The following is a 72089-nucleotide window of genomic DNA, read 5'->3' as shown; positions in this document are numbered from 1 at the left end:
ACTGTAGAACAGTTTCAGAAGATATAACATATGCATAATTGGAAAATTCCAAATAGAGAAAGAAAAAATGAAACAGAAGACATATTTGAAGAAATAATGGCTAATTCCCAAAATTAATAACAGATAACAAATGACAGATTCAGGAACACACAGAACAAGAAGGACAAACATAAAATATTTTAAAAATATTTATGTTCACAGTAATTTTGATCTCTAAAAGTGAAGGAGAAATAAAGACATTATCTTGCAAACAAAATTTGAAAGAATTCATTAATAGCAGACCTGCTCCGCAAGAGATATATAGAGAAGTTTTCAATGAGAAGGAAAATAATATAGGTCAGAAACTTCAGTCTACATAAAGGAAGGAAGAGTATAAGAGAAGCAATAAGTGAAGGTAAAATAAAATATTTTTATTTTTCTTATTCTAAAGTTACCTAAAAGATAACTTTATAAAGTAATAATAGTAACAAGTATTGATGATTACAACACAGATAGATGAAATAAATGAGAAAATTCATAGAGAGTGGAAAAGAAAAATTGAAAATACTCTGCTATACACATGAAAGTTGTGGTGTTATTTGAACGTAGATTAATTAGTTAAAAGTGTTGGAAACTCTAATGTAACCACTAAAAATAAAGTATAATTAATACATAAGAGAGGGGATAAATTTAACTGTATAAAATGTTCAGGAAAAACCAGAGATGCCAATAAAAGAAGGGAGGCAAACAAAGAAAAAGTACAATGACTAGAAAACAGTTATGCATAAAGTAGGTATTAATTCAACTTGATCAATAATCACTTTAGATGTGAATGGCTTAAATATACCAATTTAAAGACAGAGATTGTCAGAGTGGAAAACAAAGGAGCCCCAATACTTTAAATATTCAGATAAGTTTAAAGTAAAGGATTGGAGAAAGATATACAAAATGATACTAATAAAAAAAATTTGGAGTAGGTAAATTAATTTCAAGAAAAGCAGACTTCAAAATGATAAAGATTATTAATGAAAAAGAGGGGAATTACATAATGATAAAGTATTCAATTCTCCAAGAAGATATAACAACTCTAAACATATATGCACCTAGCAATAGAATATTATGAAGCAAACATATAGGAGGCAAAATTGATAGAATTTTAAAAAAACAATAGACAAATCCACTTCTGTAGGTTAGAAAACTTCAACATTCCTCTTTCAATGATTAAACGATCATGTAGTCCCCCAAATCATTAAGGATATAGTTGACCTGAATACCATTATCAATCGGCTTGATCTAATTGACATTTATAGAATTTCCCATCTCACAACAGCAGAATGTATATTCCCTTCACGCTAATACAGAACATTCGTCAAGATGGACCAAATTCTGGGCCATAACATGCCTCAACTAGTTTAAAAGAATAGAAATCCTTCAAGATATGTTTTCAGGTCAAAATTGAATTAAATTAGGAATCAATAACAAGATAAATAGATAGAAAATCACTGAATATTTGGAAACTAAACACCACACTTGCAGATGTATGGTTCAAAAAAGACTCAAGAATTTTAAAATGTTTTAAATCACAATAAAACCACAACTTATCAAAATCATTAGGTACAGCAAAAGCAGTAGTTAGAGGGAAATTTATAGGATAAAATTCATATATTTAAAAAAGGAATGATCTAAAATCAATACCTGAATCTTTCTTGTTAGAAAACTAAAGAAATAAAGAGCAATTTAAGCCTAAAGTAAGCAGAATAAAATGAATAATGAAAATTAGAACAGAAACCAATGACACTGAAGAGAAAAATAGAGAAAGCAATAAAACCAAAAACTGGCCTTTGAAAAGATTACAGAAATTGATAAACCTCTATGTAGTCTTACTAAGAAAAGAAAAAAAAAAAGACATACTTTACAAATGATAGAAATGAAAGAGGAGTCATCAGTACTGACTAATGTATATCAAATGTTAATAAATGAATATCACAAACAAGTTTATGCCACACATTTGATAACTTAGATGAAATGGAATGACACTTTGAAATACACAATCTACCTAAATTCATGCAAGAAGAAATAGGTCATCATAATTGACCTGTATCTATTGTAAAAATTGAACTGATAATGAAAAGACCTTCTCATAGTGAAAGCACAATCCCAAATGGCGAAACTAGTAAATTCCACCAAAAATTTACAGAATAAATGTACCATGTCTCCACAATCTCTTTCGGAATATGGAAACAGAAAATATTTCCTAATTCTTTGAGGCAAATATTACCCTAATACCAAAAGTAGATACACATAACCGGAACTGATTTAACAGACTAATATCTCTCATGAATAAAAATGAAACAACCAATAAGATATTAGCAAATCAAAACTGACAAAGAATAAAAATATTTCAGTTTCTTTGTATGTATGTATATGTGTGTTTGTATACAGGAATATAGGAGTGTGTAACACATAAATCATACAACAGAACCATTAAGTAAATAATAGAAGCACCTCCAATATATTTGTAAATAAGACGTGGTTACCCATTGCTCCTAATACATATTATTCTTGTCTCATTATTCAAGAATCCAATGGAAAATGGATAACAAACAGAAATACAGAAAGCTGAAGGTAAAAAGTTGTTCATTATTGCATTGTTTATAATAGAGAATAAGTAGTATCTACATGCATCAATCAAATTTGTTTAATGAAATTGTGCCATATATCCATACAGAATCAACATTCATTTTGATAAAGCATTTGTTTACAAATGTTTCTTTACATCCTGTTCTTACAGTGATGTGCCTGGGTCACCTGTTTTGCTTTCTCCAATGATCTCTTTAGAGGCATAAAGCCTCTAAAGGCATATGTGTAGTTAGGCAAACTCTTGCATTCCTGCTGTGCACATTGAGGACATTCCCCAAGGAGTCTCCTTTCTTTCAGCCTAGGTCACAGAGTAGGAAATACAGAAGCTATCTGACCTCAAAATCAGTGGATCTGTAAACTCAAGGATGAGACCTAAGTAACTGAAATTATAAGCCACTGAATATATTTGTTGTTGTTCTGTGGCACTATCACATCAGTATTTGTTCTGATTGGTCAGACAGCCATTCTGATTAGACATGCTTGTACTGATTATTAACTATTTTTAATAAAAATCCTGCATGTCTACAATAAAATACAACTGAATATCATGGAGGAAGGAGGTCTACATGTACTTAATGAAAATATTCTCAGCATTTATTTTTAGGTGATAAAATAAGATATATGTGTATGCCATTATTTATGATGTGAATTCATATGTACATATATGAGTATGTGTCTTTGCAAAGAAAAATTCTGAAAATGTACATAAGATAATGCTTACAACTACTTCTTCTGAAGTGTTTAACTTGAGTAATTGTTGAAAGAGATGTGTATTGTTTACTCTTTTTTAATACTTTTCAAAACATTTTAAACTTGTGCATATATTATTTCTTCAATAAAATATGTAATGTTTTAATGCTAAAAATAAAGATGTAAGAAGTAATTATTTGGTCTAGCTAAGAACATTACAAAGTATGGTATAATTTTAATAAGATGATTAAAAATAATTTGTGACTGTCTTAGCTATATGATCTAAATTTCAATTTATAAAATAATTTATTCTGAAAGAACTCAGTTGAGATCCTGCCCTGACTTTCCTTCATTATCATGTAATCATAGTTGACATTTATTGAGTCATTAACATAAGCCAGGAAATCTGCAGAGTACTTAACGTGCATTATCTTATTTGATACAATACCTTTTAAAGTAGTTGTATGACTGGTTATGGTTTAGAGATGATTTTTAATATCAAAGTATTTTTTTTCAGAAATGCTCATTAAACTTCAAGGCACCTACTTGCGTTCCGAATCAGAGATACTATGTCTTACCTTAGTGATTATAATAACTGCCATTGTGGTTTATTTTATTTTGAAACAATTTAAAATATACAGAAAGACACAAAAAACAGAGAAAAGAACACCTGTGTATCATTTGCCCAGCAAATGCTTTGCTCACTTTCCAAAAAAATCCTTTAGAGCAAAAGGATCCAATCACGCATTCCAGCCAGTTGTCATGTATTTCTGTTTTCCTATGATTAGACAGAGGTCATGCATTTTGGTCCTGCATATCACAGAAGTGAGGTCGAGCTCTTCACGGCATCTTGCTGAATGACACACATGTGGAAATGTCCCATTAATGGTGCTTTCATCATATTGATGAAATTTCATCATAATGATGCCTTCAAGATTCTCCAAGTAAATGTACATTTTTATCTCATTTGAAATAAATGCATATTTTGTGGAAGTATGCTTTAAGACTATGTAAAATCTTGTTCCTATTCCACATTCACACACAAGTTTTAGCATCATACCATTGTGTTGTTACTATGATGATTATCTAATAGGGATTTTTTTAATGAGAGTGAAATTTACATAACATAAAAATAATTATTTGAAAGGGAACAATTTAGTGGCATTTAGAACTTTCACAATGTTGTGAAAGCAATACCTCTATCTAGTTCCAAAATATTTTAATCACCTCAATATCAAAACTCCACACCCATTAAACAGTTACTGTCCATATTCTCCTCCTCCCAGCCCTTGGCAACCACTGGTGCGTTTTCTGTCTCTGTGGATTTGCCTATTCTGGATATAGATAGAATAGATAGAATAGATAGATAGAATAGATAGATAGATAGAATCATACAATATTTAACCTTTTGTGTCTGACTTCTTTCACTTAGTATGTTTTCAAGGTGTATTGACATTGCAGCATTTACCAGTATTTCATTCATTTTTAATGCTGAGTAATATTCCACTACATATATATTCCACATTTTTTTCATCTATTGATGCACATTTCTGTTTTTTTCCTCCTTTTGGCTATTGAGAATATTCCTGCCATGAGCATTCATGTAAAAATATCTGTTTTAGTCTATCTTCAACTCTTTGGGGTATTATTTTCTCATAGTTCTTGAAGATAAAGTCCAAGATTAAGGTGAAATAAAAGCTCCAGATACCAGGAAGAATTAGATGAATGCTGGAAGAAAGAACAATCTTAAACAAAGAAAGGACAATAAGAGAGCATATGGCACACTCAGGGAACTTTTAATAGTGTGGGATGTTTATGGTGGGATTATTAAAGGGTGTGTATAGGAGTTGGAGGAGAAGTACGTGACCTGGTGGGTACCAGTATTGGATGACTGTATGACGCACAAAGTAATTTAGGTTTATCTTCAAGGCAGTGAAGAAACACTGAATAACTTGAAGGAAAAGAGTGAAATCATCCAATTTACATTTAGAAGATTGCTCACAGACAGTGTGGAGGATGAATTAGAGGGCATGAGATTAAAGGCAGAAGGTTAATGCAGTTCCACAGATATAACAGACTCAATCACAGTAATATCAGAGTGGCATATTTTTTAACCTTGTACAACATTTTATATAAATTCACAGTATGGGAAAATATAAGTTGTGCTTATAGAAAAAGGTGACATTTTTAACAAATAAATAATGACTTACACATCCAAATAAATAGATCTTTCCATATAGTAATCTATACAAGCATGCACTTATTTTAACAACACTATCACCACTTAAAAAATATTTCTATCTCTTCTTTTAAACTTGCCTTCAATGGTGGTTTATGTCATACTAAAAATATGTTTATTGCTTTATAACTTATTGTCTTAAAGTTGTTACCAGCAGATATTTGAAAAAATACCATTGCCTTACTAAATCTGATATCTTGTTTACAAGTACCCTTGCCTATTCCCTAAGTTGAAGGGAAGCAATTTAGGTGCATTTAGAAGACAAAAGAAATATGTAGGACTTAAAAAGTCACAAACCATTGTAGGTCCTTTGTAAAAGCTGCCTCTTTTATAAAGAACATATATACTTTCTCTGATTCTGTATATTTTTACTACTCCCTCCTCCACTCATTCAATTTATTTGCCTGAACTGAAATCTTAAAGTATTTGATTTTCTTAGTAGTGCTACTTACAGAACCTCAGTTTCTCTTCTGGCAAAAGGATAATTAAATCTATTTTTCAGATTTGCTGTGAGGATTCTTGTGAGATTAAAAACAAGGTATGCAGAGTACTCAGCTTTGTGTCATTTTAAATATCATTTTTTAAAAGTAATTATTAACTCAAGTGGGAGAAATGAAAAATCTGATTTAATTACCCAGGTTCCTAGATGACCCAGGTTGATAACGTAAAAAAAAATTGCACAGATGGATATTATAACATTAATACTATACCGGACAGAACTTTATATTTGGATGGTTTATTCATAACATAGTTTGGCAGGACCATTAGGTCTTTATTATGGGCATAATCATTATTTTATTACGTTTTACTTTATTTATTTGTTTGTTTATTTATTTATTTATTTAGGCTGCATTGGGTCTTCGTTGCCGCTCACGGGCTTTCTCTAATTGCGGTGAGCGGGAGATACTGTTTGTTGCGGTGCACGGGCTTCTCATTGCAGTGGCTTCTCTTGTTGCGGATCATGGGCTCTAGGTGCATGGGCTTCAGTAGCTGTGGCACGCAAGCTCTAGAGCGCAGGCTCAGTAGTCGTGGTGCACAGGCTTAGTTTTTCCACGGCATGTGGCATCTTCCCAGACCAGGGATTGAATCCATGTCCCCTGCACTGGCATGAGGATTCTTAACCACCATGCCACCAGGGAAGCCCTATTTTATTATACTTTACTTTTGATGAGAAATGGAAGTACTAGAATGTGAGACAATGTATCTTTAGTTTGTATGTTTCTACTAAAGAAGAATTCTTTCCAAAAACTGTATAAAATACAAATGAAAGCAAGTTTTATTATCCCAGCTTGTTTAGGACAAACCTTTTTTTAAATTTCACCTTCTACTTGAGAAAAGTCAGATTCATCTTCACAGTTTGTGTTAGAATTAACTGGTGAGTTGTGTTGAACAACTGTCTATCCTCATGACCTTCCCTGTTATCCCATGCTTTTATCCTCTCCTTACAACTCTGAATCTACTATTTTTTCTTAACAGCTGTGGCTTATTCCACAGACGTTTACATAATATGACTTTCAGAATGACTTTAACCCAAGAATACTCTTTCCCCTTCATTGTAGATACTTCATCAACTCACATCAGTATATTCAATTTACATCAATATATTCAATTTGTGAACTAGGGAAACTTCAAATTAGAACAGGCTTACAGAATAGACATGAAATCCAAGTGGTAGAAATATCAAGATATGGAGACTTCTCTATTTTATAAGAATGCCCTTTATACTTTTGTATACTTCAACTCTTAGAAATATTATTTATACTTAAAATTTTCTTCCCTGATTTCCAACTATTAATTTATTCAATTAATAATTCATCTCTTAAATCTTACTAGGCTCTGAAGAGACTGAAATGAACTAGACAGGTTTATTCCTTATCTTCAAAGATTATACAAACTAGAAGGAAAGAAAATGAATAAGTTTATAAGGATAGTGGATATCATGAAGGAAATGAAATGAAGGGCTGTTGGAACACATACAATAATTAACAGACTTAACCTAGTCTGAGTTAACAGAAAATATTTACTTAATATTTTGCCTCTTTCATTCATCTAAAGATTATTTAAGAAGAGGGACTCTCGTATTCATGACTGCATTTTTGTATCAGGATAACATCTGACTCAGTTATATTTTTATTTTTATGCGTTGTTTCCACTGTTCCATTTTGTCTTCATCTTTTAACCATTTTTATCAAAAATCTCATTTAGTTTTGTATTATCTAGAAATGTATCAGACATTTAAATATAACAATGTCATAAAATTCAAACAAAAATAATGAATGGTACCGATTCTACTCAAAAGTCAATTTTAATTCTCGGTGTGAGTCCATTGCTGAGCTAGGCTCTATGGAAGATTTTTATTATATAATATTAGGCATTCTATGTATGTAATACTATGCTTACTAAAAAAAGGGAATTTGATAGCTTGTGGCCACAGCTGGTAGCAGAAGTTTTAATATCTTGTTGCTAAAAGATAGTTTCTCATGAGGCACTTATTTGTTCTCGGGGGAGGAAATCAATCACTTCAAGTATGATTTCCCTCACCTATTTGGAATCTAATTGGGTTTCCAAAATGAGCTAAATTACATGTGAAAATCTGGTAGATAATAGTAAAGAGACTGAACCTTTTACATGTTCTAATCATGAAGACAACAACTCTAAACTTGCGGATCCATTTAGTACATATTTGAAGTATATGTTGCATGTGCAGGGCACTGTACTCAACCCTGGAAATAGAAAGATTAAGAAAGGACTCCCATGCTTATATAGTCTTCAAGAGTACACAGAATCACAAGTAGAAAAAGATACTGAAATGAGCTAAGTGCTATAGAAGTAGTCACAAAGTGTAGTGCAAGCACACAGGTGAGAATTACTGATTTTGCCTTGACTTATTTGAATTATTTTTGACAATGTGGCTCATTTCTTTGATCTAAAATTTTTAAAGCTCTTCATTGAATCATCATACATATAAAAAAGTGAAAAAAGTACAGAGCTTGATGAGTTTTGACCAATAGAACACCCTCATGTATTTGTGGTCTGTATTTTACAACCTCTCAATTACTAACCACACCTTCTCCCTAAAGAAAACAGATAAGCAGAGATTAGTTTTGTATGTTTTTGAACTGTGTGTAAATTGAATCATACACTAATTATTTTTTGCTTATTTTTAGCTTCTAACCCACTCAAAGTGGGACTCATCTGCAGTTTCACATGTACTGATGATTTATTTTCTTTACTATTTTCTACTCTTTATTTATTCAAACCATTTAATTGTTCATTTTACTCATCAACGATATATGGATGTTTCTAAATTTGAGGCTATTAAATAATATGCTGTATAAGTAAGTTATTGACTGAGGGTTTGTATCCTCCAAAATTCATATATTGAAACCCCATCCCCCAAAATAATGATTTTAGGAGGTAGGGCCTTTGGAAGATAATTAGGATTAGCTGAGGCCATGAGGATGTAGCCCTCATGAATAAAACTAGCCCCTTGAAAGGGTCATTAAAAAGTTTGCTTCTTCTCTTCTGCAACCAGGAAGAGTGCCTTTATCAGAACCATGTTGGCACCCTGATATCGGACATGCATCTTTCATAACTACGAGAAATAAATTTGTTTTTTATAAGCCACCTAGTGTATGGTACTTTGTAATGGCAACTCAAACTAAGAGCATATGTGCACATTCCAGTTGGACATGTTTCCTTAAGAATTATATTTCTGGGTCATGGTATATGCATATATTCAATTGTAGCAGATGTTATAAAACTATTTTCCAAAGTGGTTGCACCAATTACACTTTCAAAAAGCCATCTATGAGAATCCCCATGCTCAGCAGCCTTGTAATAACAGCATTTTGAATTTTTGTTTTTCTCTCTTTTTAATAATTTAAATCTTTCTAGACCTAAAATAATTTTAAATTTAGGAATTTTCAGACTTAAATAAAAGAAAAAGAACATGTGAAATACTGTTGCCGTATATTTATTAGCTACTTTGATGTACTAATTTCTAAAATTCCTTTTCAAGTTCTTTGTCCATTTATCTATTATGTTTTTTTCTTCTCTTCTTATTTATTAAAAGAAGTTCTTTGTATGTTCTCTCCCTTTCTCTGACTTGGATTTTCATCCCCAAGGATGTTTTGTATTTGCAGAAGTTTTTATGTTTAATTTAATCTAATTTTTCTATCTCTTATGATTGTACTTTTTGTGTCCTAAGAATTTTTTGCCTAATCCTAAAGTCTTGAAGATATTCACATATTTAAAAATTTTAAAGCATTATTATTTCATGTTTCATGTTTACAGCTATAAACTACTAGGAATTGATATATATTACTAGTTTTTGTATGGATCAAAATTTTTTTTTCACATGGATAACTTTCTTCCTCCTCAATCTAAAGTCTCACATTTATAATAAGTCAAATGTTCATACACATGAGGTTCTGTATCTACACTGTTTATTTTATTGCATAGGTCTATTTGCTCTTTACACCAATAACACACTTTTTAATTTCTGTAACTTTATAATGAATTAGATATCTGGTGGCACCACTCCTACCTCTTCGTGGTTCTTTAATGTTGTCTTGGCAATATTTGGCCATTTCCATTTTCATATAAATTTTAAAGTCAGCCTGTAAGTTATTGCACAAGAAATCTAGGAGTTTTAATTGATATTGCATTGGATTTTACAGAACAAAATGGAAAATTGACACTTACCAAAATTAAGTAGCCAATACAGGAACATGATTTACCTCTTAATTTATTTAGACCCTCTTATTTTCTCTCCAGTTCGTTATGACAAAGAGTTTAAAATAAAATTATTTTATTCTACAAATTTTTATTTTGAAAAAATTCCAAACTTACATAACAGTTGAAAATTCAGCAAGGAACAGCCATATATCCTTTACTTCATATATATATATATATATATATATATATATATATATACACAAACATATATATACACACACACACATATATATATATACATACATATACTTTTTCTCATATGAAACATTTGAAAGATCGTTCAGCTCTTAATATTTAATATTTTGGCATAGGTCTTCCAAAAGCAGGGGCATTCTCCATCATACCTAGTACAATTTATACATTTAAGAAATTTTACACAATTCAATAATGGCATCTAATGTAGGCACCCCATATTAAAATTCCTCCTTTTTTCCAAAATTTTGCAAAATTATTTATAAAGTTTCCATTATATATTAAATATCTCCCACTCCAATTTTTCTTAAAGATTTCTTAACAAATGAATGTTGAATTTTATCTACATCTATTAAAATTAAACTTTTTTCTCCTCTGTTAATTGAATAAATAACATCAACTTATTTTTGATATTAAACCAAATTTGCATCCTTGAAGAATTAGAGAGAGAAACTGAGAGAACTGGATTTGGTGGTCTGGCAATATTCTCCAATTTGCTATCTATGTTCATGAGAGAAAAGTCTGTCATTTTTATTTCTCATAATGGTCACATCATGCTTTTATTTCAAGTTTATTTTGGCTTTATAAAATGTGTCCTCTCTTTATTCTGAAATAGTTTGTTTAGTATTAATGTTATTTCTTTATTAAATGTTTGGTAAAATTCATTGATGAAGGAATTTGGGCCTGAATGGTCCTCTGTGGGAATACTGAAATACAGATTCTACAGCTTTAAGAGATATATAACAAATTATATTTTCCACTTTTTATTTTGGTAAATTGTGATTTTCTTAAAATTTTATTATTTAGTCTAAATTTAAAATGTTATTTTATGATTATTCAAAATAGTATTTTATTATATATTTAATAACTGTAGGATTTGTTGTGATCATCCATTTGTTATTTCAGATATTGGTAATTTGTGTTTAATCTCTTTTTTACTTGATCATTCTTTCCAGGGTATAATCTAATTTATTACTCTTTTCAAACAAACAATTTTGGCTTTGCTGATCATCTTATTTTACATTTATTATTTTATTCACTTCTGTTCTAACCTTTGTTATTTTATTCCCCTATGTTGCTTCAGTTTGATTTTTTTGTTTGTTTATAATTTGATATGAATGCTTAGAAGTTTCTCTGTTCTAATTTGTTAAAGTTATACATTTCTTTTTCAACACAGCTATTGACATATATACACTATCGATACTATGTATAAAATAACTAATGAGAACCTACTGTATAGCACAGGGAACTCTACTCAGTGCTCTGTGGTGACTTACATGGGAAGGAAATTCAGAAAAGAGGGGGTATATGTACACGTATAGCTGATTCACTTTGCCGTACAGTAGAAACTAATGCAACATTGTAAAGCAACTATACTCCAATAAAAATTTTAAAAATTAAAAAAGTTAAAAGAAAACACAGCTCTAGTTGCCTCCACAAGTTCAAATTTCTGCTTGTAAATTTTTCTTTAAACATTTATTTTCAAGCAATTTGATATTTTTCTAGTAATCATTCTGTTATCTATGTCTAGCTTATTTTCACTTTAGTAAGAAAACATATTTTAATTGATTTTAATTTTTTTTAAATTGATTAAAGTGTTCTTTGTGTCATAGCATAGAGCCAGTTTTGGTTACTGTGTCACTTACACTTGAAAAGATGCACATTTCAGTTTGTTGGATGTGGGTTCTGCATATGACAATCAATTCAGGTTAGTGAACTGTACTATTCAGATCTATATTCTTACTGACTTGTTTGCTTATTTTATCCATTAATGTCAGCACGGTGTTAATATCTTCCACTTTGATTATGGATTTGTCCATTTATCTTTCATGTTCTGTTATGTTCTTTAATGTTGTTTTGCTTTTTATATTTTGTATCTATGTATTTAATTCTTACTTATATTTTTATATCTTTCTTTTTAAGAGAATCTTTTATTATTGACAAAGTCCTTCCTTATTTCTAGTAATGCTTTTTGCTTTAAAGTTTATTTTTTCTGATATTACTATATAACAAATTAAAAATTTTTGCAAATTTCTTTATATATATTTGCATAATTTATTTTCCCATCTTTTAAAATTCAATCTTTCTTTAGTCTTATATTGAAATCATGTCTTTTGTATGATGCATATAGTTTTCTTGTTTTATAAAACTTAGTCTTATAATCTTGTCTTTTAATTAGAATATTTATATGCAATATAATATGTGATATATTTAGATTTGCTATCTATATTACTCTTTTTTATATTTGTCCCACCTATTTTATGGTCTGTTTCTTTTTCTTTTTTGGTTTTATTAAATATATTTAATATTTTCTCTCTCTACTAGCTTTACTGTTACAATAACTATTCTTTTAGGTGTTACTCTAAAGTTATTGCATGTATCCTTGAAATTAAATTGTGATATAAATTATTAATTTTACCATCTTCCAGAAACTCCAAGGAACTTAGACTACTCAGTGTTTTGATTTGGAAATTTTCTACTGACCTGTATGCTAGTTTCATAATTTTTTATCTAGCCTTTTCTAACCTACTGTTAAACCTATTCATTGACTCCTTAATTTGTAATTTTATTTTTAAATTCTAAAATTTCTATGTTAGCCCCTTTTATAGTTTTAAGAATTTAACTGAAATTCTTTATCCTGAATTTTTTCTATGGCATTTATTTTTCAGAACTCATCATTTTCTATATATCTACCCCAATTCCTCTGTATTATAAATAAATGTTCATTTAATTTGTCATTACCTAAATATGCTTAGAGTTTTCCCATGTCCGGACCAGTGTGCGTAAGTTTCTGTACTCTATTTACTGAAACCTTGCTTGTTTTTCAAGTTACAGGTCAAACTTAGACTCCTACGATAAGAAAACGGTTTTTCTACTTACAACACTTTTGAAACAAAATGTGTGAATTTTCCACACCAAGTAATTCTCTGATTCTCTGTGGACACCAACTGGGTGTTCTATAATTTAATTTAATTCTGGCTTTAACTATTTGGAATCAGCACAGACCCCACAGGTTAAGGGCTCAATCCAACAAAACCTCTCCCCACTTCAAATGTCAATGGCAAATAGTGTGTCCCCAGGGTACCCACACTTCTGTCTGACTTGGTTATAAATCAGGGGTTCCCACAAACTCCTCCTCAGGTTTAATAAGTTGCTATAATGGCTCACAGAATTCAGGAAATAGGAAACTCTCCTATGTTTTCTGATTTCTTATAAAATATTTTAAAAATATATTTAAATATCCAGATAAAGGGGTGCATAGGGTGAGGTCAAGTAGGGTCCTGACTGCAGGAACTTCTGTCCCCATGGAGTAGGAATGTGCCATCTTCCAAGGTTTCACCAACTGGAAGTTCTCTGAACCCTAGAGTTTAGGGATTTTTATGGAGGCCTCATTGTGTAGACATGATTGATTAACTCAGTTTCCAGAGGACAGAGGGGCAGGTCTTAAAATTCCAAGCTTCTAATTATAACTTGGTCTTTCTGGTGACCAGCCCCCATCCTGAAGCTATTCAGGAGCTCAGCAAGAGTCACCTCTTTAGAACAAAAGATGCTCCTTTGAGCCAGGGCATTCCAAAGGATTTAGGAGGTTTATGTAAGATGCTCCTATTATCCCCATCTCTGTGGAAATTATAGGGGTTTTAGGAACTCTGTATCAGGTCCAGGGGCAGAGACCAAACAAATGTATTTTTTATGTCACACCTACCTAAATTTGTCCTGATGCAATATATAAAATATATACTTCATTATGGAAGACATTTTCTGTTATTTATTACACATATCATATATTGTATTTTGGGTGTGTGTATGTGTGTGTGTGTGTGTGTGTTTTCTTGTGCATTTCAAAATCTTTGTAAAGACTAGGCAAGCTCATATTTTTTGGTGCCCCCTCTCCCACTGCATGTAGCATGGTATCTTAACTATAATAACTTTACGACAAACACTGGCTAAGAATTATACTATGATATACTATACTATATGATATACTATGAGATAGCATAGCCTAGTGGAAAGAATATAAGGTTGAAATGAGAATAAAACACCGGGTTTAAATCTCAATTCTTCCGCTTATTAGCTGTGTTATATTGATCAATTTACATAAACTATGAGAGAGTAATTCTGGAATACTGTTAATATAAACTATATTTGGGAGACTTAAACTGGAAAATTGCATATGAAAACAGTCATACCAGCACATCATAAATATTCACAATAGTCTATATTTTTATGGACCTCTGCTTCTGTAGTCAAATGGTTAAGTGTGAAAAAAAGGTATAGATTATTTTTTGGTGATCCTACTCAAAGGTTAGGCTGCTCCATGGCATGCTGGTGAAGCAACTCAAGTAAAACTTTATTGAAAATAGAATATAAGCATTAGGAGTATTTTAAACTTCTCCTTTATTCTCCAGAAACAGATTATTTGATTTCATATGAAAGGCTAGCAGCAGGATGCACAGTAAAATAGATTCACAACTCTCAGTAGTCTGATCAGATGCTATTTTTGAGGAATGCAGAACGGTCTCAATCATATCCTACAGCTCTGCCTCGCTTCCCAACCAAGTATCTTTACTGAAGTTGTGCAAACTATTTCATGTGGAAAACAAAAAGACTCAAAAAGTACTCATTTGGCAATTTCTCTCTTGGCTAAAAGATTTCTGACATTTTGATATTTTCTCACTTTCTATAATTTGACAAAAAATAATTTGTATTGATTTTTTGGCTGGCATTTTTTTTTGCTACTACCTAGAGATTTTGAAAAACAATGACAACCATAGATGATTGTTTACCCATGGCTCTATCAGCTCATCTGGAATATTTTGCAAACCTTTAGTAAAAGTTTCTTTGCCCTGACCCTTAGTGGCCTAAGCTTTGTCAATAGATTCCTTGTCTTTTCTTGAGGACAGGAACTGTGTCCTAGCACAAGTCAGCACTGGAAAAACGTCAGGTCAGAATAAATATTGTTGATACAAGATTAAAAACTAAATGAATGAATAATGATAGGTCCCTGATATTTAGAAAGAACTCACTACTTATAAAGTAAATCCTAATTTTTTTCTGGACTTATCTATTAATTTAAGAGAAGAAGACAGTGGGCTTCCCTGGTGGCGTAGCGGTTGAGAGTCCGCCTGCCGATGCAGGGGACACGGGTTCGTGCCCCGGTCCGGGAAGATCCCACATGCCGCGTAGTGGCTGGGCCCGTGAGCCATGGCCGCTGAGCCTGCGCGTCCGGAGCCTGTGCTCCAAAACGGGAGAGGCCACAACAGTGAGAAGCCCACGTACCGCAAAAAAAAAAAAAAAAAAAAAAAAAAAAAGAGAAGAAGACAGTAAATTAACAATGCATGTACAATGTCTTATATGCTGTAAGGCTTTCTGTCACTTATCTAATGTAAGCTTCTGAGAAACTCTGTGAAATAGGTACTGCTATTATTTAGACTAACATAGAGATGATGAAAATGTGTCAAAGAGAGATTTAACTAACTTGATCTGGTTTGTAGGTGGTGGAGGGGTTCATCAATGGACTGGGTCCCTCGTAATACCTTCCTGCACCAGCCATTATAATATTACCTGAATGAAATCTTCTTTCCCATACTATTCCTATGCAACTAAGTCCCATATCTTCTCTGATTTCTACCTTCTCTGATCTCAGAGACCTTGGAGATCTATACCATTTAAATTAATACTTGACCTTGTTTGATTATACACAGTCCTCTATTTTCAAGTTCCATGTTTTTTTTTCCCCCCCAAAAGACAGTAATTTCTTCAAGATAACTGAGATGCTTAGTTTAACGCAGAGAAGAAAGGAGCAGTTAATAAGTACATGCAAATGTTTAAATGAAGTGAAATTCAACATCAAGAATATAGAAACAACCTTCAACCAAGTTAGTAAAGAGGAGTTGACAATGCTCTGAATAGCATTCATTAGTATCCGTAAGTAAAACTGGTTTCATGATTTTTTGGGGGGGCAGAAACATCATGGATAAACACATCTATTTTTATTTTATTTTCTATTGAAGTATAGTTGATTTACAATATTGTGTTAGTTTCATGTGTACAGCATAGTTAATTGGAAAAAAAGAGAAATAATTAGAAGGGAATTTCTTTATCTTCCTTTAATCAACTGATAGTTCACTAGTATCTGTAGACTATTCATGCTACTTGTTTTTCTTCTTGTCACTGGAGATTCAGTCTTCGTACTCCACCTGGGCTCTATAATCTATCCAAAATTTTCACCTTCTCACAATCGCCATTATTAGCACCCTGGACCCAGCCACTCTTAACTCTTTCTTGGACTACTGTGAAAGATTTAACTGATAACTCTGTTGCCCCCTAAAATCCATTTCTCCACAGAATCCAAAATAAGCTCATTTAATTCATCTATCATTGACTCACTGATCTATTCATTGATCCACTCAGCAAATATTTATTGAGTGCTTACTCTGTCAGGCACTATTTCAGGTACTGAGGATACAATAATAAACAAAACCTTTACCATGATGGAAGTTATATTTTAGAGGATGAGAAACAGAATCACTAAGTTAAATGTGTTATATATAACATATATGATTTATAGCTATATGTGTCATCTATCTACATTATATACGTAAATCTTCATCTATATCTGTGCATGTATAATATAAGAAAAAGTACAGAAGGGGAAGAGGATTTAGTTAGGGTGCCCAGGAAAAGCTCCACAGAGAAAGTGACTTTTGAGTTTAAGGTCTGAGAAAAAAAGGAATCTATTTGGGAGAAGAATATTCTATGATTACTCTGGCTTCAGAAAGGGCAGAGGCAGGAAGAAATTTTAAGGGGCATGGCAATAATAATGACTCTATGGTCCAGACTGGTGGTGATGAGGGTGGCATGAAGTGGTCAAATTCTGGAGATAATTCTGGCAGAAATGATATGAGTTATAAGAGAAAGAAAAAGAAATAAAAAAGATAACCACAATTTTTAATCTGGTTAGCAGGAAGCATGGAGTTGTCTTTAACTAAAGCGAGAAAAGATTACAGGAATAGCTGGTTTGGGAGAAAATATCAGTAACTCAGTTTTGAACAGATTTAAAATATAGTAGGGGCTCAGGCAAATGGATACACAGATTTGGAGTTTAAGGGAGAAAACAGGACTTGTTATGAACTAAATGTTTTGTTCCTTTTCTCCCAGTACATAGATTGAACTAAAATAAAGTATACAAGTGATTGTGTAATGATATATTATAGAAAGAAAATCTGAATAAAATAAATTGTATAAAGAACAGTATTTATCCACTGAGTTGCCTTTCAATAGTAACTGTGCCCTTTGCTTCTGAGACCTGTTGAACACTTCTTTCAATTTTTAAGGATGAATTCAATTTTTAAGGAGAATCACAAAGATTAAGTATATTAATGTTCTTGTCTTTATATTTTATCTAGTGTTTGACAGACTGTATTTATGTCTTCCAGATTTAAATTATGGGGTCTTTCTCCCATGGGCATGAAGTATGTACCTGCTATTCACACCTAACTGTTAGAACTGCCTTATACAAGAGTACGATTTTATCTTTCACTGGTTATCTAGAAAATTTTGCCATATGGGTTTTGAAAGATAACACTTACCTAGAATCATTAGTTACATTCTGAAAAAAATGAATTGAAAAATACATTAGTCAAAATGCAGTCAGATAGACAAATATGACTTTTACGTACCAAAATCCAAGCTCAAAAATAAAAATGAAAACTCAACTGCAAAAATGTTTTTATTCACTACCTATTTTCAGATTCTTAGATATTTGGAAAATCTATAAATTAATTTTTATATTGTCCTTTTAGCTGATAATTTATTATTTTGTAAAGCAAAACTAATTTTCTTCGGCTTCATTTTTTTTTTTTTGAAAGCTTCAGGCCTCATTCTAGCTGACAATTTTTTGTCATATCTAACTCTATGATGTTAAGGTTCAGAGGCATATCATCCAAGAGTCTGGCTTGATGATGAAGCACAAAATTTCCCCCTACTTAGATCAATAACATCCTTTCTTCCTCCCACTAAAAGAGGCCACCATGTAGCAGAATGATTACCTCACAATGACAGTTGGGTCACTAAAACAGAGCACCCGTGTAAACACTGGTACATGAAAAAATGTGGAAAGCTGGCAAAGTTAGGCATTTTTCACACCACCACTAGAATGAGCATTTGATTTCATAATGAGTGCTAATAAAAAATAAAAATTTGACCCATTTTGGTGCATTTTTTTCATTAAGAATGGAATGTTTCTTGCTTATGATGTGAAAATGTCTTTGATGAAGGACAATCTCTTTGTACATCCCTTGAAATATCTATTTACTCAAAATGTCATTTCTTTCACTAAATTAATAATTTGGTAACCACTGCTTTACCTTAGGCAAGTAACTGTATGTCTGGGTCCAACTCTCCTCTGTGAAATTGTTTGGAGAACTAAGAGAAAAAACTAGACACCCGTGTGTGTGTGTGTGTGTGTGTGTGTGTGTGTGTGTGTGTGTGTGTTTGACAATATTTACCATAGTAAACATACTGTCTAGCATATAGTACAAGGTTAATAAATGCTAATCCCCATAAAGGCTCTCTTTAGCAGCTGGTAAAAATCAAATTTATTTCCAAATATTTTTATCTGAACCCAGACATGATCCTAGTTTGGAACATCTGAGCTGTGATACGTAAGACACTTTATATTCCTCAAAATAAATTCCCTGAATCAATTTAAATTTATTATCAAGTTCTTGCCGAAGCTCATAAAATGAGATACTGAGTACTTTGTGCTTTTAATTCAGAGTAATTGACTGAAGATTATTTTTTTTGTAGGAGAATTCTGGTCAGTGCCGATTCCTGGATTCTTTTGCTCTATGTTTCACTACAATTTATGTTGCTGAAGCACAGTTACTGAGCCAGACTACAACCTTTCCATGCGACTCATTAACGGTATCCAATGCTCAGCTTAAACACATGATGAGATTGAATCTGCTAAAAGATGACGGTGAGCTTTCTAAATTGTTTTAGGAAATTGCTTAACAGAAATTATTCCAATAATTCAACCACCAACAGGATGAACTAAACCTAGATTTAGGGTGAGCAAATGGAAAGATTAGCAGAAAATACCTAGATATAAGTGATAAAGTGAGAGAAATCAGACTACACTAAAAAGAACATTGATGATGATTTCAGGTGTAAAAGTAAAATTCTTGGTCTATAAATTCCACTTTGTTGAGACATTATATGTATGTACTTTAGATTTCCAAATTTTCTCCACAAATAATTAATTTTCACTTGTCTGAGAACTTTCTACCAAATCATGTAAGGAATTTTTTGAAGAAAGTATTAGACTAAAGTATTAGGAAAAAAAGATGATCAGGATGACACTCAACATGGCAACATTAATGTTGGTCTAGGTGAATGAGGCTCTAAGAGATCAGCAGAAAATTTGGAAAATACCGTTTGTTACAATAAGTTCTATACCAAGGAAGCATGAGTAACCTAGGGAAATAATATGTATTATACTACTAGAGGAATCCAAGAATAGGTTAGATAACCTGGGCCAGACTCTACCACTCAAGTAGTCTATGATGTCATGTGCAATTCTCCAGATAATGGTAGATTATCAGTAGCAATATTACATAGATAGTTGTATACTGATCCAAATAGAATACTATTGTGAAAGACTCTCTTGATGGGTATTAGCATTTTTAAACTGCTTTATAAGCCTTAGAAAGATCATAAAGTATTCGACAGAATGCATATACGTTACAAAGAATCACATACTATATATTCATCCTTCCTAAGGATTTAAAGAATGCAGATATAAATAAATAAATAAAGCTACCAAGGCTTAGAAGATATTGGAGTTGGCTGCCTAACCCTTCAGAAGAGATATATATGATGATGATTTCTGGACAAAATTAAAAGATGATCCTGTGAAAGACACTATTGTACCCAATTTACCAAATGCTTAAAACCACAAGGAAATGAAGAATGCAAAGAAAATACCATGCATCTCTAGTACCGCATTTACCCTGAGGCTGCATTTAAATAAGACTCACTTTTATGAGTTTAGGTTCAGTTGTTTAAGGAATGATTAGAGCTCTCTGGAACTATCTCTCAGTAGCCCAGGAGGGGTTACCAGATTAAGGGGCATTAGCCCCCATGTCTTCCCATGGTACTGACAAGCACTGGGTATCACATAAACATATGGTATTTAGAGCAACACATTATCCACAGTTTACAGTAAAAATCACTACTCATTTAACACACAATCAAATTCATTACCCTTTTCCAGTTTTCCTGGTTCGTAATTTCTGCCTTGCTGTATTTCTTCCAATTAAATCTCAGTAAAATTTTTCTTTTGAACCTTGATGTTCCACCTCAAGTTTGATTCTCAAAGATATTTAGCCAGTGACCCCTAAGCAGTGGATTTTTGCTAATTTGGGTAACTTAAATCTTATTAAGGTCTTTGACTTTTTGACTAAAACCAGTTTCTACCGGTCTAGTGAGTAAAATAAGAAAAATATTGGGTAATATGTATCAGCCTTTGGGAAAATACACATATTCTTCAAAGTAAAGAGGCCATTTAAAAATAATAATACTTGACTTTGACATAGGGGTAGCCCACCATGTGAATCTTAATTGTTTTTTAAAAAATCACCAAAAGGCCCACACAGAAAGCCAATTAAAAATATATTTATGAGTGGCCAAATTGTATCATAATTAATTCACTAAACCTCATGAACTTAAGAACCCCTTTGAAGCCTATTTATTCTTGTTATACATGTAATTCTAACCAGCCTTGCTATTTCATTGCTTTCAAAGGGCTAAAGAAGACACAAAAATTCTGATAATCATGGGCAATGGTCAAGAAAAGATGAGACATAATGAGTTTTGGTTTTTTTTTTTCCAAAAAGGGCACAAGAGTCCAAAATGGACTAGTTTGGAGCTACTTAATAACTCTTGCTTAAAATTCTGAAAAAGTTACCCATTGCACTCAAGAATGAAATGCACATATTGCTTTCCTGACTTTAACATAACCTATCTTTGGCCCACATCTTTGAGCTCATTCATATTTTCCTTCTCTTTCTCTCCATCCTGCCCCTTCCTCTTTTTCTCTCTCTCCTTCTTGTCCTATCGTCCTCTCTGTCTTTCCCATTTCTCTCCAGACACACTGCCATTCTTACTCTTTTCAAACATCACAAGCTCATTCCCACCCTAGGGTCTATGCAGCATCTGTTTCTACTCTTTGAAATTACTACTCACCGTAATTTTTACATGGCTGGCTTTTTAAAAAAACAGATATCAGTTCAATGTGTATCAGAGAGAACTTTCATGATCACTTTATCAAGAATAGACACTCAGTCACAGTCTATCATCTCATTGAATTTTAACTTCATTGTAAATTTTGCATTTACATGTTATTTTTGCCACAGTATATGTTACTGTGATTTATGGGTTTTCTCCTTGATCCCTTCTCACTACCCTCCACCAAATAAAATGTTGACTTCATAGGGACATTACCTTCTTTTACCTTGTTTTTCTCTTATTTTTCAGAGCCAAGAATAATTTCTTTACAAATTATTTAAACAGAAAGAAAAATGTCTCAAACGAAATAATGCTCCCAACAAACTTACAAACAGCCTGTCGAATATTTCAGACTATGATAATCTTTAAGTAGGTTGACTTTTGAAAATAAACCTTTTATTTTAGAACAGTTTTAGATTTACCATCAAAACTACAATGAGATATCATCTCACACCGGTCAGAATGCCATCATCAAAAAATCTACAAACAATAAATGCTGCAGAGGGTGTGGAGAAAAGGGAACCCTCTTGCACTGTTGGTGGGAATGTAAATTGATACAGCCACTATGGAGAACAGTATGAAGGTTCCTTAAAAAACTAAAAATAGAACTACCACTCAACCCAGCAATCCCACTACTGGGCATATACCCTGAGAAAACCATAATTCAAAAAGAGTCATGTACCAAAATGTTCATTGCAGCTCTATTTACAATAGCCAGGACATGGAAGCAACCTAAGTGTCCATCAACAGATGAATGGATAAAGAAGATGTGGCACACATATACAATGGGATATTACTCAGCCATAAAAAGGAACGAAACTGAGTTACTTGTTGTGAGGTGGATGAACCTAGAGACTGTCATACAGAGTGAAGTAAGTCAGAAAGAGAAAAACAAATACCGTATGCTAACACATATATATGGAATCTAAAAAAAAAAAAAGAAAATGGTCAGAAGAACCTAGGGGCAAGATGGGAATAAAGACACAGACCTACTAGAGAATGGACTTGAGGGTACGGGGAGGGGAACGGGTAAGCTGGGACAAAGTGAGAGAGTAGCATGGACATATATACACTACCAAACGTAAAATAGATAGCTAGTGGGAAGCAACCACATAGCAGAAGGAGATCAGCTCTGTGCTTTGTGACCACCTAGAGGGGTGGGATAGGGAGGGTGGGAGGGAGGGAGATGCAAGAGGGAAGAGATATGGGGACATATGTATATGTATAACTGATTCACTTTGTTATAAAGCAGAAAATGACACACCATTGTAAAGCAATTATACTCTAATAAAGATGTTAAAAAAAGAAAAATTTAAAAAATAAAAATAGAATAGTTTTAGATTTTCCAAAGAAAAAAAAAGAAACCAACGAGAGAATTCTCATGTACTCCAACCTTGTTTCCCCAATTGTTAACATCTTCTATTAGTATAGTACCTTTGTCACAATTAAATAGCAAACATTAATACATTATTATTAACTAAAGTCCATGCTTCATTCACATTTATTTAGTTTGTACCTAATGTCCTTTTTCTGTTTCACATCATATTAAATTTAGTTGCCATGCCTTCTTTGGCTCTCTGTGACAGTTTCTCAGACTTCCCATTTTTTGATGACCTTGAGACTCTTGAAGATTAGCAGTCAGGTATTTTGTAGAATGTCCTTCAAGAAGAATTTTCTGATATTCTTCTCGTGATCAGACTGCAGTCTGCATTTTTGTGAAGAAAACCACAGAGGTAAAGTGCCATTCTCATAACATCATGTCAAGGGCATATGCTATCAACAGGACTTATCATTATGGATATTGACTTTGAGAGACTGGTTGAACTAGTGTTTTTTAGTTTCTCCACTGTATGGTTACTTTTTTTTCCCTATCAATACGGTATTCCTTGGAAGAAGGTCATTATCCACAGCTCATACTTATGAGGTAGGAGTGATGCTCCACCTCGTTGAGGGGTAAGTATGTACGTAAATTATTTGGAACTCTCTATATGGCAGATTTGTCTATTCTCCCCCATTTACGTATTTATTCAATCATTTACTAAATCATTTTTATCATTGATATTTATTTTGTACTTTGTAATATAATTCATACATTATTAATTCTGTAGCTCAAATTTGTGCCAGCTTTGGCCATTGGGAGTTCTTTCAGTAGGCATGCTATTTACTTTTTCTTTTTTTAATTAATTGATTTATTTATGTATTTTTGGCTGGGTTGAGTCTTTGTTGCTGTGCGTAGGCTTTCCTCTAGTTGCGGCAAGTGGGGGCTGGCTACTCTTCGTTGCGGTGCGTGGGCTTCTCATTGCGGTTGCTTCTCTTGTTGTGGAGCACGGGCTCTAGGTGCATGGGCTCAGTAGTTGTGGCTCCCGGGCTCTAGAGTGCAGTCTCAGTAGCTGTGGTGCAGTGGTGCACGGGCTTAGTTGCTCCGCGGCATCTGGAATCTTCCCAGACCAGGGCTTGAACCTGTGTCCCCTGCATTGGCAGGTGGATTCTTAACCACTGCGCCACCAGGGAAGTCCTACTTTTTCTATTAGAGTTCTTAACCTTAATTATAGTTATTGGAAATTCCCTGCCCGATAATTCCAAAATCTTCATCATATCTGAGTCAGATTTGATGATTTTTTATACTTTCAGACTGTTTTTCATTAATTGCTACTGTATGTTTCACCTTATTGTTGGAAGAAGAACACGGTATTTCAAGTAGTAGAAACTGAAATATGTTTATCTGGCTAGTGCTGGGCTAAGTTTAGTTTTTGCTATAGCTGTAGGTGCTAGAGGCTTCAAATTCCTCTAGAATCTTTGTCTTTATTTTTTTTAATTTTCCCCACCTGTTGTCTTTAAAATTGCTTGACAGCTCCTTAAATAGAGTCTGCATTTTGCAGCCCTGTAAGCTTTAATCCTCTGTTTGTATACTGGAGCCCTATTGGTGGCAGGAAGGCCTGGGAGAGGTTCAGTGCTCTATTATCTTATGACTGAATCTCAGTTCTGTAGAGGGACTGTGTACCTGGATAGTGGCCTTAAGGAGTATATCTTAGCTTCTCCTTTTTCTTCTTAGGTGAGACAGGGAGATTAGAGGGGGCTGGAGACTGAGAAATGGTAGTCTCTCAGGTCAGTTAAAGTTCTATTAGAGTACTTTTACCTTGAGAGTTGGTCTTTGTTGTGGAAAATGTTCTGCAAGTATTTAACAGTTTTACTTTTCCCTTCCCCTTGCCTCAGCCTCAAGGGTATCATTTTTGGTTTTTCACACCCTAAGAATCAGGTGAGGTTTCTGGAGGTAAAAGCCAGGAACAGTAAGGGCCAAGTGAGACTGAGACACCACCCGCTCCCCCAAGGGTTTCTCACTCTTAACACCAATCCGCACTCGGCCTCCAGCAATTTGTCAAAATGACTATGTAAATATTCCTAACAGTTTGTGACTATAGCAGCCCTGTTGCCAGAGCTGCTCCAGGTTTTTGCTCACAGTCCTCCAACCCTCACTGTTAGCAGGAGTGTCCTTGCTCAAAACCTGCCAACTCCCCACCTTTAGCTGGAGTTAACATACATCTTTAAGTTAAAAGGTCCAGAGATAAGAAAGGAAGCTACAAACCAACAACAACAAGACCAGTTGGAACGAGCTGGGACCAAGATGGTGTGAACCTGACCTCCAACAGACCCTGAGTCTCCTTATATGCCGATTTTACTACATTAACGTACTAAATGACACACCTACCGATGACCAGGACCAGACATTAAGGACCAAAAAAGGACAAAAAAGGAGGTGGCATCCCACTCCCTCACAAAAAGCCCTGGCCCCTCCCAGGCAGAAGAATGCATCTACCTCCTCCTCATTAGCCTCACTCCTCCCTTTGTCTTTACTCTTTAAAAGTAAATCAGTCTCACCAGGTGGGAGAAGTTGATCTGTGAACTTAGTTCCCGCTTTTCCATTCTTTGACCACCAAATAAAGCTTGTGCTGTGCTGACCTCAGCTTCTGGTTTTGTTATTCACCTACCACCTGCAGAGGCAAAGAGCCTTGGAAATCTTGAGCAGGGTCCAAAGGACTTAATCTGGTAACTGCCCTACTCTAGGAAAATTGATCTCAGCTGTGACTCTGTATTTGCCCCTGTCTCCAGATTTTAGGTGTGATTTGCCTTGGTGGTCTTAGTTCTCTGATGGGTCCAAAAAAAAGACATTAATTTTCGGTGTGTTCACTTTTTTTTAATGGTTGTAAGGACAGGAATGACAACTTCCAAAAACTACATTTTGGAGTTGAAATCAGAAGTCGTGACTATGTTTTATAAGTTTTGTGTATTTCTGTTTTAGTTTTCTCCTCCCTTAAAGGAGACAGGAAGGCTGGTACTGCTGAGTTGGGAGTAATACCCAACCTCCATCTGGGATCTGGTTTCAGAATTGTGTTCTATTCAAACCCTTTCCACTGAATTATAGGGTTTTTGTTTGTTTGTCTGTTTTAATATGTAAGTCTGCAGGTGTTTAACAATGTTTACTCTTTCCTTCCCCTTCCTGGCACCATAAGGAAATCTTTCTCATATTCTCACTATGAGAAACTGGTGGTGTTTCTGTGTGAAAATCTCATGTCAGTGTAGCGGACCCCTAAACTATGGCCTCAGGACTTTCTTACCCTCACACTAGTTCAGTCAGTTTTCAGAAATTCCTTTTCAGAAATTCCTTAAAATTACCATGTATATGTTACTCCAGCAGTTTCTGCTCTAGGAATCTAGAGCAGATCTTTATTATCTACATGGGTGCATCTGTCTCTCCAGATTTCAGGGTGTCAGTTTGCCCTGTGCTTTCAGCTCTCTGTTGCATCCAAGAAGTCATCAATACTAAGTTTTTCTACCTTTTTTCTTGTTGTAATGTTGGGAATGAAAACTTCTTAGCACTTTACATGTTAGAGCTAAAACCAGAATTCCAAGGTTGGCTTTTCAATTGAGTTCTTGGTCACTTAGTATATACTAGCCCAGGGGTGTTGTAGTGCCTTCCATATAGTTAACCTTATGCATGATATGCTGTTTTTTGTACTTTCTGCCCCATTTTTATGTATATCAATGATGCTTTGTGGTTCTTGGCTCAGTTAATTTAGTATTTGCTTACTATCTAACCTTCCCTATGCAAGAGGAAACTTTATAATTGATAATCTGATTTCATCAAAGTCTACAGCAAATTTTATAGATGGGAAAATTTAAGACCTAGAAAGATTTAGTAATTTTCCAAGATTACCTAACTAATTTATGACTTAGAACTAAAAAAAATGCCCCTGATTTTGTTAAAAATCTCACCATGTAAAATATATGTCTCCAAGAATAAACTATAAATCGATTACTCTAAATTACTGGAATCTTTCACAATGTATGCAACTACATTCATTAATATTTGGGTTCATTAAAGCTTGTAGGTAATAATAGAAAACCTGAGCGAAGCAGCTTAAAGAAATATAGGTTTATTATCTCACAAAACAAGAAGTCTGGATGTAGGCAGTACATCCAGTGGCTCACAGGTGCTATCTGGTACCCAGACTCTTAGCTGTTACTCTGCCAGTCTTAGCACTTAAGTCTATCCTTGAGTTAGTGAATTCTTAGTCCGTAAGTGGTCTTTGAGTTTTACATCTGAGTTACACAGAATGGAAGGAAATGGTGAAGAAGAAAAAGTGAGACTGCATCTTCTAATTCATGTGATTTTGTCCTCATAGGTCAGAAGTCAGTGAAATGACATCTTACAAATGCAAGGGAAAGTGAAAACCAAGTATTTCGATTTTGAGCAGCTGTAGTGGAGGGGGTGGGCAAGGGAGATAAATATTGAGTCAACAGCTTTCACATCCTATTAAAGGTGTCTAAGAAATGTTTCTTGCATATAGAAATACACTGTCTATTTTAACTTAACATTTGCTATATGATTTCTTCATTAAAGGATGTTATGTTGCTGTCTCTTAGCTTCCAACTCATCTCTATTCTTCTCTCTGTAGTACTAGAGCTGAGATTCTGCAAATCACATTTTCTTTTTGCCAGCTGGTTCCCTGTTTGGCTTTGTCAATGGGGCAGTGCTAGAGGGAGAATGGGAGGTCAGCAGAGGGATTCCCTGCTTTCTGTTTTGTTTGCTATTATCATCAATCAGTTGTCCTTTACTCTGGCAGCAACAAACACCTGGATCCATTCTGCAGAATTTTTTTTCTCCGTATTTCGGAACTAGCTTCATCACACTGCTGTAAGGACGCCAGCATCATCTGTCTGATGCCCAGCTTGGCAAGGGCTCTTGTACAAGATGCTGTGGCCCTAGCACCAGTAGGACAACAACTCTCCTCTAGACTGGAATCCCAGCTCTGCAGGAACCCTCCTCTAAATTCTAATAATCCTAGTCTTTTCCTTCCATTCCCTGATTCTGAAGACAAAATTGCTTTCTGCAGTTACCACTTCTGCATTAACTTAATGTTCGCTTTTTGCTCTTCCAGTTCTCCAATCTTGGTAAACAATTATTTGTATTAAATTCTCTTTTATATTAAATTTCTATCTCCTAACAAATACTAACTGATATAAAAATTGATACCAGGAGGGTCCCAGGACCCAGACAATAAATGATGAGCTTTTTGTGATTGGTTTGATTGTGTCCTTGGACTTAACAGGAATTGAGCTTTGTGAAAATGAGAAAGAGGATGAGAAGGATCCGTGTCATGCAATGGCATCATAATTAATTAAATTATCATCTCTGGTTGATGGTGATAATGTCCTTACTGAAACAAGTTCCTTGAGGGACCAAGAAGCTATTATGCTATTAACTACCTTGTAGGCAGAAATGACTACAAGGACAGCAGAATGAGATATTCTCTTGACTGTACTAAAAATCTAAGGGAGAAAAATAAAAAGAGTAAGCTCAAGTCTTTAAACTCTTATCTTTAGTCTAGTCAGGAAGATAGAAAGTTTCTATGGTGGCCTTAAGAGGATCTCTTAGTTTGGGAGCTTCAAGGCTGATCTCACCAAAATTGTAACTGTGTGTGTTATATAAGTTGATTTCTTTGGTAGATGCTGTGATGTACCACCCAAATCTCCCTTGAGGAATGAAGACCTGAGTCTCCCAGCTGCTCTGAGTGCTTGAGGGACCTCAGCTGTAGCATTCTCTTAGAGAATACCTTGACTGAAGAAAAATGCCTTTCCTAAGGCCTTGCCTCATTCCAGAGACATTCTACATCTCCAGTGACTGATGCTGTTATATAAAGATCAGGTCCTCTGATTTCTACTTGGTATAATACTGAAGGGGTGTTATAGCTTCAAAGCTTCTCATAGGTTAGCTGTGGCCCAGTCTTGCTTCTTCCCACTACTTTCCACAAATGTTGATGCCAAAAGCATTCTCTAATAACTATTGCATGGCGATCTCCATCTGAAACTCTGCTTCCCATGGAATCCAACATGTTACCAATTCACAGCCTCACCAATCCCCTAATGTGAAAAACAGGCAAAAAGAATTGACTGGGAAAGTACTGAAACTATGATATTTGGAATAAGAACATCCAGATGAACTTCGATAAAATTGATAATCTTGAACTTCCAGGCCCCGAGACTCCCTTCTAAGTAGAACCGTACCACCCTCTTGGGTCTGAGTGTATTAGTCTTCTCCTCCTTGGATAACGTGCAGTAACCCAACCTGGGGTGGTTATCTTGTAAGGAAGTGCCTATTCTCTTCAAGACTCAACACAATTAATTCCTGCCACTAGATTCTTATCTGGAGTCAGATTTAAGTATGTTCCAGGGGAAAAAAATATACAAAGTCTGACTCTAGAAGAAGTAGTTCATACTCAAAAAATAATTAAAATATTTCTTCTAAGGTATATTGTCACAAACAAAATATATGGTACAAAGCACACTGACTATATGTGGTGATAGATTCTAAGAGTCCAAGGAAAATAGAATATTTACATCTAATTTGACCAAATTTGCTCATGATTGCACTTAACCAGAGATTCTGGGTTTTGTGTGTTAGATTATAGAGATGGAAGTTTAAAAATGTATACGGTTGACTGACTGAAATTAGAGTTCGATAGTGACTGGCCTACATTTAATGAAGTTGAGATGCTAGAACTCCCTGTCATAATGTAGAGGATAGAATATAACAGCTTCGTAAGATAGGAATATTTGAGTTCATTCACTGTAGATGAACTATATAGCCCCACCCCGCTGCCATTACATGTTCCAAGAGGGTCTAGAGAATATTTCCTTCACTAAGGCATTGACAAATAACTAGCGAGGGAGCATCAATATCCCAGAAAAGGACATTGAGAGCTACCTCTGTAGGCTGTGTAGAACAGCAGGAGATGCCACCATAGAGAAGTTATCCTTGATGCCAGTGGTGCTAATGAGACTGTGAAACAGCAGAGACTGAGTGTCAGTGAGTACATCAGTACCATTGACACAGTTGTCACATTTATCATCATGGGCAGCAGAGACAAAGTGGTAATCAGAATGTCTCGACCCCTGAGATGTTTAGCAATAACTAACCAATTACAGAGTCCCTAGGAATGAAAAATGGGCAGTATTTTTAAGTATTACTTGATGTATGTATTAATTTCTCATTGCTGCTTTATCAAATTACCACAAACTTAGTGACTTTAAGGAACACAAATGTATTACATTACAGTCAAGGAGGTCAGAAGTCCTAAAATCAGGGTTTGGCAGGGCTGCATTTCTTATAGGGGCTCTAGAGAAGAATCTGTTCCTTGGTTTTTCCAATTTCTACAGTCCACCTATAATGTAGCTCATGGTCCCTTTCTCCATCTTCAAGGCCAGTAGCATAGATTCTTTATCTCTCTCCCTCTTCCTTTCTCTCTACCTCTACGTTGACCTCTGCTTCCATCGTCACATCTTATCTCTCTCTGCTTCCATGGTCACATGTCCTTCTCTGACTCTGTTCCATCTCCTGTCCTTATAAGGACCTTGTGATTACACTGGATTTGCCTGGGTAATACAGAATAATTTGCCCATCTCCACAGTCTTAATCTAATCACATATACAAAGTCCCTTTTGCCGTGTAAGGTAGCATATTCACAGGTTCAAGGGATTAGGACACAGAAATTTTGTAGGGAGGGTGTTATTTAGTTAATCAGAGTCAATACACAGACTATGTCTGTCCCACATGCCAAATACATTCATTCACCTCATCCCAATATTTCCACAAGTCTCAACTTCAAGTCTAACAGCATCAACTCAAAGTTCAAAATCTCATCTACATATCATTAACTCAGATGTCTCAAATTTCATCAACTAAATCATTAAAATCAGGTAAGGGTGAGACTCTGAGTATGATCCAACCTCAGGCAAAATTCTTCTCCATCTTCAGAGCTGTAAAACTAGAAAATTTATCTGTTTCAAACAAAAAGCCTAGACAGACATAAGATAAAAATTATAAACATTTCTGTTAAAAAGGGGGAAAGTGGAAGGCCCAAAGTAGTCATTATTCTCAAGCAATTTTGAAATCCAGCTGGGCAAACTTCATTAGGTTTCAAGGTCTGAGAATAATCTTTTTTGGATCAGGGCTCCTCCATCTGAGTCTGTGGCTCCAATTTCAAAGTCGTCATTCCTATTTAACGAAGGATAGTACATGTTTGAAGCTGAGTGGTTTTATCAGCCTGTTTACTACCTGTAAAATTTTGTGAGTCTTGCATCCTTCCGTTTTGTTTTCTCTTTATCCCTTTCAGTTTAAGCTGGCAGTGTTACTGCTGTTAGATGATTCTTAAGAACTCTGCAAGTCTCCCATATATGTCATGGGATTCATTCCATCAGACACAAGGCTCCTCCACAGATCGTTCCTGGATAATTTTATCTCTATTCCTGGCTTCTGCTGAGATAGCTTTGGGGATCCCTGAATCACATGCCTCATCTCTTTAAAAAGCCCTCTCTGTGATAGAATGCTTTGACCTATTGATTCTTCTGAGGCACTAGCAAGGGATTTTTCATCTACACACTTGGCTTTCTCTGTAGAATACACTTTTCTAACAGTGAATCTTTTAATTTTCATATCTTTGGCAATCTGTATAGGCTAAGCATTTCCCAAATCATCAAGTTCTGGTTCTTTATCACTTAACAGTTCTTCCCTCAATTTATCTCTTATTTTACTATAAGCAATGAGAATAATCTAGAACATTTCTTCAGCATTTTACATATAAATCTTCTTAGCTAAATATCCAAGGTAATCACTGACACGTTTTGCTTTTCACATAACTGTAGAATGCAGTTCTGCTAAGCTTCCTGCTACTATATAGCAAGAAACTTCTTTCCTCCAGTTCTAATGACATGGTCTCCATTTACTGCTGAATTTCTATCCTTCAACCAACAGTCTATTTATGATGATTTAAACCTACCATAGTATATATAGCAGCAACTATCAGCCTGATGGCCAAAACAGAGATGTCTAGCTCTTAACTCAGATCACAGACCACACACAATACCTTGCTTGAAGGTTGGATCCACTGAGAAAAGCTCCTCAAAAGTGTTGCAACTTTGTACTTTAAATCTTCCCCCAAGAACTCTCCAAAGGGAACTGCAGCCATTTACTAAGGTGATGTGACAATGCACTGAAGAACTTAAACTGATACTAAATTGACAAATCCTTGCAAACCCAAGATGCCATGATGGTCCACTAGTCAATACGTAGTCTTCTGGCAGCCAGGTGATACAGTTTCATGCCTACATTTAAGTCACAGTGGGTCCACAGATTCATCCTGTAGTTATTTTCTCTGTTGCTAAATGTAATTGAATTTTCATGTACCCTAGACTTTCCTCCCACTACAAGGTGAAAATCTAATAACAGGTCCCAGTTCTACTTGATATAATGAAGTCATAAGTCAGAGAGGTGTTCAACTGCAAGAATAATGATAAAGAATTGATTTTTTCAACACTAACGGTAACTTAATTTGGATATGAAATGAGATAGCTCTTTGAAAAGCACAATGAAAACCATAAATGCTGGTAGGAAGAAACAGAGCTTCTAGATCAAGGGCCTTTTCACCAACCTTCAGTAAAACAAAGAATATCATAGCAATAAAAGACTACGGAGAATCCTCAGGAAAACCTTTCAGTTTTCAACTGAGGCAACTGTTGCTGGGAGAGGAAAAGGAATTTGTCTAAGATAAAATACCACGTACACTGTAAAGCCGGGGTTAAAATATCATATTTTGATCTAACATTATGGAGGGTCTATTTTTCATTATTGTCTCCCCAGCACTCAATTAGTCTGTGGAAGAAAGTAATAAATTAGCTTGAATCAAGTATCCACATCTCAATTCTCTTCCATCATATTATATTGTTCTTTATCTTTATATTGGAATAATTATTCCTGTTTTTTCCCTTTTCCTTTCTTAACAATTCAGCCCCAAAACCATTAGGGGGGCTGAATAAGATAAGTGTTCAAACCAAGGTGGGGATTGAAGAGCTATGGTTGTGCAGAGCAAAGTATTGGAACACGATCAAGTGCAGAGGGTGTCCACAAGTAGGGATGCAGGCATGGGGCAAAGTACTGGTGAACAGGGCAGGTTGAGGAATGCTTTTGTGCAGGAGAAAAACCAGCATGGGATGTTAGAGAAAAAAGTCTGATAAGAAGTAGGATACTTAGCTACTTTAGGAACTCTATCAAAAAATGCTTACTAATTACAAAAAGTAATTTTAAAGTGGAGAAGCCTGGCAGACAGCCCCTTCATCAAGTGATCAAAGTGAAAATCAACTGTAATGAGAAAAAACAAAATCATGTGCAATCTTACAGAATGTAATGAGAATACAGAACATTAGTTAAGAGGTCTTCCTCCAAAAGATGAATAAACTAAAACTTATGAGACAATATCAAACATAAATTGAGAAATTTTCTATAAAATAAGTGACCTGTAATCACTTAATCACAAAATAAGGAATGAGGAAGTGTCCTGTATTGAAGGAGATGAAGGAGGCATGAAAACTCAATGCAAGGTTACTCAGAACTGGATTATTTTCCTATAAAGGACATAATTTGAACATGTGACAAAAGTTTAATGGAGAGTTACTATGTATCCTACTGCATAATGTTCTAGTAAGGATTAAATGAGAAAATTAGCATTTAGGACAGAGACTAACCCTACTATCAGTGTAAAATATAAAATACATGCAGTCTAGTTTTGTTCACTTGTTTATATGTGGTATAGACTAAATATTTGTGCCCCCCAAATTCATATGTTGAAACATACTCTTCAGTGTGTTGGTATTTGGAGGCAGAGACTTTTGGAGGTAATTAGGTCATAAAAGTGGAGCCTTCATGAATGAGATTAGTGCCCTTATAAGAACAGACCCCAGAGAGTTTCCTTTCCCCTTCTACCATGTGAGGTAACAGCAAGAAGGAGACCATCTCTGAACCAGGAAGCAGGCTCTCACCAGACACTAAATATGCTGATGCCTTGATCTTGGACCCCTTAACCTTTAGAACTGTGAGAAATAAATTTATTTTGTTTATAAGACACCCAGGTTATGGTAATTTTGTTATAGCAACCTGATATACTAAGTCAGTATGTGTTTTTCTTTTTTTTATTCTGTAAATATTCTTTTATTAACCACGGATTTTTCTTTCTTCACTAGGTATATGAAAGAGGGGAGACAGTCTCTACACTAGTTCCACCACTCTCTAAACCCTCCACGTGGAAGGACTGACTTTAATTGTTGAGATGGGGGCAAAGCTGTAGCTTGGCCCCATACTCCATGTAGAATTCTACCTCTTAGAATTGAGACGTTATGAATCAGAACTCCATGTGGTAGACTGGATATATGTCTAAATTTAGGAAGACGTAGAAAAGTCCCAGCTGGGTCACCAGACCTAGCCACCATCTTAAATCCACCTTTACTATTAATAAAGCAGATATTAACATTTAGTCTCCTTTAGACTCCAATGTATATATTTCAATGAGTTTCATAATGCAGAAGGAAAGAGGGATTTTATTAAAGGTCATTCTGAAAATGCCAAGTTTATGGTCATGAAGCAAAAGTCCCTACAAAAGAGAAGTAGGCACTTGAGTTTCAATAAACAACCAAAAGAGATTGAAGTTTCTGGAGCAGCTCTGATCTCAGTAATCTTAGACTTTCTTATGAAGGCCTTTGAATTTGATGTGTTGTTGCAGATATCACTGTGCTTGGTGTTGGTATCCATGCAACTTTTTTCAATGATGACATACAAGCAAATCTTGTATGCTTTGTACTTGTATTACTTTTCTAGGGCTGCCATAACAAAGTACCACAAACTGGGTGGCTTAAACAACAACATAAATTTATTGTCTCACATTTTTGGAGGTGAGAAATCTGAGGTCAACAGATTGATGAGGTTGGTTCCTTTTGAGGGCTGTGAGGAAGAATCTGTTAATTGCCTCTCCCCTAGCTTCTAGTGGGTTGCTGATAATCTTTGTCATTCTTTGACCTGCAGAAGCATCACCTCAATCTCTGCCTTCATTTTTATATAGAGTTATACATGTTTGTGTGTGTCTGTAACCAAATTTCTTCTTTTTATAAGAACACCAGTCATATTGCATTAGGGGCCCGTCCTACTCCTACATGACTTCATCTTACCTTAACTATTTACATCTGCAATGACCCTATTTCCTAATAAAGTCACATTCTGAGGCACTGGAGCTTAGGACCTCAACATATGAATTGGGGGGTACAACTCAACCCACAACAGCACTATTTTGTCAAGAATTAGAATGTTAAGCAAATCCTGATCACAACTGGATTTGAGTCCAGACTGTGGCTTCACCCCAGAGTGACAATAGATTTTATTCATGATCAAGAATGGGGTCCTTATTATAAATGAAAAGGATATTTTCTAGCGTTTAGGTAGGGAAAGTTATTAAATTACTACAAAGGCTAAAATTGATATTTTAATCATAGATTTTTTTTAAAAGCTTGTGCCTGAAACATTATTTCTAGTAATGTGGTTTGCTCACATAGTCAGCTCAAAGAGAACCCAAATTGGTTGTGTAAAGTAGTGAATTATTTTTCAACCAGTACAAAAATAGTAGTGGAATAAGGAAAATTAAAAGAAGAGAGGCCTTTGTCACATTCTGAGATGGCCCACACTCTGTCTGTGGAATGTGTTTCTCTCTAAATAAATCCACTTCTTACCTATCACTTGGTCTCTCATTGAATTCTTTCTGCAATGAGACATCAAGATCCTGAGCTTCATTAAGTCCTGAAACCAGGTAATGCACCCAAGAAAGAGTCATCCACTGAGTTATTTCCCCTCACTCATCTCCCTTCATCCAAGCTGAGGAAAAGAGACAGCCACCTGGCAAAGGTCTAGTCCAAGGTGTCTTTGAAGTGTTCTGCTGAAGCACCTCTGGTTCCCCAGCATTCCTGTTAGAAGATAAGCCGTCTCCAGCCATGTGGATGAAAGGCTCTTGGTGCTGAAGCCAGGAGTCAGTGCTGTGCCTCTGAGGTTGGAGAGCCAACTTCAGGACACTGGTCCACAAGAGGCCTCCCAGCTCCACGTAATATCAAACGGCGAAAATCTCCCAGAGATCTCCAGCTCAATACCAACACCCAGCTTCACTCAACGACCAGCAAGCTACAGTGTTGGACACCCTATACCAAACAACTAGCAAGATAGGAACACAACACCATCCATTAGCAGAGAGGCTGCCTAAAATCCTAATAAGGCCACAGACATCCCCAAACACACCACCAGACGTGGACGTGCCCACCAGAAAGACAAGATCCAGCCTCATCCACCAGAACACAGTCACTAGTCCCCCCACCAGGAAGCCTACACAACCCACTGAACCAACTTTAGCCACTGGAGACAGACACCAAAAACAATGGGAACTATGAACCTGCAGCCTGGAAAAAGGAGACCCCAAACACAGTAAGATAAGCAAAATGAGAAGACAGAAAAACACACAGCAGATGAAGAAGATAAAAACCCACCAGACCAAACAAATGAAGAGGAAATAGGCAGTATACCTGAAAAAGAATTCAGAATAATGATAGTAAAGATGATCCAATATCTTGGAAATAGAACACAGAAAATGCAAGAAACATTTAACAAGGACCTAGAAGAACTAAAGAGGAAACAAGCAACAATGAACACCACAATAAATGAAATTAAAAATACTCTAAAAGGGATCAATAGCAGAATAACTGAGGGAGAAGAACAGATAAGTGACCTGGAAGATAAAATAGTGGAAACAACTACTGCAGAGCAGAATAAAGAAAAAAGAATGAAAAGAACTGAGGACAGTCTCAGAGACTTCTGGGACAAAATTAAACACACCAACATCCAAATTATAGGGCTCCCAGAAGAAGAAGAGAAAAAGAAAGGGACTGAGAAAATATTTGAGAGATTATAGTTGAAAACTTCCCTAATATGGGAAAGGAAATAGTTAATCAAGTCCAGGAAGCACAGAGAGTCCCATACAGGATAAATCCAAGGAGAAATACGCCAAGACACGTATTAATCAAACTATCAAAAATTAAATATAATGAAAACATATTAAAAGCAGCAAGGGAAAAACAACAAATAACACACAAGGGAATCCCCATAAGGTTAACAGCTGATCTTTCAGCAGAAACTCTGCAAGCCAGAAGGGACTGGCAGGACATATTTAAAGTGATGAAGGAGAAAAACCTACAACCAAGATTACTCTACCCAGCAAGGATCTCATTCAGATTTGATGGAGAAATTAAAACCTTTACAGACAAGCAAAAGTTGAGAGAGTTCAGCACCACCAAAGCAGCTTTACAACAAATGCTAAAGGAACTTCTCTACGCAAGAAACACAAGAGAAGGAAAAGACCTACAATAACAAACCCAAAACAGTTAATATGGGAATAGGAACATACATATCGATAATTACCTTAAATGTAAATGGATTAAATGCTCCCACCAAAAGACACAGACTGGCTGAATGGATACAAAAACAAGACCCATATATATGCTGTCTACAAGAGACCCACTTCAGAACTAGGGACACATACAGACTGAAAGTGAGGGGATGGAAAAAGATATTCCATGCAAATGGAAAGCAAAAGAAAGTTGAGGGCTTCCCTGGTGGCACAGTGGTTGGAGGTCCGCCAGCCGATGCAGGGGACACTGCTTCGTGCCCCGGTCCAGGAAAATGCCATGGAGCGGCTAGGCCCGTGAGCCATGGCCGCTGAGCCTGCGCGTCCAGAGCCTGTGCTCTGTAAAGGGAGAGGCCACAGCAGTGAGAGGCGTGCCTACCGCAAAAATAAAATAAAATAAAATAAAAAAGAAAGCTGGGGTAGCAATTCTCATGTCAAACAAAAGAGACATTAAAATAAAGACTATTACAAGAGATAAAGAAGGACACTACAGAATGATCAAGGGATCAATCCAAGAAGAAGATATAACAATTGTAAATATTTATGCACCCAACATAGGAGCACCTCAATACACAAGGCAAATGATAACAGCCATAAAAGGGGAAATCAACAGTAACATGATTATATTAGCACCCCTTAACACCCCACTTTCACCAATGATAACAGCCATAAAAGGGGAAATCAACAGTAACATGATTATATTAGCACCCCTTAACACCCCACTTTCACCAATGGACAGATCATCCAAAATGAAAAAAAATAAGGAAACAAAGCTTTAAATGATACATTAAATAAGATGGACTTAATTGATATTTATAGGACATTCCATCCTAAAACAACAGAATACACATTTTTCTCAAGTGCTCATGGAACATTCTCCAGGATAGATCATATCTTGGGTCACAAATCAAGCCTTGGTAAATTTAAGAAAATTGAAATTGTATCAAGTATCTTTTCCGACCGCAACGCTATGAGACTAGATATCAATTACAGGAAAAGATCTGTAAAAACTACAAACACATGGAGGCTAAACAATATACAGCTTAATAACGAAGTGATCACTGAAGAAATCAAAGAGGAAATAAAAAAATACCTAGAAACAAATGACAATGAAAACACAATGACCCAAAACCTATGGGATGCAGCAAAAACAGTTCTAAGAGGGAAGTTTAGAGCAATACAATCCTACCTTAAGAAACAGGAAACATCTCAAATAGACAACCTAACCTTGCCTAAAGCAATTAGAGAAAGAAGAACAAAAAAACCCCAAACTGAGCAGCAGGAAAGAAATCATAAAAATCAGATCAGAAATAAATGAAAAAGAAATGAAGGAAACGATAGCAAAGAACAATAAAACTAAAAGCTGGTTCTTTGAGAAGATAAACAAAATTGATAAACCATTAGCCACACTCATCAAGAAAAAAAGGGAGAAGACTCAAATCAATAGAGTTAGAAACGAAAAAGAAGAAGTAATAACTGACACTGCAGAAATACAAAAGATCATGACAGATTACTACCAGCAACTCTATGCCAATAGAATGGACAACCTGGAAGAAATGGACAAATTCTTAGAAATGCACAACCTGCCAAGACTGAATCAGGAAGAAATAGAAAATAAGAACAGACCAATCACAAGCACTGAAATTGAAACTGTGATTAAAAATCTTCCAACAAACAAAAGCCCAGGACCAGATGGTTTCACAGGAGTTTTCTATCAAACATTTAGAGAAGAGCTAACACCTATCCTTCTCAAACTCTTCCAAAATATAGCAGACGGGGGAACACTCCCAAACTCATTCTACAAGGCCACCATCACCCTGATATCAAAACCAGACAAAGATGTCAAAAGAAAGAAAACTACAGGCTAATATCACTGATGAACACAGATGCAAAAATCCTCAACAAAATACTAGCAAACAGAATCCAACAGCACATTAAAAGGATCATACAGGGGCTTCCCTGGTGGCGCAGTGGTTGAGAGTCCGCCTGACAATGCAGGGGACACGGGTTCATGCCCTGGTCCGGGAAGATCCCACGTGCCGCAGAGCGGGTAGGCCCGTGAGCCATGGCCGATGAGCCTGCGTGTCCGGAGCCTGTGCTCTGCAACGAGAGAGGCCACAACAGTAAGAGGCCCCCGTACTGCAAAAAAAAAAAAAAAAAAAGAAAAGGATCATACACCATGATGAAGTGGGGTTTATTCCAGGAATGCAAGGATTCTTCAATATACACAAATCAATCAACGTGATATACCATATTAACAAATTTAAGGAGAAAAACCATATGATCATCTCAATAGATGCAGAGAAAGCTTTTGACAAATTTAAACACACATTTATGATAAAAACCCTGCAGGAAGTAGGCATAGACAGAACCTTCCTCAACATAATGAAGGCCATATATGACAAACCCACAGCCAACATCATCCTTAATGGTGAAAAACTGAAACCATTTCCAGTAAGATCAGGAACAAGACAAGGTTGCCTACTCTCACCACTCTTATTCAACATAGTATTGGAAGTTTTAGCCACAGCAATCAGAGAAGTAAAGGAAATAAAAGGAATCCAAATTGGAAAAGAAGAAGTAAAGCTGTCACTGTTTGCAGATGACATGATACTATACATACAGAATCCTAAAGATGCTCCCAGAAAACTACTAGAGCTAATCAATGAATTTGGTAAAGTAGCAGGATACAAAATTAATGTACAGAAATCTCTGGCATTCCTATACACTAATGATGAAAATCTGAAAGTGAAATCAAGAAAACACTCCCATTTACCATTGCAACAAAAAGAATAAAATATGTAGGAATAAACCTACCTAAGGAGACAAAAGACCTGTATGCAGAAAATTATCAGACACTGATGAAAGAAATTAAAAATGATACAAACAAATGGAGAGATACACCATGTTCTTGGATTAGAAGAATCAACATTGTGAAAATGACTATACTACCTAAAGCAATCTACAGATTCAATGCAATCCCGATCAAACTACCACTGGCGTTTTTCACAGAACTAGAACAAAAAATTTCACAATTTGTATGGAAACACAAAAGACCCCGAATAGCCAAAGCAATCTTGAGAATGAAAAACGGAGCTGGAGGACTCAGGCTCTCTGACTTCAGACTATACTACAAAGCTACAGTAATCAAGACAGTATGGTGCTGGCACAAAAACAGAAATATAGATTAATGGAACAGGATAGAAAGCCCAGAGATAAACCCACGTACCTATGGTCACCTTATTTTTGATAAAGGAGGCAGGAATGTACAGTGGAGAAAGGACAGCCTCTTCAATAAGTGGTGCTGGGAAAACTGGACAGGTACATGTAAAAGTATGAGATTAGAACACTCCCTAACACCATACACAAAAATATGCTCAAAATGGATTAAAGACCTAAATGTAAGGCCAGAAACTATCAAACTCTTAGAGGAAAACATAGGCAGAACACTCTATGACATAAATCACAGCAAGATCCTTTCTGACCCACCTCCTAGAGTAATGGAAATAAAAACAAAAATAAACAAATGGGACCTAATGAAACTTCAAAGCTTTTGCACAGCAAAGGAAACCATAAACAAGACCAAAAGACAACCCTCAGAATGGGAGAAAATATTTGCAAATGAAGCAACCGACAAAGGATTAATCTCCAAAATTTACAAGCAGCTCATGCAGCTCAATAACAAAAAAACAAACCCAATCCAAAAATGGGCAGAAGACCTAAACAGACATTTCTCCAAAGAAGATATACAGAATGCCAACAAACACATGAAAGAATGATCAACTTCATTAATCATTAGAGAAATGCAAATCAAAACTACAATGAGATATCATCTCACACCAGTCAGAATGGCCATCATCAAAAAATCTAGAAACAATAAATGCTGGAGAGGGTGTGGAGAAAAGGGAACACTCTTGCACTGCTGGTGGGAATCTGAATTGGTTCAGCCACTATGGAGAACAGTATGGAGGTTCCTTAAAAAACTACAAATAGAATTACCATATGACCCAGCAATCCCACTACTGGGCATATACCCTGAGAAAACCAAATTCAAAAAGATTCATGTACCAAAATGTTCATTGCAGCTCTATTTACAATAGCCCGGAGATGGAAACAACCTAAGTGCCCATCATCGGATGAATGGATAAAGAAGATGTGGCACATGTATACAATGGAATATTACTTAGCCTTAAGAAGAAACGAAATTGAGCTATTTGTAATGAGATGGATAGACCTAAAGTCTGTCATACAGAGTGAAGTAAGTCAGAAAGAAAAAGACAAATACCGTATGCTAACATATATATATGGAATTTAAGAAAAAAAAATGTCATGAAGAACCTAGGGGTAAGACAGGAATAAAGACGCAGACCTACTAGAGAATGGACTTGAGGATATGGGGAGGGGGAAGGGTGAGCTGTGACAGGGTGAGAGAGAGTCATGGACATATACACACTAACAAACATAGTAAGGTAGATAGCTAGTGGGAAGCAGCCGCATGGCACAGGGATATTGGCTCGGTGCTTTGTGACAGCCTGGAGGGGTGGGATAGGGAGGGTGGGAGGGAGGGAGATGCAAGAGGGAAGACATATGGGAACATATGTATATGTATAACTGATTCACTTTGTTATAAAGCAGAAACTAACACACCGTTGTAAAGCAATTATACCCCAATAAAGATGTTAAATAAATAAATAAATAAATAAATAAATTTACAATCGCCAGGACATGGAAGCAACCTAAATGTCCATAGACAGATGAATGGATAAAGAAGATGTGGCACATATATACAATGGAATATTGCTCAGCCATAAAAAGAAATGAAATTGAGTTATTTGTAGTGAGGTGTGTGGACCTAGAGTCTGTCATACAGAGTGATGTAAGTCAGAAAGAGAAAAATAGATACCGTATGCTAACACATATATATGGAATCTAAAAAAAAAAAAAAAAAAAAAAATGGTTCTGAAGAACCTAGGGGCAGGACAGGAATAAAGACGCAGATGTAGAGAATGCACTTGAGGACACGGAAAGGGGGAAGGGTAAGCTGGGACGAAGTGAAAGAGTGGCATGGACATATATACACTACCAAATGTAAAATAGATAATGGGAAGCAGCCGCATAGCACAGGGAGATCAGCTCAGTGCTTTGTAACCACCTAGAGGGGTGGGATAGGGAGGGTGGGAGGGAGACGCAAGAGGGAGGAGATATGGGGATATATGTATGTGTATAGCTGATTCACTTTGTTATAAAGCAGAAGCTAACACACAATGGTAAAGTTATTATACTCCAATAAAGATGTTAAAAAAAAAAAAACAACATGTAAAACTAAATAAATAAATAAATAAATTCAAAGTTGAGACAATGAATGTGTTAAGGAGGCAACTTAACACCTTCCAACTTCTTTTTTTCCCTTCAGCTGTACATCTTGGAAAATCAGCAGTATTTGCACAAACGTGTGTTTCACTTGTTAAGCTTTAGTCCACGGGGTCTTGCTTTGGCCTTCAATTAACATTATAACACCCAGTCCCCAAAAACCAGCCTTGAAAAAAAGAGTATGGGCCAGAAGCCCATCAGAACAGCTTCAGTTATCAAACTCTTTAAATTTTGAATTATTTGGTTTGTCTTTGTCTTTCTCTGAGCTTGGCACATAGAGGTAACCAATTTTTATGTATTGAATGAATGACCGCTGAAAATTGGAAATAAACCAACATGGTCACCAACAATGAAAGCTAAGAATAATGTAAATCCCCCTCATCTCCCTCCAACAATATGCACCCAGACCCAGAAACACTTCAATGTTACAGTGGTTTTTACTGCTGCATGGTGAGCTATTTAAAATTGCATCTTTAAAAAGCCCATACTTTTCTCTTTTCATATTCTGGGTGTGAATGAAGCATAAAACAGATTTTTCAGAGCTGTTATTACACTGACACTGAAGCTAAAAAATACATAAAGCATGCCAGTTGGAAACCTTGGAGATTTTGTAGTTATTTTATGTTTTAATTTTCAATCCTCTATATACCCAAGTTATTTTCTAATAACTTGGTGAATGCTACTGCTGCTGTCTGTATAACTACCCACTACTGAATATTTTAAGTAAGTATATAAGCTAATAAGGCATGGTGAACCATCACAGAATACAATAAATATAATCAAGGCTCTATCCAAATATTTTTCTTTTCCTAAATGTGTTTCATCCTTTGTAATATACCCAGTATTAGTGTAAGTAGAGTGGGTGACCAGATGTCCACCATTTCCAACACCTTTTCTTTGTTTAACATGCAATGAGAAAACATACTTTTCTGCACATTCTCAGTTGCTGCCTTTCACAACCGCTGCCCTCTATCTCCCTTTAACCCAAGAGATGACTGGACTAGCTCCCATCCTGCCATTGCCTTTGGTCGCAATATCCATCATTGGCCTTCAAACCAATTGCATCAGTGAAATAAAATTATTCTTAATATTACTTATAAAGCACCAGAAATATTAAAGTTGCAGTAAGAAAGAAGCAGATAAAAGGGAAGCTAGCACAAAAACTAAAGCCTTAATAAAAAGCAGCAAAGCTTCCGTTGCTACTAAACAAGTAAAAACATGAATTCTGGCCCTCACCTTCTTCAGTGCTCCTGAAAGTAGTTATCACATAACACGGTCATTTGCCACAGTAACCTTTTCCAATTGATCCCATTCTATCAAGTGATTTTCCCCCCAGACAGTTCAGCACCCATTACCCCTTCCTACAGAAACTTCCAGGGAAGTTAACCACATTTACTCTACTCCCAAGGTGCTCTTGAGCAGGTTTAGATGTCCTCTGCCTTCTGAATGGGAGTGTTAATGGGTTGAATTCTGTCCCTCCAAAATGTATATGTTGAAGTTCTAACATCCAGTACTTCAGGACATGAATGTGTTTAGCACTACGGACATTGAAGAGGTCATTAAGCTTCAATGAGGGCATTGGGGTGGAACCTAAGCTAGTATGACTGGTGTCCTTATAAGAAGAGATTAAGACACAGACATGCACAGAAAAATGACAAGGTAAAGACGGAGGGAGAAGATGGCCATCTATAAGCCAAGAAAAGGGGCCTTAGAGGATGTCAACCCTGATCTTAGACTTCTAGCCTTCAGAACTATGAGAAAATAAACTGCTGTTTAAGCCATTCAGTCTGTAGTATTTCATCATGGTAACTCTAACTAATTAATATGAGAATAAATAATTTTTTGTTTATAAAACACTGTTTAAAATTTGTTAGCGCAATGGGTTTTGGCTATTTTATCTGGTTCCTTCTTGGTACAGTTGGCATGCTTTCACAACTCCTACCCCTTTTTAAAATTTACAAACCAATCACAAACGTGTTGCTGATAAATTGTTGGGTGCAATGTAAGAACAAAAACAAGTTCTTCAATCAGAAAATGTCAAGGATCTGCTTTCACCAGGGAAAGTACAAAGAGATGATATGAGTACTTTGTATCAGGGTCAAAATCTAGAAGAGGAGGGAAAAAATAGCAATATATTGTAAAGTTAAAATTGTTATGTGGTTCTTGTCCTGTTTTTGAGATTTGCAGTATGATAGGTGACAGAAGAGAAATGGGAACATAGGCTACTAAATTCTACACAGCCAATACCCTCCCAAATTCATTGCTGTAGAAAGACTTGTGTTTAGAAAACAGCTTAAGACCTTGCTTTAAAATGAGAAAGAAAGAAAAAAAAAAAAGAAGAATTCTTCTGTAATTCTTCTGAATAAACTTATTTTTAAAAGCATGTCTTGGCATCTAATTTGAATTTCTTTGACTACTAAATATTTTTCAAGTGTATTGACCTTCTGTATTTCTTCTTTAAATGCTTTACTTTCATATGGGCTTTGGAAAATTTTCTCTTTGTGTGTTTAGCTGTCAAAATTTTTTCGGTTTTTCATAAAATTGAAAACAATAATTCTCTGTCATATATTTTATCTAAAAGATTTTCTTAAGAGAAAAATATTGATCTTCTCTATACCTTTGGGTGATATATACAAGCTAAACTCATTTTAATTCTCTGCATTTTAAAAAACAAATTTTTGTTAAAGGCATAGCTAAAATTCAGATATATGGAAGTCAACACAGTATGATGGAATGTGCTATTGGATAATATTAGTTCCTTTATTCTTCTTATTCCAAATACTTAAATAAGTCCATGTTAAAAATAAAATTATTTCATATTATTAATTCACATTTTCTCATTTTATTTTTCCTTATATTGCCAGTAATTCCATATTTTGAAAAATTCCTATTGTAAATTATTTTCTTGACATTTCTTAAGACTCAAGCACATTCTTTGGGCTGACCTTTCCTCTCTGGGCTCCCCAATGTATTCTCCAAAGTCCTCAGTTAGTAAATTGAAAAATAATAACAATGTCTGAAGGTGGTTTTAAATAAAGCAAGGGCAAGAACTTTCTTATAACTTCCTCTTTCCAAAGAACTCTGTATGCTGTATATTATGTATTCATTCATTCATTCATTTATTCAGCAATTACTTATTGAACACTCTAGAGCATACACTTTCCCCATCCTTTATCCCATAAACAAGGCTAAGACAGGCTTGCTTTGAGAAGTGTACGATTTAATATAAAGTGAGAATAATGAAACTCTTAAAATGGGATGCTTGTCTTGGTAAACTTCTTCAGCAATTAGCCAAATCCTTCCTACATCTTGGCTTTGAATCTCACAGCATATATTCCTGACCAGAATTACAAATGAGCTTTATTTAAATGCATTTAGAAAAAACTGAACACTGTATCATTGCATACCAAGATTCAACAGCATTCTAATTCATAAAAAATGAATGAAAATATGCATACAACCTAACAAAAATCTTAAGTTTTGAAGTAAAATGAAATAATGGAATAGGTGGCCAAGTATATGGGGTGACATTTCTTCCCCAAGCTAAGACAAATTGCAGGACAAAACAGGATTTTTCTGAGCAATTCTTTCTGTTACTCATAAAATACAAACCCATCATTAAATATTTAAGCCAAAGTTGCCTTTAGCTATATGAGATGTTCATTAGTTGCTAAAATTATATATTTAGCTTTGTCTTGCTAAGGATCTAATATTTTTAGAAAACTCATCCTTAGTTTAAGTGAACAGTAATGTTTTGCCCAGGAGTCTATGTTCAGCAAGGCTACTGAAGCTAAAAGACATTGGCCTAAAGGTTGAAACTATACCATTGTACATAATATGGCTTATATTCAAAGATGACTCTACAGATAGAGAAAGCAGTCTCTATGGGTGTTAGGCTACGGGCAATGCTGAGGTTAGTTCCTAGTTTGTCGTCAGTGCTCTCAGTCTCCTTGGAGACAGCACAAACCACAACATCCTCTGCTTGACTTTAGTGAAGAGCTGTGTTCCTGGATCACAGCTAGACCCTTGACACTGCTCCCTGATACTTTCCATCTCCTGTGGTTGTTTTCATTTAACATTCCTAGAGCCTTAGTCTCTGTGGACTTTTCACTTTCACAAGACCTAACTCCAACCTGTCCTTGTTCATATGTCAGATCAGCCTGATTTTCTCCCAGGAAACAGAATTTTTTCAACATTTATTGAGGCATAATATATACTAAGCACTGCACTAGACACTGGAGAAGCCATCATGAATAAAATGTTGCTCTGCCCTCAAAAAGTGCTCGGTGGAAAAGAGGGAAAAGATCATATATATAGAATGCATTATGTATTAGACATGATGCCCAGGGCTTCATGTAAGTAATTTTATTATCCAAAAATACCTGTTAGGTTGAATTGAAAACCAACTTCACTGATCTCCCTTTTCCCAATCCAGCTATTTGTGAAATTAAACCTCTTGGTCACCCATGAGCCTGTTCATTTCTTTGAAGGTAGTGAGTGGGATAGACTTTCCTGACTTGCTGAAACCTGTTTTAACACACTGGCTTATGACTGAAGCAACGGCAGGCAACAACATCAACAGAAGACGAAGGAAGGAAGGAAGGAAGGAAGGAAGGGAGGGAGGGATGGAGGGAGGGAGGGAGGGAGGAAGGAAGGAAGGAAGGAAGGAAGGAGGAAGGGAGGGAGGGAGGAAGGGAGGGAGGGAGGAAAGGGAGAAGAAGGAAGGAGAAAGGCAACCCTGATGGAAGTATGTAATATGGCTAAGAGAGTGGACCAATCAGTCAAGGTGCCTCACATGATTTTTAGCATGGTCTTGAGGAATTAAATATTTTTTGAACGGCTACATGCCTATAAATATTATGCACATTATAAACATCTCACAGAAACTTTATAATCAATCTATGACCTAGGCAATATGATTCTCATCTTACAGAGGAAAACACAAAGAACTATAGAGTAACACTTAAGTTCCTTGTACATTAACACATATCAAGTAAGTGCAGACCTATGTCTACCAACTCCAAATCAAAGATTCTTTAGATTTTTAATTGGAGCATTTGTAAACCTTAAAAACTTAAGAGGGTCTAAGGTATCAAAGAACATTTGGAGCTGAAGGGAACTGATAAATCCCAAGAAGAACCTCACAGTATCTAAGGATGCCATCTGGAGCATAAGCATGGATGTACACACCACTGCAGGATTCTTCTTCCACTAAGGTGTTGGGGAGCAGTTATATAAATATTACATGTAACACTATATATATATATATACACAATATAACATTATATATAACAATATGTTAGTTATTCAAGTAATGTTTTCTGAGACATTTCTTCATAAAATTCTTTGTCTGTCTCTTCCTCTCTCCTTCCAAGAGTTGTATTCTCTAGGTTAGAAATTTGGGATACCATCACCAACTCTATCCTAAAGCTTTAAGATCAACAGTAATTAAACCCATAGGAAGAGCAACAAACAGCCTGTCCTCTTTTTATACGGCTTAATGGCTCACAAAGTGCCACTACATACATCATCTCCAGTTGGAGACCCTGGTGTATGTAATTTAAATTTATCACTCAGAATCTTTCAGTAAGGGAGACTTGAAAAATGGATAGTAAGTCATATAATAGTGGCTATTTTTAAAAATTTCTTTCAAAACTTCAGTATTTATCTTCTCTAAAATCTGGTACCTCCAGGCTGTTTGAATTTTCTGACACACTTTATCACCTAAACCTTTCATTTTCCCTTTGTTTTATCAATTCAGAGGTTTTTCCAAGCTGTGAAACAAAAACAGGGTAAAGCTTTTAAGGGGGAAAAATTACGTATTTTTTTAAAGGCACTAAAAATCCAAACCGTAAATATCTGAGACTAAAAAATCTTTTAGGTCATCGATTCTGCAATCTTCCAAAGGTGGAGCAGTAACTGAACCAACAGAATCAGTTACTCAAAATAGAATGCCTATTAATATCTATTTAATATCTTTGCCCTGAAAACACAATTTGCTTTTGAGTGCATGATGTCGTTGTTTCCACCGAAAATTAAATAATCTCTCCTCTTTGGAAACATGCATTTAATAAAGAAGAATCCCTCCTGTGGTTGAACAAATGTGTCTCCCCACACATCCACAGTTCTATGGCTAATAAAAAGGATTATCAGGCAAATAGAAATATAGTTTACAGTTGCAATAGCTCACACCATTACTTTTTACCTCAGTAAGTAAATTAAGCATTTATGCCTGAAAACTACTTAAAAGCCAACTTTTCAGATTCTGTATTCCTCTGACAGCATATAATGAATATTTTGTCATAGTAAGTAACAAATTTTATTACAGCTCTGTTGCTTAAAATTCCATCTGTTTCCACAAACAGAACATGAACACAGGAAAGCAACCATTAATCTTAAAATGCACTAAAAAATCCTAATAAAGGGCTTCTAAAAGGCATTTTAAAATATTCAAACCTGTTAATTATGGATGCTGTGTGTCTGACACCTCAGTTTCCATTCACTGGTTGTTCAGAGCCCATCCATGTTAATTCTATAGATTTTTTTAAGGCACTTTTAAAATAGGAAACTGCCTAATTTGGTGGTAGGATAAACAAGATTCATTTGCTATTTCATCTATAGTTTTGCAAATGCAGGGCAGTAAACGAGGGAGTTGGGCCATTGAATCATGGAATTTCTTTCATCAAAATGCTTATTCATTCATATATCCTTCATACATTTTGTGAACACCTACTATGTTCAAACGCTCTACCCAGAAAATTTAAAAATGAAAGGCATAGGCTCTGTCCTCAAGTAGTTCATAGTTAACTGGATATTGGCAATGCAATAAATAGGGTACTCTCTAATCAGAAGGAAATCAAGGAATATTGCTTCAAACAGATAGCATGTGGGGAGAGTTTTAAATAATGAGTAGGCTTTAACTAGACAAAAAAGAAGATAAGAATTATGTTCAGGTTCCAGTTTAACTCATATATTCCCTACCATTTAAAAATGAGAATTAAAAATCTGAGAAAAGTTAAGTGACTTAAATTGGGTCATTCTGTGAAACAACCTGCAATAGGTAAGAATTATCCCACTGTCAGCACCTTCTGTGTTTTTCACATATATATACGCACATAGATTACTAATTAATAATGTTATTTGTTTATAAGTTTTTTAACCAAATAATTAAATTATTGGAGTTATGATTCTACATTTTTGGGATTCTTTTTTATTTTATTCTTAATGCTCCATTATAATTAAGAATTCTTAATGCTTCATTATAATTAAGAATCCCACATGGCAGAGACATAACATCTGGAAACATTACTATTTGTGTGTTTATTTCAGAATTAAACAAATAAATAATTAGCCAATGGAATGGGAGAGTATGAACTTTTTAAGGATGGTGTTCATTTGTGCTATATCTCCTAGTTAAATATCAGAGGCATGAAGAGATAAATGCAAGTGAAGGGTAGGGGTTTTTCCAAGTCATAATCATCTCAACTCTCCTGTAGCAGACGAACCCATGGACTACTTACATGCATCTATATCTACTTAGAATTCTCTGAGAAGATACCAATAAGACGTTAGTAGTGAAGATATAAAATATGCATCCAAAGTATACAGGTATAGGTTTAACAAGTCGCTCCCAGGGGCAAAATGCTCTGATTTGTAGCATTTCTCAATTTTGTGATATAAATACAGTGATTGATTTTAAGCCACCAACATGACATCACTGAATTCAGAATTGGAAAACGATACACACAATTGGCTTTCTAAAGCCAGTGTAACTCAAATTTAGCCTACCAGTGGAAATATCCAAAGTATATTTTCAGAATTACCCAAAGCAAAAAAGAAGCATCAAATTGAACTTTAACAAAATCAGAGGATATCACAATTCAGAAAGGCTTAAGGTCACTGCTCTAAGATAACAATTCTCAAACTGTGTTCCACCAAAATTTGGGGGTCCCCAGCTCCCTTTCAATGGGTCAATGAGGCAGAACTACTTCAATAATAATTTTGCAATGCTATTTGTTTTACTGTGTAGACATTTGTAGTAATGGCATAATTTTTTTTCTATTTGAGAGTATTTTTTAAATTAAATTACAAACATTACCTCATATACATGAAATGAAACTTTCCATTTGGAAATGGAATTCCACTTGAACACAGGAAAGATTAATGTTATACATCCCAGGCACATTTATCTCTCATGGGCTATTTAATTCAAGGAACTATCCCTCAAGATATGAATTAACTACATGATTCTTTTCAAAGACAATCTTGACAGCAGAGCCAGTGTCCAAACAACAAATCTTTTCTATTCAGGACCAAGTCCTAAGCCAGACACACCCCATTTTGTTATTTTCCTTCCACCTACTCCCACCTCAATTATATCAAAGTTTCAAAACACTAAGTAATTCAGGTTGAAGATCTTTGCACCACTCTCTGATAGGACTTCACTGATATGAAATGAAAAACACTTTGATATTCTGGAACAAGGGAAGCATGGCTGATAGTATATCCTCTGATGGACTTCATAAAGGAGCTAATTTGTCCATTGATTTTCTTTATACATATATTCATAATATGTGGAGTTTTCACTAAGTGGCACTGCTCTTTTCTGGGTACCATATTAGACCACACTCTAGTAAAATTCTTGAACGTCTGCTTGACAAATCTTAAACCTTTCTTAATTTGGACTATAATATCCAGTAACTTCATCACTGCCCAGTCATTTACAGCGAGTAAAACAACTGGTGCTCTAACACCACTCAAGGCACCAGCACCAAACGATCAGTTTGTGTTCTTTAATGCCAGTAATTTCCAGTAATAGCCACTTTTATTCACAGAAACCTTCTTCACCTGAAAGCACAACTTACAAACTATGGTTATTCACACTGGAAAAATTGGCAGAAACTTTCTCAAAAATGTGTGAACTGAGCCTACCATTTCTGTTAAAGCAAGTAACATAATTTGTTGCCAATGATAAAATTTGAGCTTTCAAGAAAAAGTAGAATATTAGAAAATTTGTGTATACCACCATGAACTTGACAGCTTTCCCAATACTCAAAACTTTTCTAATGAGATTGGTGGCAAAATTATTTAATGAAAATTTTATATATTATAATGAAATATGTCAATATTTGGAAGATCAGTATAACTCAGGGAACCACTGTTTTCCAAATGACAGATGAATATTGTTATAAAATAATACATAGGTAAGAGATCCATTCAAAATGTAAGATAGATTAATAAATTTTAATGCAACAGAGAAAAAAAGTTTACTAACGTGGAATCAGATTCCACATTGGAACTAATCTTTAAGAAATTTCTACTGGTTAAGTTTTGGTGTAGTATCTAAAAGAATACCCACAATTATCTGAATATTTTTATTTTTCGGCCAAAAAGTACAAGCCACAATTTGAATGCAGAACAGCGGTAAGAATTTAACTGTCTTCTATTTTTGTTTCCAGTTTTGAGATGTAATTGACATACAGCACTATACAAGTTTAAGGTGGACAGTATAATTATTTGACTTACCTCATGAAATGATTACCACAATTAGTTTAGTGAACATTCATCACTGTACATAGAAACATTAAAGAAATAGAATTTTTTTTCCTTGTGATGAGAACTCTTAGGATTTACTCTCTTTAACACTTTCATATATAACATAGAGCAGTGTTAGTTACATTTATTATGTTGTGCATTACATCCCTAGTACTTATTTATCTTATAACTGGAAGTTTGTACCTTTTGACTGCCTTCATCCAATCTACCTTCCCACCACCTCCCACGTCTGGTGACCTGATCTCTTTTTCTATGAATCTGTCAGTTTGTTTTTGAAGTATAATAGACTTACAACTTACAACTTATGTTAGTTCCTAGTACATAATTATTCAGTATTCCTGTACATTTCAAAATGATCACCATGATAAGTCTAGTTACCATCTGTCACCATACAAAAGTATTACATAATTATTGACCATATTCCCCACACTGTATGTTTCATACCTGTGATTTCACTTATTTTGTAACTGAAATTTTGACCTCAATCTCCATCATTTATTCCTCCTCTTCCCCTACTCTCCTCCCCTTTGGCAAACACCTGCTTCTTCTCTGTATCCGTGAATCTTTTTCTGTTTAGTTATGTTTGTTCATTTGTTCTGCTTTTAAAATTACACATACAAGTGAAATCATAAGGTATTTGTTTTTGACCTATTTCACTTAGGTTCATCCATGTTCTTGTATTTGGCAAGATTTCATTCTTTTATATGGCTGAGCAATACTCCATTGTATATATATATATACCACATCTTCTTTAATCATTCATCTTTCGATGGGCACTTAGGTTGCTTCCCTATCTCGGCTATTGTAAATAATGCTGCAATAAACTTAGGGGCGCATATATCTTTTCATATTAGTGTTTTTGCTTTCTTCGGATAAACACTCAGGAGTGGAATTGATGGGTCATACAATAGTTCGATTTTTAATTTTTTTTGAGGAATCTTCACACTGTCTTCTGTAGTGGCCGTATGAATTTACATTCATACCAGTAGTGCACGAGGTTCCTTTTTCTCCACATCCTTGCCAACACTTGTTATTTGCTGTTTTTTTGATAATAGCCATTCTGACAGGTGTGACATGATAGATTATTGTGGCTTTGATTTGCATTTCCCTAATAATTAGTGATGTTGAACATCTTTTCAAGTGCCTATTGGCCAACTCTATGTCTTCTTTGGAAAAATGCCTATTTTCAGATCCTCTGCTTATTTTTTATTTTGGATATTCAGTTGTATGAGTTCTTTGTATATTTTAGACATTTACCCTCTTATCAAATATATGGTTTGCAAATATTTTCTTCCATTCAGTGGGTAGCCTTTTTGTTTTTGTTTCCTTCACTGCGCAAATGCTTTTTAGTTTGATGTAGCCCCATGTGTTAATTTTTGCTTATGTTGCCCTTGCCTGAGGAGATACATCCAAAAAATTGTTACTAAGACCAATGTCAAAGAGCATACTTCCTATGATATCTTCTAGAAGTTTTATGATTTCAGGTCTTACATTTAAGTCTTTAAGCCATTTTGAGTTTATTTTTATATATGGTATGAGATAGTAACTGTCTTCTATTAAGTCACATATTAGAACAATTTACAAAAATATAAAACAATGCAACTATTTGTAGTATTTTTTTGTTTTGAAAATATAATTTTTTTATTAAAAATGAGTTAACATGTAGTGGGTTTATTTTTGCTACTTTCAAATGAAATATTAAATATTTTAAAGTTTTTCAGTGTTAATTTTAACTATATATATACACATATATATAGTATATACATGTATATAACCTATACAAAAGCATTTGTAGCTCTCAATAATTTTTAAAAGTGTAATTGTGCTCTGAGACCAAAATGTTTGAGAACGATTGCTCTAAGTAAATAATACACCAGAAGTATGTTTTATTTTTTTATTTAACATCTTTATTGGAGTATAATTGCTTTACCACTGTTGTGTTAGTTGCTGCTGTATAACAAAGTGAATCAGCTATACGTACACATATATCCCCACATCCCCTCCCTCTTGCGTCTCCCTCCCACCCTCCCTATCCCACCCCTCTAGGTGGTCACAAAGCACTGAGCTGATCTCCCTGTGTTATGCAGCTGCTTCCCACTAGCTCTCTATTTTACATTTGGTAGTGTATATATGTCCATGCCACTCTCTCACTTCATGCCAGCTTACCCTTCCCCCTCCCTGTGTCCTCAAGTGCATTCTCTACAACTGTGTCTTTATTCCTGTCCTGCCCCTAGGTTCTTCAGAAACTTTTTTTTTTTTTTTTAGATTCCATATATATGTGTTAGCATACGGTATTTGTTTTTCTCTTTCTGACTTACTTCATCCTGTATGACAGTCTCTAGGTCCAGCCACCTCACTACAAATAACTCAATTTTATTTCTTTTTATGGCTGAGTAATATTCCATTGTATATATGTGCCTCATCTTCTTTATCCACTCTTCTGTCGACACTTAGGTTGTTTCCCTGTCCTGGCTATTGTAAATAGTGCTGAAATGAACACTGCGGTACATGTCTCTTTTTGAATTATGGTTCTCCCACGGTATATGTACAGTAGTGGGATTGCTGGGTCATATGGTAGTTCTATTTTTAGTTTTTTAAGGAACCTCCATACAGTTCTCCATAGTGGCTGTATCAATTTACATTCCCACCAACAGTGCAAGAGGGTTCCCTTTTCTCCACACCCTCTCCAGCATTTATTGTTTCTGAAACTTTTGATGATGCCCACTCTGACTGGTGTGAGGTGATACCTCATTGTGGTTTTGATTTGTATGTCTCTAATGATTAGTGACGTTGAGCATCCTTTCATATGTTGGTTGGCAATCTGTATCTTCTTTGGAGAAATGTCTATTTAGGTCTTCTGCCCATTTTTGGATTGGGGTTATTGTTTTTGTGATATTGAGCTGCATGAGCTGCTTGTATATTTTGGAGATTAATCCTTTGTCAGGTGCTTCATTAGCAAATATTTTCTCCCATTCTAAGGATTGTCTTTTTGTCTTGTTTATGGTTTCCTTTGCTGTGCAAAATATTTTAAGTTTCATTAGGTCCCATTTGTTTATTTTTGTATTTATTTCTATTTCTCTAGGAGGTGCTGTGATTTATGTCATAGAGCATTCTGCCTATGTTTTCCTCTAAGAGTTTTATAGTGTCTGGCCTTACATTTAGGTTGTTAATCCATTTTGAGTTTATTTTTGGGTATGGTGTTAGGGAGTGTTCTAATTTCATTCTTTTACATGTAGCTGTCCCGTTGTACCAGCACAACTTATTGAAGAGGCTGTCTTTTCTCCACTGTATATTCTTGCCTCCTTTACCAAAGATAAGGTGACCACATGTGCATGGCTTTATCTCTGGGCTTTCTATCCTGTTCCATTGATCTATATTTCTGTTTTTGTGCCAGTACCATACTGTCTTGATTACTGTAGCTTTGTAGTATAGTCTGAAGTCAGGGAGCCTGATTCCTCCAACTCCGTTTTTCTTTCTCAAGATTGCTGTGGCTATTTGGGGGTCTTTTGTGTTTCCATACAAATTGTGAAAGTTTTTGTTCTAGTTCTGTGAAAAATGCCATGGGTAGTTTGATAGGGATTGCATTGAATCTGTAGATTGCTTTGGGTAGTAGAGTCATTTTCACAATGTTGATTCTTCCAATCCAAGAACATGGTATATCTCTCCATTTATTTGTATCATCTTTAATTTCTTTCATCAGTGTCTTATAATTTTCTGCATACAGGTCTTTTGTCTCCTTAGGTAGGTTTATTCTTAGATATTTTATTCTTTTTGTTGCAATGGTAAATTGGAGTGTTTTCTTAATTTCACTTTCAGATTTTCATCATTAGTGTATAGGAATGCAAGAAATTTCTGTGCATTAATTTTGTATCCTGCTACTTTAGAAAATTCATTGATTAGCTCTAGTAGTTTTCTGGTGCCATCTTTAGGATTCTCTACGTGTAGTATCATGTCATCTGCAAACAGTGACAGTTTTACTTCTTCTTTTCCAATTTGGATTCCTTTTATTACGTTTTTGTCTCTGACTGCTGTGGCTAAAACTTCCAAAACTATGTTGGATAATAGTGGTGAGAGTGGACAGTCTTGTCTTGTTCCTGATCTTAGTGGAAACGGTTTCAGTTTTTCACCATTGAGAATGATGCTGGCTGTGGGTTTGTCATATATGGCCTTTATTATGTTGAGGTAAGTTCCCCCTATGCCTACTTTCTGGAGAGTTTTTATCATAAATTTGTGTTGAATTCTGTCGAAAGCTTTTTCTGCATCTATTGAGATGATCATATGGTTTTTACCCTTCAATTTGTTAATATGGTGTATCATATTGATTGAGTTGCATATACTGAAAAATCCTTGCATTCCTGGGATAAACCCCACTTGGTATGGTGTATGATCCTTTTAATGTGCTGTTGGATTCTGTTTGGATTTTGTTGAGGATTTTCGCATCTATCTTCATCAGTGATATTGACCTGTAGTTTTCTTTTTTTGTGACACCTTTGTCTGTTTTTGGTATCAGGGTGATGGTAACCTCATAGAATGAGTTTGGGAGTGTTCCACCCTTTGCTATATTTTGGAAGAGTTTGAGAAGAATAGGTGTTACCTCTTCTCTAAATATTTGATAGAATTCGCCTGTGAAACCATCTGGTACTAGGCTTTTGCTTGTTAGAAGATTTTTAATCACAGTTTCAATTTCAGTGCTTGTGACTGGTCTGTTTATATTTTCTATTTAGAAGTATGTATTAGTTTTGATTTTATGTGAATACACACACACACACACCCTCGAAATAATTGTAGAGGTCTCACACATGGTTTGAACGACTAAAATGAGCACTCTGGGTAAGAATTATTTTTCTCAAGACATCTGGTATTAAAATTATGTGAACATGAATTTAAATCAGAGTTCCAAAATCTATAGTATACCCACCTTTACCACTTGGCAATAAATGACTTCCTATTTATCTATTAACTATGTCTTATTTGTAACTTAGGCAAGTTATTAACTATTTTTAAACCTCAGCTTTCTCATGCTTAATATCTCCTGAAGAAACAGATAAAAATTGTATTACCTCTTATTGTTGTTGTAATGATTAAATGAGGAAAGTATTTGTCTTTTAACATACATTAGCTGAACTATTTTTATTATTCTATCTTTTTATTACCTTATTATTTTTTTTTACTGTTGTTACAGCTGTTTCTTTGGTAAGTAGTCCTGTAGCTTCTTCATTTATTCATTACTCATGATGGAGAACCCAAACTTTCAAAGCAACATAGTTTACTACTCTATGGAAATTTTTTTTTATTGTTTACCGGCATGACTCTTAGCTTTCAATATCCCTTAAAGCCAAAATTATTTTCTGGAAAAAGCATATTAGAGTCATACAGACTTATTCTTGAATATTGTTTTATCACTTACAGTTTATGTTGTCATTGGTAAACCACTAAACGTCAGTTACGTCATCTATGAAATGGGGATAATAATACTTTTTCTTTTCAGGGTTATATTGAAATATAGAAGAAACAATGTAGGTTAACCACATAATGATGCATGCCCATTCATTCAATGTAGGTTAACCACATAATGATGCATGCCCATTCATTCAATTACAATGTCTAGTGCAAGCTTTATATTGAGAACTTCTTAGGAGCTAAATGGGCAATTTTGAAAGAGACATACGCATGCCTGGTGCTCATAGAACTTTGAGTCTAGTGGGGCCACGTAACACATTATATTAGTTGGGAAGAATCCTATGTGCTTTTGCTTACAGTTTTCCAACTGAGTGCAAGTACTGGGAAAAATCATTCATGCATTTTACATTGAGTCACTTGCTGCTTCTCATATTATGATAATACAGTGATAATCCACGTTTCCTTGCTTTTCTTGGTGATTACTTTTAGCAACCACTATTCTCCTCCTGATATTCTTGCTATCAGTCACCTATACTGCAAAAAGTATGACCAACAGAAGAATCTGCTCTTGTATAGAAGAATTCTGCTTCCTGAAAAACCAAATTTTTTTCCTGTTGTAGTATGCACGTCAAAGACATTGCAACTAGAAGTGCCAATCGTCTTTCATTAAACATGCAAGCAATCAATTCAAAGAAAGTTTTTAAATCCTAATCCTATCCCCAAGAGTTTGCTGCCACTGGCATACCCTGATACACAACGGCTTTAAAGAGGTAATTAACATATAATTAAATATTTACACTATGTATAAGCAAGGGCCTAAGTGCTTTGGTGGGAGGGTGGATTCAGGATTTACTGATTTACTTTGCATAGAGATGCAATTGACGTGATGAAAGAGTAGAGAGTAACTAACAGGATCATGTCTCCAGATTTTGGTCCCTAATTCTAAAGAACTACAACTATTTTTACCTTCTCCTCTCCATTTAAGGAAAATAATGTGTTGGCTGCCTGTTTCATGCTTTTGTGGGACATAAAACATGAGTTAATAAATAATCTCACTTTCAGGAGCTTGCACTCTAATGGGGTAAGAGAAACTAATTTTTTATGCAAAAATTATATAAACTTCAATTTAAAGTATCCACTAATTTTATTGAAACAGTCATATTCATTTGTTTATGCACTGTCTATGGCTGCTTTCACACTACAACTACTGAGTTGAATAGTTGCAGTAAATACCATATGGACTGCAAATCCTAAATATAGAAATATTTAGAATCTGGCCCTTTACAGTGAAAGTTTGCTGACCTCTGCTTTAAAGAGATTATGCAAATATTAAATTTTTCTTACAACACTGAGATAATGAGAATTGTGATAATGATGATGCAGAAGAGAAGGAGCAGCAGGATCACGATCATATTACTTTGATTTTTTTTACCTGTCTCCAGGCTTGGACCATTTCTTGGGTGGACCACTTCAGTAAAAGCTACATCCAATCAATTAGATAGTGATTTCTATTCATTCCATTTCTAGAAATGCAACATTTCGTCATTTATAGCCATCTCTAACGTTTTAAGATGCTACGTATTAGTTGGGTAAGTCTGGCAGACATTGTGGCTCACCCAGCCAACACCCTACTTTCCCACCCTTCCTTTGTTTCTTATTATGAGAATACTGATTTTGCTCAAGTTTGAGCATTGTACAACCTCAGGTACAGAATAGGATTACTCTCTCTCTAATTTAAGCTAATCAGCCTACTTCTATTCCTCTTATCAACTGGTAGGCTTAGGTATAGCATGTGACAATCCTGTGCAAACATACATGAAATAATGTCTCCTAGGGAGAGATATTTCCATATTTTTGACTAATGTTTTCAAAACAAAAGGCAACTAACTATAAACAATACAACTGTTTATGAAATATGCTACTGCCCACATTAATGTGCTCTGGGGTGCCACATAGAATCGAGTGGGAGAGATGTTTAAGAAAAAAGGTAAATTGTTTAAAGTGACAAATCCTTCTCAAATAGTATGAATGTTACAGATTCCTACATTTAAAAAAGTATAATTTCAGAGTAGTGTCAAAGACCCACTTTCTAGTTTTTCCCAAAACTATAAATCAATCAATTTCTATCATCTCTCTGAACTATTTTACTATCTTCAGAATTTTACAAAGATTTTTTTTCTTTTCTTGACAAATACGTGGTGCTACATTATCTTTTCACAGTTAAGGAGGAACGCTTTTGGGGGGGGGGATTGACAAAAGCAATAAATACTGAATTTCAGATCTTTATGGATTCTGTGAAATCTGTTTTTTAGCTTAAGGTACACCATATATCCTCATCTCTTTTCTAAGTCAGAGAACTCTTTTATCTTCCTAAGAGAAAGTAAAACTCAAAAAGATGAAACCATTTCATCTGGGTTTTGCCCAGATGTGGGATTTGCATCATTCAGAGTTGCACATGCTAGGTGACATCAAAAGTTCAATTTGGAAACTTATCCCCTAGGAATTACCTCTAGAAATCCAGTGCTTGTGCCTCACAAGGCCTTATTCTGGCCAGAGTAATGCCCATAATCATAATAATGAAGTGATATGAAACATTTTCAACAACTTTGTTTCAGGCTCTTTTCAGATATATGCAGAACAATTTAATAAAGAGATTAGTGTATGTATGTCTTTGTTGCTATCTAAGAATAATAAAGAATAAATGAAATGTCTTTCTCTGTCTTCTCTTATTTGTCTACCATCCATCTCCCATTCAAAAAAGTTTGGATCCCAGGCTTAACTTTCCTCCACTGAAAAATAAATACCAATATACTGAAATTCATAACATCAGAACACTAGATGTTTTTATTGGAGGAATGGCTAATGATGGTGAGGAGAGGAAAGAAACAGTATCTTAGACGAGTGGAGAGGCAGAAATGGCTGAGCTAGAGACATTTCTTTTACATGTAAAAACCACATTTCTGAGAGACATTTCAGTAAATAATACTGACCTGTATCCCACTTTCACTGCATTGTAAATGGTGAATAGACCCTCTGCTTGGAGGCAAGTCTGGGTTAAGAGTTCTGTCCCTTCTAGTTACGACCTTGGGAGCTGCTGGACAGTAACAACATTTTTTACCTCCATGAAGAGAGATTTTTACCCTAAATACACACCCATTGAAGAGACTCTCTAACTAATTCTCCTCTTTTGGGGGATTGTACTGCCCTGAGATAAGGTTTTGCTAATTCCCTAGGTGCTCTTTGAGGTGTACAGCGCACTTCATCATCCAGGAGTGCTAACGCCGTGTGTTCCTTTCTAGAAATAAAGGTAATATTTTGGTTTCTTTCTAGAAATAAAGGTAATATTTTGGTTTTATCTTTTGTTTTTTTAACGTTATTGCTAAAATTGTGCAGTAATGCTGGCAGAGAAAAGGGCTCTAATTCATTAGCCTCCCTGAAACCACGAACAGTATTCATTCACTTATATAATATTTTTTATTTATTAAGTTACTACTATGTACAAAGGATTTCTCTAAGTGCTAATACTACAGTTTCCGACATGTACCTTTAAGAGGACTATGTGGGATTCTTATCATGATAAATAAGTCAGATTGCAAAGGATAAGGGCTGGTATATATACATTTACAATGTTTTCCTCACCCATTACTTTATTAATTGTATGTTTTTTTGAACCATTAATTGAAGAAGGTATTATAAAAATATGTGGGGGTTTCCCTGGAGGCGCAGTGTTAAGAATCTGCCTGCCAATGCGTGGAACACGGGTTCGATCCCTGGTCCGGGAAGATCCCACATGCCGTGGAGCAACCAGGCCCACACGCCACAACTACTGAGCCTATGCTCTAGAGCCCGTGCGCCACAAATACTGAGCCTGCGCTCTACAGCCTGTGAGCCACAACTACTGAAGCCCACGTGCTTAGAGCCTGTGCCCCGCAACAAGAGAAGCCACTGCCAATAGACGCCCATGCTCCGCAACGAAGAGTAGCTGTCACTTGCTGCAACTAGAGAAAGCTCGCGCGTAGCAACGAAGACACAACGCAGCCAAAAAAAAAAGTATATATGTGTTGAATGAATGAATAAATTAATAAGTGTTTGGAGTGGACCACAAACATATGACACAGTTATACAGCTTTCCCCACTTATCTGCAGGGTATGTACTCCAAAACCCCTGGTGGATGACTAAAACTACAAACACTATCAAACCCTACATATACTATGCTTTTTCCTGTTTTTTCCTATACAAACAGAAGATTAGGGTATACAGCAAGGATATGCTGGACAGAGGGGTGATTCACGTCCAGGGTGAGATGGAGCTGAGGGCGCAGGCCAGCTGAGATTTCATCACGCTACTCAAAATGGCCACAATTTAAAACTTATGAATTGTTTCTTTCTGGAATTTACCACTTAATATTTTCAGACCACAGTTGACTGAATAACTGAAACCATGGAAAACAAAACCACAGATAAGTAGAGACTACTCTGGTTGTATTTTTTCCATAGGTGAGTCTTGAGTCCTCTCTGTGGAGGCAGACAGACAAAATTCAAAGCCTCAGCTGTGTCACTTACCAGTAATTGGACCTTTGCACAAGTATGCAGCCTCTGTAAGCCTGAGCTGCAATATTTGTAACATGGGGGAAACAGTATGTAGCTGTAGCATTAATTTTTATAAATAACATGAAGGTCTTGGTGCATAGCAGGCACTGGGGCACCAAAACAGAGCTATTTGATAGAAAGCCTATTTCTGAGTTAAGCTCAAACCAAATACATTCATTTGGTTCAATACAACATGCCTCTTATTTGAAACCTCATGCTGTGAAGACACAAGGGAAAGAGAGAGTAAATGTAATATTTATCACTCACATCAGTAGTCTTGGACCGATCAAAGGAAATACATTTACCAGTTGACTAAAAAGCAGAGTTTCATCCCAGTTCCTTGAGAATGCAACCTGAAAGGAGGAAAACATCTTAAGCCTGAATCCAGTCAGAGCTCATTAATTTTGTGACAACTGAACTGTTTACTTTGAAGCGAGAGAAAATGAAAATATTGACACAGGGAGACAAATAGGTATTTGAGAAAGAATTAATTTATCTCAGAAAAGAATAAAGGTGATTTAGCAATTACGCCTCCGTAAAAGTTCAGCAGTCTTTATGCAATGACACCACCAAAATGAACTTGGCTTTCATTTTACTTCTACAGTATAAGCAGTTACAAAAAATGAATAACCATGGGCCAAAAATAATAGTGGGGGTGGGGAGTTTGCAGAAAGATTTTTCAGCTGATGCAATGCATCAGAAAGCATGTAAGCATTTAATCTGGCCCCATTTAATCTAGCTTGCTGGGACAGAGTCAATGGAAAGTGGGGTTGAGATGCATCAATCAACCCTATTTAGAAACAGGAATCCCAGAAGACCTATTAACTATATAGGAATGGGAGGAAAGATTCTCTAAAAGGGGAATAAAAGTTACAGCAAGCAAAGTAAGCAAAAGATCAGAGAGCACAAAGAGATGTGGGGTTCACCCAACAGATAACGGAACAGTTAAGAAATTAGGTAAATGAAGCAAAGCTTGGTTACAGGGATTCAAAGAGGAGATGGAAGTATGGATAAATAATATTTCAAGACTAATTTCCCTAACTCATCCTATACTTCTCTATTCTTTTCCTCTGATCTGGATTTTGGCAGGGTTGACTGAGCCAGGGGCATATCTCTAAAGCAGCAGAATAACTTCCAGAACATGGAATCTGAGAAGGAGCTGCTATGGTTTCAAAAGGGTCTGTGGGGAAAGTGGCTGGCTGGCCTAAATCGCCATCTGCTGTTTGTTTTGTCCCCCCTCCCCTTTTTTTGGCTCTTTCCCTGTGCTTCAGAAACTGATTCATTCCTAGTCAACAGCAAGTGTTGTTTGAAATTTAAAAACTTAATGTAAGTTTTTACACAATGTATTGGCTTTAACGCTTTACCATCTAACCTCTTTTTAATGAAATATATGGTTTTTTCCACCAGGGGTTGTTGCAAATACACTATAATCCTAATTCAATTTAATCAATGTTTATTGACTTTATTCCATATGTCAGTTTAATATCATTCCTGTGCTCCAGGCTAGGAATAATATAAGACTCCAGGTCTCTATTAGTCTAGGGGGAAGGATACTGTGCATGTATGTAACCACTGACTTACCTGTTAGAGATGTGTAGGAGAGGATTAACGCATCATATACATTGGTCTAGACTGGTGGTCTTAAACTGGACAGATGCACCTTGTATTGGAGGAACCTGATTTCCAGGCCATCAGTGGATCTGCCTGAGAACTTATCTGTGGTTCTCTTTTCTATGTTCTTTTTCATAATTGCCTTTCTCTCACATTACAACAGAGAAGTATATAACACCGAAACACCTAGAATTACCATAGTGCACTGCCAGAAATGACAGAAAACAAACAAGCAAACAAACAAAATCTCTAGAATGTCACAGAAAATTAAAAATAAAAAAAAATTTTAAATATTGGTGCTAGAAAAGTCTCCTTTAATCAAAGCTCTATAATTCACCCACCATATCTATACAAGATACATTTCCAATAAAATTTAAATTATTATGTTAATAAGTACCAGAATCTAAGTTGTTTGGTTCAACTGTGTACTATTAACCATAATGCAGTCTAAAATATTTGTTATACAAATTTTCAGGAAATAAAAATATATATTTGATTACATACTTCTGTTGTAAAATATGATAGTGTGACCCATAAAAGATACAAATATTCGGGTGTAAAAATGTATTACATTGGGATAAAATTCTGAGGGACAAGTGAAATGATGATATAATATCAAGGAACAAAAGAAGTTAAAAAACTCGTCCTTACATTTTAAAAATGGATTTTCCTGGTTATCAATTTACTGTCATATTTGGATTGCATTAGATACATTTAAACATCCCATCATTATTTATTGAATGATCCTATTTACTTCTTGTAGTACTTGTTCTCTTAAAGTCTACTTTATCTAATAATGATTGGGTTGCACTGTTATTCGTTTGGTTGGTTTTTATTTATATTGGAGTGTTTATTTCTCCATCCTGTACTTTCAGACTCTATATACACTTATTTTTAGATGTGTTTATTTTTTATATGTGTTTGTTTAAAATCAACTTGGCAAGGATTATCTTTTACTTGGAGCAGATAGGTAGGCAATTATATTTAATGTGATTATTGATATACATTGATTTTAAACTATATTTTAGCATATTTTGTCTATCCTGTCTAGCATTTGACCTTTTTTTCTCTCTTTCCTTGTCTTCTTTTAGATTTTTTTAAAATATTCAATTTTCCTTCTTTGTTTAGAAGATAAACACTCATTTGTTAATCTTTAACTGGTTATCCTGACAGTTTCAACATGCTTCTTTTCTTATCAGGATAGTTTCTTTAAACTTCTTTGTAGGCAATATCAAAGAATTTCTGGCGGGAAATCTCCACTTACCTGGATTCATCAAACTAGCTCCTTTTCCTCACTTTGGCTTTTAGTGCTAACATACTTCCTCAGAGTAGCCTGTCCGAATACACCTTCCCTCCAACCTAAACGTGCAATTAAAAAAAAAAAAGTCAACCCTGCACTAATTTACAATCACACTATATGCTTTTCTCCAAGTATCTTATCATAATAAGTAATATATTTCATTTGGATGACATTTAAGTCCTAGTTCCTCCATTTGAGGGTACACTTCATGAGATTAGGGACATTTTAATTGTGTATGTGTTACATATCTGCACCTGGGACTTTGCAGACAATAAAGTGCTTATTCGCAACATAATATAAGTGCTCCTACCATGAATGATTTTAAACTATGAACCAGATATCACTAAATGCATATTTGGGAACATGTATACAGTTGGCTTCAGCAAATGACTGAAAGTAGGATTTTTGGTCACTTGCATTAGAAATTGCTACAAACTTACTAAACTAACCCAAAATTCCCCTCTTTTTTATGGCCTAAATTCATACTTGAAAAAAAAATGCTTGACACATGGAATATTTTAAGATAAATTATCTTGGAATATATGTAGTTTCGGTTATTACATATGTTTATTTTTTTCCAAACCATTTGAGCATTCTTTTTATGTTAATATCTGTATGTTTGCTAAATACAGACAACTCAAATAACCAATTATTTGTTTCTTGGTCCATTTGAATGAAAGTTGCTTTAACTAATAACCTCAGCCTATTTGGGTTCACCAATTGAATAAAATACATATACTCCATATATATATACACACACACACACACACACACACACATATATAAGTATATATACATACATACATATACATCCTTTGGTGAAGAGAGTGGTCTGGCTACATTTAGTTAACCATATAGCTCACCCTGCACAAGACTAGATAGACACAAGCTTTCGTAATGCATTTTTATAAGTGCAACCCAACTGCAAATCTCCCGTTTAAAATAAGACAAGGAGAAATAGAAAATAAACACAGATCATTGATACATAACTAAGCTAAAGGATTTCCTGCTAAGAAAGCCAAGGATTGATCTACATTAAAAATGTGATTTATTCCAGAAAGAGAATAATTAAGCATTAGTCAATGGCTAAGGCATTTTAATAGTATCTTTCTAACCGCCGAAAGTGCATTAAAAGACTAAAATCTGAACCTGAGAAAAGCTTCATTAATTAAACAAAAATCCTTTTTCTTCACACTGGGAAATGGTCAAAATGCTTCCTAAAGTGGATATCAGATGAAACAGATACACAGTTACACATAGAAAAACTTTGAGCTCGTATGGGTTCTAGAATCTGAAAGCGTTAGCCATCTGATGAAATCAAACTGGGAGAAGAATTCAGATTATATCACTGACATATATTATCAAAATGAATTAATTAAGCATAGCCTGTGTGGAGGGTTCCCTCTGTACCCAGCTAAGCCCTGTGGACAATATTATCGACTCTTGAAGTATACTCCCTGACCTTAAGGTTCTTCAACCTGGACTTGGGGAACAGAACAAAGACAGGTGAAATAATAAAAATGTAAGTACATCCTGCTTGGATAATATTACATAACTAGTATATAGAAGAAGGAATGAGTGTGGGCTACGATATTCAGAGAATGCTGCCTGGAAAAAACTGTGTGTGTGTGTTTGTGTGTGTGTATTGAGTAGGGTATCCACTATTTTTCAAGATTTTAAGAGTGGATAGAATTGGGAGATATGGGAGGGTCATAGTTTTTTTGGAGGGAAATAGCCTAAACGAGGATTAAGAAAAAACTTATCAGATGTACACTAAGATTAGTGAGATATTTAGAATTCCAGTCTGATTTCCTTGACTCATGTGGGCCAGTGGGGCTGAAAACTCCATCAGTGCCTAATGACCTTTGTAATACTAATAGAAAAATAATGATAAAATAATAATAGGTGATCTAATGTCAAAGCTACACAGATGATTTAATTTTTATAACAGCTTGATGTATGTTTTATTTCACTTTACAGATGGGAAACTGATTCTTAGGAAGGATAAGTAGGCAGCCCAGATCACACACTAACACATGACAGAATTGAGCTTCAAGTGACTCCAAAGCTGATTGCATTAGATACGTTTAAACATCCCATGATTATTTATTGAATGATCCTCTGCCACCACTGGCAGAGTTAAAGGGAGGTTACAAAAAATGCTTTAATCCCTGCTCTCTAGGAGGAAGAAGAGGACCAACATTAATTGTACATTTAAAAACTCTTAAGCTGGGAGGAGATCAAGATGAAAGAGTAGGAGGACTTGAAACTCACCTCCCCACCATGAACACATCAAAAATACATCTATGTGAGGAACAATTCTCACTGAAAACAAACTTGAAACTGGCAGAAAGACTCCTGTACAACCAAGGCGGTAATAAAGATCCACACAGAATGAGGTAGTAAAGGAAGAGAAGGGATCAGGTTGGGGCCTGTGCCCCAGGAAGGGGACCAGAGGAAAAGGGAGATTACACACGGGCAAAGATCCTCCCTGGGGAGTGAGAGTTCTAGGCACACATTAGATGCCATATTCCTGGGGTCTGATACAAGAAAGACAAACCTCCTTGGCTGGTTGGAGGGCCAGTGGTAATAACAGGAGAGCTGTGGAAAGCCTAGACTCCCCTCCTAAGGAGCATGCATGCGTACTTGCTTACTCCTGAAACAGGGTGGACAAGGCAGATTGCACAGGTGGTTGACTGTATCCTGTGACTGCCCTAGCAGGTACCACAGCCTGAGCCGAGTGAACTCTCCAGCCCTGCCTGCTTCACATGGGAGCTCCATGCTGGAGTGAGGGCTACCATGACTGAGGAAAGAACTTGGCCATCAGACACGGAGGTGGCTCCAACTCAGAATGGTGTCTGAGCATGGTGGAGACAGTCATTAGTGGCACTTACCCTGGTGATTATACCCAATCCCTATAAAACACTCATGACATTTTTCCCAGAATTAGAACAAATAATCCTACATTTATATGGGACCACAAAAGACCTCAAATTACCAAAGCAATCTTGAGAAAAAGAAAAAAACAAAGCTGGACATGTTATGCTTCCTGACTTCAGACTATACTACAAATCTATAGTAATCAAAATAATATGGTTCTGTCCCCCAAACAGAAACATAAATCAATGGAACAGAATAGAGAGCCCAAAAATAAACGAACACACCCGTGATCAATTAGTCTATGACAAAGGAGGGAAGAATAGACAGTGGAGAAAAGAGTCTCTTCAATAAGTGGTGCTGGGAAAATTGGACAGCTACATGTAAAAGAATGAAATTAGAACATTTCCTCACACCATATATAAAAATAAACTCAAAATGAACTAAGGACCTAAATGTAAGACCTGAAACCCTGAAACTCCTAGAAAATACATAGGCAGAACACTCTTTGACATAAATTGTAGCAATATTTTTTTGAATCTTTCTCCTAAGGCAAAAGAAATAAAAGCAAAAATAAACAGGTGGGACTTAATTAAACTCAAAAGCTTTTGCACAGCAAAGGAAAAAACTGACAAATCAAAAAGACAACCTAATAAATGGAAGAATCATGCAAATGATATGACTGATAAGGGGTTAATATCCAAAATATATAAACAGCTCTTCCAACTCAATATTAAAAAAACAAACAACCCAATTAAAAAATGGACAGAAGACATGAATCATTTTTCTAAAGAAGAGATACAGATGGCCAACCAGTACATGAAAAAATGCTCAACATCGCTAACAATTAGAGAAATGCATATCAAAACCACAATAAAATATCACCTTACACTTGTCAGAATGGGTATCATCAAAATGTCTACAAATAACAAATATTGGTGAGCATGTGGAGAAAAGGGAACCCTTGTACCCTGTTGGTTGGAATGTAAATTGGTGCAGCCACTGTGGAGAACAGTATGGTGGTTCCTCAAAAACTAAAAATAGAACTACCATAAGATCCAATAATTCCACCCTGGGTATATATCTGAAGAAAATAAAAACACTAGTTTGAAAAGATACATGCACCCCAATGTTCATAGCAGCACTATTTATAGCAGTTAAGATATGGAAGCAACCTAAGTGTCCATCAACAGATGAATGGATAAAAAAGTGTGATATATATATATACACACACATATATATGTACAATGGAATACTACTCAACCACAAAAAAAGAATGAAATTTTGCCATTTGCAACAACATGATTGGACCTGTAGAGTATTATGCTTAGTGAAATAAAGCAGAGAAAGACAAATATTGTATGTTATCACTTATATGTGGAATCTAAAATATAAAATGAATGTATATAACAAAACAGAAACAGGCTCACAGATATAGAGAACAAACTAGTGGTTACCAGTGGGGAGAGGGAAGGAGGAGGGGCAAGATAGGGATATGGAATAAAGAGATACAAACTACTATGTGTACAATAGATAAGCCAACAAAGACATACTTTACAGCACAAGGAGATACAGCCATTGTTTTGTAATAACTTTGAATGGAGTAAAATCTATAAAGATATTGAATCACTATGTTGCACACTTGAAACTAGTACAGTACTGCAAATAAACTACGCTTCAATTTAAAAATAAATAAAAATAAATAAATAAAACACTTACACATGCAGAGTTGGAAATAGATCCTGACCCATACAATTTCTTATGTGCTCTTTAATTCTTTCATGTGGGTTTGCTTCTAAACCCAGTAGAGTCATGGGTAGGAGTATGACATGGAAGAACAAGTGTGGGTTTGGGAATCAATAGGCTCTCATTCCAGGCCTTGCTCTATACTTTATAACTTTGATCATCTAACTTTCAGTCTCAGCTTCCCGAGACTATGCTCCTCTATAGAAGGTGATGTAAAACCAACCTTGCCTGATTGTTGAGAGGGTGAAGTGTGATGATGTGTGTTTCCTACCTAGCACAGGATATATGGCCCTAATTATTGTAATTCCTTTGTTTACCATACAGACAAAAGTCTACCTCAAATTCAATTATAGGTCCTTAACAAATAGAGCCACTGCCAGAATTTGTTGCATTCTGTTTTGTTTTATAATCATACATGTTGCTTTCATATAAGCATACATGTTGCTTTCATCAAGGGACCTATGTCTCAGAGAACAAAGATGGTTGTTCATTTGCTTCCATACACCTTCCACCTCGTGATATAGAAAGTGTCTAGCATTTTTTCAGACACAATCATGAAGTACTTTCTGTTAAAATTGAGAAAGGCACATCTAGGGAAGGCAGGAAAAAATGCCCAGATGATATTTTTATTATTGTCCCTATTTTGTAGCTATAGAAACTGAGGGACAAAGATGTTACCAGCCAACTTTCACAACTCATAAGAAACCAAAGGGAAGTAAATAAGCAAATAAATAAAGAAATAAATTTAGCTAGACATGATTACTATGTAAAGTATAATATTACAAAGAATTATGAAGGATGTAAGGTGATGGGGATATAATTTCCTAGAGCTTAGTGAGTAAAAAGTGAATAATAAGAGATGAAGTCTGAGTGTTAGATTGGGCTACATCATGTAGTGTCTTGTAGGTCATAGTCAAGTTTTAATTTTTTTCTGGATGTAATTGAGAAGTTTTAGGGAAATGGTATCATCTGATTCAGCTTTTAATAGATTACATTGGAGGGGGCAGAAGGAAAGTAGATATATCATCTATTACGTAATTCAGACAACAAGACAGTGACTTGAACTAAGGTAATAGCAGTAGCTATAAATACCTTATAATCCCAGAAGTTTCTTTTTCCTTAGAACTTTCAAGGACAGAAGTTGGCCACTTTCTGGCTCTGACAAAGTCATTCCATCAAAGTCTGTTGCCAACTTCTGATTCATTAGCTGAGCATAAAGGGACATGAGTGTCCCTGGGCAGCCTTTGTTTGGTCTGTTCCCTCCTGACAGCTCTCTTCAATCCCACTCACATGTAGGGAAGATGGGTTTCTCTCTGTGTCCCCCAAGGAAGTTCTTTCACTTTTTTATATCTTTGCCTGCCCTAAGGTATTTACTTTTTTAAAAAAATTTATTTATTTATTTATTTATTTTTGGCTGTGTTGGGTCTCTGTTTCTGTGCGAGGGCTTTCTCTAGTTGCGGCGAGGGGGGGGGCCCTCTTCATAGCGGTGCGCAGGCCTCTCACTGTCGCGGCCTCTTTTTTTTTTTTTTTTTTTTTTTTTTTGCGGTATGCGGGCCTCTCACTGTTGTGGTCTCTCCCCTTGCGGAGCACAGGCTCCGGACGCGCAGGCTCAGCAGCCATGGCTGACGGGCCTAGCCGCTCCGTGGCATGTGGGATCCCCCCACACCGGGGCACGAACCCATGTCCCCTGCATCAGCTGGCAGACTCTCAACCACTGCGCCACCAGAGAAGCCCATCGCGGCCTCTCTTGTTGCGGAGCACAGGCTCCAGACGCGCAGGCTCAGTAGCTGTGGCGCACGGGCTTAGTTGCTCCGCAGCACGTGGGATCTTCCCAGACCAGAGCTGGAACCCGTGTCCCCTACATTGGCAGACAGATTCTCAACCACTGCGCTACCAGGGAAGCCCGAGGTATTTACTTTTAAGCTCCGACAGATTCAGAGAGGGAAAGATGAGAGCCACACATTGTAATGGTAAAAATGAAAGGGAGTTGAAAATGCATAATGCAGTCGTAGATCAGAAGAGAGCTCGGCAGAGTGGTGAAGACTACTCAAGC

The sequence above is a fragment of the Grampus griseus genome (genome assembly GCF_964374135.1).
Source record: "Grampus griseus genome assembly, chromosome: 8".
Lineage (NCBI taxonomy): Eukaryota > Metazoa > Chordata > Mammalia > Artiodactyla > Delphinidae > Grampus > Grampus griseus.
This window is presented reverse-complemented; position numbering follows the sequence as displayed.